Genomic DNA, 72,089 nt, shown 5'->3' with positions numbered 1-72,089 from the left:
TTTTTCAAAGGAGTAGCAGTTTAAACCAGGCTTTTGGTTCACGCTTGGTCACCAGCCTGGCCTGATGGTTGTGGGTCATCCTGCGCCGCTTCAGCTCCAGTTTCTCTACCCAGCAGCTGGAAATCAACAGTTGTCCAGTCGATTCCCATTAATGCTCGAAAGACAGCTTCATCATGGATCAGCAACGACGGTTCAATATCGGGAGCATAAGTATGCTTACGGATTGGAGGGATAAGATTTTCCGCTTCATGAATTGGTGCAGCTACTCGCTTGTTTTGATTGTCATAATGGGCTTGATAGTGAGACAAGTCTGCTTCTTCAGCCAATTGACAAGCTAGCGGACGCACCTCCCGGTTTATTGCTCGCAGATCCGCTTCACCAAACTCTGACCCGTCTTCCTTCAGGCTGGGATAGCCCTGAGCCGCTTCAATAGGATCAAAATCTGGCACCCAAGCTTTTGCCCGGATTAAGGCGTTGATCGCGCCGGTTCGAGTAGCATATTTCTTTAGCTCGTCAACCCGGGCAGGGAGCACCGACAGTTTCTGCAGAGTGTCCTGAATCAAAGTGGGCGCCGGCTTGTTGTGGGATGCAGTACAGATGATCCGCTGTGCACCAGTATACAGTTCTTCGATCAATGTATAGGCGGCTTTCAATTTCTTCCGCACATCTGACCCCAGATGACCAATGCGTGTCCCTGAAGTATCACAAAGGGTTAACAAACCGGTAGCTCTATAAGACGGTTGAGGCAATCTAGAAATCAAACGAGCTTACCAAAGATAGCAGTGGTCATGGCATGCACATGCCGCTTTATGCTGGCTAGTTCGTCCACCACCGGTTTAAGTGCAGCCTCGGCATCTTCTGCTCGTTTGGTTAAAGCGGATTTTTCAGTGGCCCAATCCGCCCGCTCTTTCTTGAAGCCCTCCTTAAGCTGTTCCATGGCGCTTAAAGCGCTGGTTAATTCCTCTTTTGCTTTAGAGGTTTCAGCTTGTTGGGATTTCACATTTTCTTGGAGATCGGCGACTTGGCTTTCTTTCGTCTTCAGCTCAGCCTGCATGCAGACAGTTATATGATTCAGCAAAATGGTACAAGGATTGAAGTACCAACCACATAACAAGTTATGCACTTGGCACTTGGGGGCTAATGCATATTTGATCTTCATCTTTCAATTGCTTACAAAGTCCCAAGATCAATACAAGTATTCAACTTGGCACTTGGGGGCTAATGGCTATATGCTCGTATATATATTCTGATGCGGCGATCTCAATTACTTACAGTCCTGGTTTAACTATGCTAAGTTGAACCGGCCCTTGGGGACTACAACAACAAATTTCAAAGCATTAAGATTTATATTACTAAGTCCCGGTTTGAAAGAAGATTACATACCGGCCCTCGGGGGCTAGGAGTGTCAACAAGAATTGAAATATACAAGCAGGAAAGAGCATATGGAAGTTACCTCATATTTATCTTTCATCATATTAACCAGACCGGCTTCATAGTCACGACTGGTATACAGCCGGTTCAGGTAGCCGGAATGGATATCTTGGGCGTTCAGAGCAGCGTAAGTCGCCAGATCAGCATTCCACTTGCCTTTGCCAAAGGCAGCAAATTCTTCCTTGGCAGAATGTTTGGACAAAGCGACAGGATTGTTTGGCTCTGTATGGCCAATGCCAGTAATGACAACCTCATCATCCTTGGTATCGCCGGTTTGCACTGGGGCTGTTGGCTTGTCAGTAGGCTTTGTTGGACCGGTGGATTTCTCAATCCGGATGGAGCTTGTGGGCTGATTGACAGGACTTGAGGTATCAATAAGTCTCTCTTCAGCAATAAGATCGTCGTCTTGCTGCGGTGGATCATTGGGTGTATCCTCAGGAATAGTCGTTTCAAGATCTGGTGTCTTGCCAGGTTCAAGGACGGCATCTTCTTCGGCCGCTTTGTCCAGGCAAGCCTTCTTGCTTGGCCTAGGTTTTGCCCTGAAAGGAATAACAAAATCAAATACAACATATGCTCCAAGGCGATGTGCTGCAAATATTATGATAAGTATAGCTTACCCAAGCACCGTTTTGAGCGGTGGCAGCTGAGTAGCCGATGACTCGCCAGAGGATGAGTGGGAAGTAACCTGGTAATCGGAGTCAGATGGATTAAGAGGTTGACGAAAGCAGCCCGCTTTAGGACAAGCACTGACAAGCAAATTAGAGACCTCTGAACGGCGTTTCCGAACCGGACTGTTTGGTAAACCGGCGGAGGTAACTACCTGGCCGCTGTGCCGGGTTGTGCGACGAGCTTCGTGCTGTTGGGTCTTCATAAGAAATTTGGGATCCAAATAAGCAAGAGGATGAGAAAATTTAACTTTCCGGTTTGCCTGACGGATTTTTAGTGAAGGCAAAGGCTCTGAATCGGAAGAGAGAATAATTACCTCTGCGGCATCAGCATGGCTAGCTTCGGCATCATCCTGACAAATATCATCATCAATAAGACGCATGAAGAATAAGCCAAGTGAGTCAAGCCCTGCCTCAAGGTGCGGATTATCCACATCATCATCAGGGGCCGGGTTAGAAGATGCAGTGGTTCTTTTCCTGTGGGCAGTCTTCTTCACAGCTTTAGTCTTTCGCCGGGTTGCTCTTTCTGGTTTTTCTAGTTTTTCTGGTTTCTCCTGCAGTAGTTTCTTGCTCCAAAACGGATCATTTCCCTAGTTACACAGACACTGATATTAAACAATGACCAGATATATCAATAGCAGATTTAGCAAAAAGAAAAATCAAACTCTTACAGCTGGCGGTTTGTTGGTGGTATAGAACGGAAGCAGGCCGGTTTTAGCACAAATGTGTTCTGGTTCATTCAGCATCTTATTGACAGCCTCTGTGATTTCTTCATCGGTGAGCTGGATGTTGGAATGTCGCAGTGGGTCATCAACACTACTAGTATACTCGCACATTAAACCAGAGCGATGACTAAGGGGTAGTATGCTCCATGATATCCAACACCGGGCGAGATCAACCCCTGTTAAACCGTTAGCCATAAAGGCTCTGAGCTTCGAAAGTTGAGGAGCATATTTGTTTCTCTCCTGGGCAGTCAACCTTTCTGGAAAGGGGTGTGTATTGCTGAGCTGCTCCGGACGAAAGCCAGGCAAGGGATTTTCACCAGCAGGGGAGGTGTCTTTGCAATAGAACCATGTTTGATTCCACTCTTTGGGGTGGCTGTGCAGTTTGGCGTGAGGGTATGTGACCTCTTTCCTTTTCTGAATCGCCACGCCACCCAACTCCGTATTGGAGCCGTCAGTAAACTCAGTACGGCAGTTTAGATGGAAACAGTCTCTGAACAATTCCACTGTGGGCTCCTCTTGAAAGAACGCCTCACAGAGCACTTGGAAGTGACACATATTTGTAACAGAGTTGGGGCCAGTATCTTGTGGATGGAGTTGAAAATCGGCTAACACGTCCCGGTAAAACTTAGAACCGGGAAGCTTAAAGCCCCGGGCTAAGTGATCTACGAAAATGATGACCTCTCCTTCTTGAGGTGTGGGAGGGCATTCTTTGCCAGGAGCCCTCCAATGGATGGTATCTTTGCTGCCTAAGGCGCCGATCAGGACTAAATCGTTCAGTTGAGCCTCTGTGACGCGAGAAGGAACCCAGTTGCACTCATATACTTGCTTGGCCATGATGAAATCTACAAGGTAGATGATCCCGGTTCAAAAATACATTGATTAAGGTACATTGGTATGAGCAATGTTAAACCGGAGATAGATCTATCTAAACCGGAGTTTTATGAAGCAACAACAACTGGCGGTTCAATAAGGGGACTAATGGTATATACCGGTTTGGCAATTTTTTCTACAAAGTTAAACCGCCTGGTCTAAACATTGAAGCAGATAAGTAAGTTTACAGAAACAGATTTCACAAGACTTCTCTACAGCAACGGATTCGAAGCAAGTTCAGAAAGGAAGGAAAATATTCAAGATTCAAAAAAGAACAGTACTGAATCAATGGGCAGAGATACATATAGATCTATGGTCTTGAGGCATGAAACTAAAGGCGCATGCTAAAGCCTACCGCTACACAGAGCAAGGATTCACAGATGCATCTAGGAGCTATCGTATAAACACGGAATAGGCGATGAACACTAGAAGAACATGAAACCCTAGAACAGATCTGTGTTGAAAAGAACAGAAGACTTATTGGAGATGAGAAAGACGCGGAAGGTTGCCGCGGTACTCTGGTGCGCCCAGGTTGATGCAGCGGCCAAGGTTGATGCAGAGGTTGACGATGGCGGCAGAGCTCCGAAGCTGGGCGACGCGAGGAAGACGAAGCAGAAGGGCACGGAGGGGAAAAAGAAATGACCCTTCGGTCCTATTTATAAGGCAAGGGACAGGAGTCAGGCGCGAAAATCAAGGGACCGAGGGTTTGGAAACGAAGATGTCGCCTTAATTGTTGCAGACCTATTAAAGTCCTTTATAACAGGTGACGTCACGCCGGTTTACAATGACCAGAGAAGATGACGTCACGGCGGTTCAACAAACTACAAGAAGATATTGAAGATGAAGATTTTTGCTAAAAGATTGACATGAACATGTTCAAATCAATCTGGGGCCTAATGTTGGGGATATTACTACTGGGCGTAAACCGGCCTATCTGGGCCAGGTTAACTTCGACAGTAGTTAAGTATGTTAAAGCCCGAGAAGGCAGATGAGGATCAAGGCACATGGTTGGTTCAAGGCCTGTAGCCGTAAACCTGCGTTGGTAGTTAACTTGTATTGTAAGTTAGGAATAAGTAGAGACCAAACCGGACACATCTATGAGCCAGTATTGGGACTCTGTGAACCGACGGGTGTCACCTGAGTATATAAGCGGACGACCCAGCGGTGGTTCAAGGACAACAGACAACAACTCGAGACATAGGCGAAGCTTGTTTGCTCCCTAGTCATCGAAACCCCATCAATTCCATCACAACTAGACGTAGGCTTTTACCTTCATTGAAGGGGCCAAACTAGTATAAACTCTCTTACGTCCCTGTCTCCGCTTTAACCCCTTCAAGCTAACCCGTCACGATGGCTCCATGACTAAGTCCTTTCTCTAGGACATCTGCCGTGACAAAACCACGACAGTCCCCGAAGACCTGCACGTGCCACCAGAGCCTCCCGAGGCCCCTGGGCCTGGGGGCTCATGAGGGCCGACATCTTCACCACGCATCGCTCACTTCCTCAACATCACTTCATCTTCAACAGCACCAGGTGACATCTTTCAGAGTTCTACTTTCAACTGGGAGCGCCCACAGGGCTGCACCATTCCCAGGCCGCGTGGGTCCGTCCCCGCGGCATGTATCCATTTTGGTTATGCTCTTAACTTACCCTGTTGGGGGCGCCCCTCGGGCTGCATCATCCCCACACCGCTCGGGCCCGACCCAGCGGCGGTTGCTTTTACCTGCGCTTCCTTGAAATTGGATTTCCTCCTATGTGCTTAACATACCTGACCTATTCACCTGCTCGATCGACGCCTATTTGAAGAGCCGCTCGCTCTGGCACGGCGCGTGCGCACGGGTCCGTCCCTGCAGCGTTGATAAACCTGAGTGGTCGAGCCTTGGCCACGGCAGCCCCGCACGACGCCACCTCACCAGGCCCTCAATGTCAGGACCCCGATTCCAAGTCACATTGAACTAGCCGGTAACACCTGATATCACTTTGGGCCTCACGCACGGTATTTCCACGGGTGTCGCCTTACAATGGCCCAGGACTGTTTGCGCCTTTTTGGCTCACGTGTATGATAGTGTCGCTAGCATCCATATGACAGAGAACCTGGGCCGACATGGCCAGTTGTGAACCCAAAGCTGCACTAACCTATGGGGACAGGCATACATGAATCACATCGTTGATGTCGGTCAGCAGCGTGTGAACCCGGGCTGTGGCACTAGGCTAACAGGACTCCAGGAACCCAGGCTGTAGCAGGCTAGGCAGGACTCTGGATGTCACCGCATCACATTTCCCCAAAGGGACAGACATAGGAACGAAGTGAAACACATGCCGGCCAGTCAAGTGTCCTGAGCAGTAGTGTTGGGCTAACAGGACTCCGGTGAACCGGGCTGTAGCGGACTACTATGGCTCATGGAAGCACTAGACTACATTCCCCCATAAGAGAGGCTGTCAAGGATAAACAACTAGATTGTCGGATCCCACACGTACTAGGCATTTCAATCATACACACAATATGCTCGATATGTGCAAATACAACATGGCATCACAACATAACTCTATGACTCAAGTATTTATTCAGTAGGCTCCGAGGAGCAAGATATTACAAACACGGGTCTCATGACCCAACAATCATAGCATACAAATCAAAGCACCTGCGGAAGCTTAACATGTCTGAGTACAGACATCTACAAATGAAAAAGGCTAAGAAGCCTGACTATCTACCAGATCCTGCCGAGGGCACAAGATCATAGCTGAGGTATCAAGCTACATGTAAGTGCATCTAGTGCCACCCCTAGTTGGTTTTGGAGTATTGACGACAAACCTAGTTGAGGAACTAATGTGTTTGTGAGAATTGCAGGATAACACAGGTAGAAGTCCCTCATTGATTCGGTTTTCCTACCAGAGATGACCCCTAAAAATGTATGAAGACATTGATGTCAAAGGTGGTATATGAAGATATTCACATTGAAGACTATGACAAGAGAAGACATCGCATGAAGCCTATGGAGCTTGAAGACTTAGATCTTTCGTAGTTCTTTTTCTTCTTTGTTGAGTCATAGGAACCACCGTACTGTTAAGTGGGGTCCAAGAGAACCAGCCAGAATGACTAAAGTGATGCTTAACCAAAACCTATGTCTTCGAGTCAAGACTATGAGAGCAAATCTTGTCCAGAGTCGGACAAGTCAGCTTTTCTTGTAGCCCAACTAAAGTTGCCATGTGAGTTTGAAATCTGACCATTGGAACGCGTGTCAGTTCCTTAGTGACCCAGGGTCATTTCGGACAAATCAGGTCGGGTTTCCTAGTGGCTATAAATAGCCCACCCCCTACAACCATAAACGGTTGGCTGCTCAGAGTTAGTGTACGGATTTTGTCGTTTGAGAGCAACCCACCTCGAAGCCTTTGAGAGAGAATTCCTTGCGAGGATAAAGCCCTAACCTCCCAGAGCCAAAGAGAATTAGGCATCACTTAAGTCTTCTTGTCTGTGCGATCTGAAGACTTATTACACTTGAGGACTGTGAATCCTCTAGCCGGTTAGGCGTCGCGTTCTGAGCGTCCAAGAGACATTGTGGATCGCCGGTGAACAAAGTCTGTGAAGGTTTGGGAGTCTACCTTGAAGACTTACCAGAGAGATTGGGCGAGGTCTGTGTGACCTTAGCTCAAGGGGAATACGGTGAGGACTGGGTGTCCTGAGCTGCGTGTTCATGATTGGGTGTCCGGGACTGTGTGTCCTCAGGTTTAAATACCTAGCCACCCTAACCAGACGTATAGTGGTCACAGCAACTGGAACTGGTCCAACAAATCATTGTCTTCAATGAGTCACTGGTTTCATCCTTCCCTTCCCTTTACTTACTGTTGGTCGTTGTGAAGTCATTGTATGATTGCACTATCTTTTGTCTTCACTGAGTAACTGCGTGTTCTGTTTGGCTTCATAATATCTTCCTAACTGATCCTTACTACCTAGCTGCTATTAGTCATTGTGCTTTCACTTCATTGAATACTTGACTATGGTTTACCTAGTGTAGTCTACCTTCCGCTGCATGGTAATAGGTTTATTTCTATCGTTTGTCTTTGAAACTTCCACGTTTTGAAGACTTTCATAAAAATCGCCTATTCGCCCTCCCTCTAATCGATATAACGCACTTTCAATTGGTATGAGAGCCTGGTACTCCCTTGTTCTGTGTGATTTTGGTTTAACCGCCTGGAGTTCTAGTTATGGCGACCACAGGAATGAAGACTGTGTCATGCCCCATCTTTGATGGTCACGAGTATCCCATGTGGAAGGCCATGATGAAGAAGCGCCTCATGGAGATGAACAGCGAGCTGTGGACCATCACTGAGATTGGTCTGACCAATCTATGCAAGATGGCGGAAGCTGATGACATTCACAAGTACACTCTTCTCAACCTCACGGCGAAGGACGTCATCTGCTCCTGTCTGTCTCAAAATCAGTTCAGGAATATCATGCATCTCGATCATGCGAAGCTTATCTGGGACCGTCTCTCTGAGGTCTATGAAGGTCATCGAACTCGTCATGATCCTTGGTTTGAGGACTTTAAGAAATCTCTCAAAGCGATGACATTCGAACCAGAATCATCATCTTCAGCATCATGCCTTATGGAAAAAGGTGCTAAGCTAACTAAATGCTATCTATCTAAATCTAGTGATGAATTTGGACCCAGCTATGCAAAACTTGCTTCCCTTGCCATTAAACAACAGAAAGCTATGGAACATATTCAAAAACTGTTAGACAAAAGCGATGATCTGTTAGGCGCTGAAATGACTCGATCTGAGTCCTTAATTGAAGACATAAAAAATCTTCACATTAAGTATGAGGAACTTGAAAGTCGTCATGAAACGCTCTCAACAACTCATGAAAAGCTTTCCTATGATTATCTTCAAAGGAAGCAAGATCTTGAGAAATTGAGAGTGGCTCATGAAGATCTTCAAAAGGAAAACGAGTCACTTCGCGCCGAACAGATCAGTTCCGCTGAGGAAGGATTTGAACCACCATGTCTTAAATGCATTGAGCGTGATAATGCTACTTCTGTTGCTGAATGTTCTACTGCTTCTACTGTTGCAATAGCTTCAACTATTGATGTGGGAACTACCCCCTCTGCTGAGGATGCCACTACTATTGCTGATGAGAATGCTAGGTTGAAGACATTGCTTGAAATAGGGATGTACAAAAGTCTTAAAGGGCATCAGACACTATGTGATGTCCTCAAAAGGCAGATTCTGAACCGAAACCCGAGGAAAGAGGGTCTTGGGTTCGTAAGGAAAATGAATGTTGATGGCTCTTATTGGAAACCTGAGCAGTACCCCAAAACCACATGGGTTGCTGCAAAGGAACCTTCAGCAGATCCATCCAATCTATCTGGCTTCACTTGTGCTAACCCCATTGTCATTGATGAATCCTTTGATGCAAACTATAAACTATTTAAGAATCAGAATGGTGAAGTGTTTGCCAGGTATATTGGCACTAACTGCAGGAATGGGCCGCCTATGAAGAAGATCTGGGTGCCGAAAAAGTGTTTGGAGAATCTTCCTGTGAATGTCATCATGACAACACAGGTAAAGAAGACAAACCCCAGACCACAGGCTTCGTACGGTCCAAAGGCTTCATACAGACAGAGGACTCATCTAACTCGCACTAACCCAAATGTTTTGCAGGGAAACCATACTCAGGCCTATGAATATGAGCGCGGTTCATCGAACCGCCATGTTCATAAGACCAAGAACTATTCTGCTTATTCTTATGAGTACTATTTTCCACCTGCAAGACTTTTTGCTAGGGCTTCAAAGCCAAAATTCTCAGATGTTGCACTTAGACTCATTGCTTCGAAGCCACCCCTGAAGATGTGGGTGGCTAAGAAGGCTTAACTCTCTTTTGCAGGGAAAGGTATCCAGCAGAAAACCAAAATCTTCTGCCGCTATTGCTGGGGACCTTAAATAGCTTGTAGGGCGCAAGATCAAATGCCCAAATGGTCTTATTATGTACTTTGTTCCTGAGTCGCTTGCTACCTGCCCTATCAGTCCTAATCGTGATCTAAGCTTTAATAATCCACTAGTTCGTCAAATGTTTTTGCTTCACAACTCTCTTCGTGAAGCCTATCCCCCTAACTGCACTGTAGGGTACGACACCAGCGTCTTCAGAATGGATTATTGATAGTGGGTGTACCAATCACATGACTGGTAAAAGAAGTCTACTTATGGACTCAACCTTACGTCCATCCGACAAGAGTCACATCACATTTGCTGACACTGGTAAAAGTAAGGTATTGGGTCTAGGTAGAGTTGCAATCTCAAAGGATCAACACATGAATAAAGTCATGCTTGTTGAATCCCTTGGCTTCAACTTCATGTCTGTCTCAATGCTTTGCGATTTAAACATGATTGTGATGTTTGGAAAATATCGTTGCCTTGTTCTAATGGAATCTGACAAGTCTCTAGTGTTTGAATGGTATCAGAAAGATGATTTGTACGTGGTACATTTCTCAGCAGGACCACAACTTGCCGTATGTCTGCTAGCAAAAGCTTCAGAATGCTGGCTCTTGCATCGGAGGCTAGGGCATGCTGGCATGAGGAACCTCCACACCCTTGCAAAGAAGAAGCATGTCATAGGAATCAAGGGCGTCATGTTCAAGAAAGATCACTTATGCGGTGCCTGTGAAGCAGGAAAGATGAGAAGGGCCAAGCATCCCTCGAAGACAATCATGACAACGACTCGACCCTTCGAACTGCTCCACATGGATCTTTTCGGTCCCACTCATTACTCAACTCTTACTACTACTGCTTGTCTCTATGGCTTTGTCATTGTTGATGATTATTCTAGATATACTTGGGTGCACATAATCCTCTACAAGGCTAAAGTGCAGGATGTCTTCAAACGCTTCGCCAATCGAGCAATGAACAACTATGGCGCCAAGATAAAGTACATCAGAAGTGACAATGGCACTGAATTCAAGAACACTGGCCTTGATACATATCTTGATACTTTGGTCATCACACATGAATTCTCAGCTCCGTGCACGCCACAACAGAATGGTGTCGTCGAACGCAAGAACAGAACACTCATTGAGATGGCCCAAACGATACTTGATGAATACAAGACTCCAAGAATATTCTGGCCTGAAGCCATTGATACTGCATGCCATACGATCAATCGTGTTTATCTTCACATGCTTCTAAACAAGACATCTTATGAGTTCCTTACTGGCAAGAAGCCAAATGTCAGTTACTTCAGAGTATTTGGCGCCAGGTGCTGGATCAGGGATCCACATCACACTTCAAAATTTGCACCAAAAGCACATGAGGGTTTTATGCTTGGATATGGAAAGGATTCGCACTCCTACAGAGTCTTCAATCTCTTTCATTATAAAGTGGTTGAAACAGTGGATGTGCGGTTCGATGAGACTAACGGTTCACAAAGAGAGCACCCGCCAAATGTGCTAGATGAAGTTCCATCCAGTGAATCAATCAAGCTAATGGGAACTAGAGAAATCATACCTTCTGAAGCTCAACCTGAAGAAGAACTTATCATCTCCGCACCTGATCAACCTGAAGATAATGCTCAGCCTGAAGACATTCCCTCTAACAACGACAATGATCAGCAAGAGCAAAATCTTCGCCCTGTACATCCTCGTGTTGCCAATGAAGTGCAGATTGAGAGAATAATTGATAGCATCAATGCACCCGGTCCGCTCACTCGTTCAAGGGCAACTCGGCTAGCAAATTTCTGTGGGCACTTCGCATTCGTCTCAATAACAGAACCCAAGAAAGTTGAAGAAGCCTTCATGGAACCTGAATGGATTCAAGCTATGCAAGAAGAGCTTCAATAGTTTGAGCTGAATAATGTATGGGAACTGGTTAAGCGTCTTGATCCTCGGAAGCACAACATAATAGGCACCAAATGGATATACCGCAACAAGCAAGGTGAGCATGGTCAAGTTGTCAGAAACAAAGCTCGTCTCGTTGCTCAAGGATATACTCAAGTGGAAGGCATTGACTTCAATGAAACATTTGCTCCTATGGCTAGACTCGAAGTCATACGCATACTGCTGGCCTATGCAAATGATCATAACATACTTCTATATACAACGGATGTGAAGAGTGCTTTTCTCAATGGCAAGATTGAAGAAGAAGTGTATGTTGCACAACCGCCTGTCTTTGAAGATCCAAAACATCCTGACATGGTATACAAGCTCAACAAGGCACTGTATGGCCTCAAACAAGCCCCTCGGGCTTGGTATGACACACTCAAATACTTCCTGAAGAGCAAAGGCTTCATACCTGGTTCCCTCGACCCCACTCTCTTCATGAAGACATATGATGGTGAACTGTTTGTGTGCCAAATATATGTGGATGACATTATCTTCGGCTGCACCAATCAGAAGTACAGTGAAGAGTTTGGATATATTATGCAAGAGCAATATCAGATTTCCATGATGGGAGAGCTGAAGTTCTTCCTCGGTCTTCAAATACGACAGCAACGCAACGGCATCTTCATATCTCAAGAGAAGTATCTCAAAGATTGCCTGAAGAAGTTCGGTATGCAAGACTGCAAAGGCTTCACGATGCCAATGCCAGCCAAGCATCATCTAGGTCCTGACGACAATGGTAAAGAGTTCGATCAAAAGGTATACCGCTCCATGATTGGTTCTTTGCTTTATCTATGTGCATCTAGGCCAGATATTATGCTTAGTGTTTGCATGTGTGCTCGGTTTCAAGCAGCACCAAAGGAGTCGCATCACTTAGCTGTGAAGCAAATTCTTCGATATTTGGCTCACACCCCAACTCTAGGATTATGGTATCCAAAGGGCTCAGAGTTTGATCTGGTTGGATTCTCGGATGCTGATTATGCTGGTGACAAGGTGGATCGCAAGTCTACATCAGGCACATGTCATTTTCTGGGACGATCACTTGTATGTTGGTCTTCAAAGAAGCAGAACTGTGTATCTCTCTCCACTGCTGAATCTGAATACATTGCTGCTGGATCTTGCTGCACTCAGCTTCTGTGGATGAAGCAAACACTCAAGGACTATGGCATTCATTTGAAGCAAGTGCCACTCTACTGCGACAACGAAAGTGCCATCAAGATTGCCAACAACCCAGTTCAACACTCGAAGACAAAGCACATTGAAATTCGTCATCACCTTCTCAGAGATCATGTTGTGAAGGAAGATATTGATATCATACACGTCAACACTGAAGAGCAATTGGCAAATATCTTCACCAAGCCCTTGGATGAGAAGAGATTTTGCAAGTTACGGTGTGAGCTAAATATCTTGGAATCCTCAAATGTCCTGTGATCAGGCACACATCCTAACACTTATGCATATTGATGACTTAGATGTGCAACACACGAAGTAAAGTATATCTTCAATAAATGAAGACATACATTCTAAGTGTGAATACATTAATGTGGAACTTGACTTCGGAGCACCACGATAATTGTACGCCGTGTCTGGGTCTAATACTTCCTATACGGTGGGTAACGCCACCACCAAATGTTCTGTTTGAAGTATTTCACTCATGGCGTTACATTTGCTATGTCTTCACATTTGGTTTGGCTTCAATCTCAACATGTCTTCATGATTATCTTCACTATGTTGAATATATATATACTGGTGTTCTGTCCTCTACAACATTCACTTATAGCTATGTCTTCTTGTTGAATCTTTTGAACTAAGTGAATGTGATTGGACCCTGACCTCTCTATGCTTTCTATCTCAAACTCTATCTCTCCAAATCATATGCATTCTATTGAAACTGTCGAATATCTTCTCTGCGTCCTTGTCAGCAGAAGATACAGAGACAAACATTCAGTCCGTTTTCAATGCTCATTCCTTCACCCGAAACCCAGAGAAGCGGGAACGACCACCCGACAATCCAGGCGTGCGTGGGACGTGGAACAACCCCCGATATGCTGCATGACGGCCACGTGTCACTCAGATGTGAATCGCCAGGGGCACCTGTGTAATAACGCAGTGCCGCCCTTGTACCTATAAATACATGCCTCACCACAGTCATTATCTCTTCTTCCACTCTCGCACGAACCCTAGCGCCACCGCTAGCCCTCGACGACGCCGACGACAAAGCGCTTCGCTGCCGCAACCTCTCCGATGTCGTCTTCACGCCAACTGCGGACATCGTCCTCTCCGCCGTCGCCATAGGTGTCCTCCGTTGCCAAGTTAGGGCATGGAAGATTGAACTGCTCGGCCTCCTTTTCACTCTGTCTAGCAGTTCTTCGTGTGGTAAATAAAACTTCCTTTTTACGGCCCCGTTGATCCTTTAGCTCTATCACTTTCTACCACAAGCAGTTTCTATTCACACAAGTTGGATCTCTTCCATACTGCATCTCATAACATGCCTAGTATATTCACTTATGCTTCACAAAGTAGTTAGATTCCTCACTTGTACTGATCCGTGGATTCGTACAAATCTGGAACCAACTCCTTATCTATGAGTGAATGTCTTCGCACGATGAGGTCAATGTCTTCTAAACTGATTTATCTTCAAAATCTTCTAAGAATGCATATGACCTCTTCCCCTTCCCTCGCACCTTAATGCTGTCACAGGTACATGTCCATGGGAGAATCCCTTGGTTCTCATAGTCTCCATTCATTTACAGAATTCTTACAGTATCACATAAATTCTCCCGAAGCCAGTTCATGTCTGTCCAGCAAGCGAAAGCCTTTGAAGCCTTTGAACGTATTGAAGCCTTTCAGTTTAAAGTTCATGGCTTCAGAGAAATCAGCAAGGAAGGGTGGCAGAAAGCGTCATGGAGAAACATCAAGAGATCTGCCGAATGACCTCTCAGAACTGTACAAGACAGATCCTGAAGAGGATTACAATCAACGCAAGACTCGAATCCAATGGATTCGACGCTGTTGGGCAGAACAGTGGTTGAAGTACAGATTTGTGACAAAGGAATATGCTGAAAAGAATGCCATCAAGCGACCATGGGGAGACATCCTCTACAAAAATCTTCAACCGAGGACCAGAGATGAAGCCATTGAACAAGGCTTCTATCCCTGCATGGTCCGTGGGCCACAGCCTGCAGATGCACACTCATCGTCACTACTATGGTGTCGTGATGACATTCTGTTCAAGCGCAACTTCCAGTTTGCCCAGAACTCAGCAAAGCAGAACAAGAAGTAATTGGGACTAGACTTCAACCCTGGTCCTTCTGCTCCAAGGGCTGATGGCACACGAGATGCAGAACCCAATGTCGTCGGTCCTTTCTACAACCTTGAAGGTCTCATCACCCATATCTTGGTTCAAGGGACAACCGTGAATGAGCCTGCAGATGACGCTGAATCAGATGAAGCCCCGGCAGCGCCAAAACCAAAGAAGCAGCCTAAAGCTTCAAAGCCTGCCTCTGCTCCAAAAATCTCACGGGTAAAGCCACTGGCAACTGCACCTCCTGAAGACAGTGTGCAGTCTGAAGATTTGTCATGCATCTCCAAGCCCCAGAAGGTCAAGATGCCTCTGCCACACACCGGCCAAGAACTGACAGCTGCTGCTGTTCTGCGTAATGATGCCATTGATCTGTCAAGTGATGAAGATCTTGTAGATGACGCTCTTGAGCAACTGATCAAGAGCAAAGAAGAAGCAGAAATGTTCAATAATCTGCCTCTCTTTGACGTGGCAATCATCCACAACTTCATTGATGAATGATTTGACACGCCCAACATCAGCTTCAAAGATCTGCAACTACCCATTGGCCTCAGTGTCGCCTTCCATGGCGCCATTGCTTCAGAACTAGCTATCGCCCAGCGCATAGTTGAACTGAAGCAGAAGATTATGCTGCATGAGCTCAAAGAAGGCTTTCTCAAGAAACATGCAGAAGCTCAAGGTTCTCGTGAGTGCATGAAGGTCTTGGCTGAAAAGTGTGTGCAAGCCTACAATGAGGCTGAGAAGTGCAAGGCCCTTGGGCATCCTGGCATCGACCCCAGGATGGCTGCAAAGAAGAAGAAGAAGCCCGATATGGCTGAACCCGACGCACCAAGGTAGGAAGCATCTCCCACTGTCTGCCCAACTAGCATGACTGGCTCGAAGCCAAAAGCTAGGTCTACTGCTTCAGAACTGAAGAAGACGAGGACTGCTGAGGCTGAAGCAAGGAAGAGGAAACATCCTGAAGCCTCTGCTACTGCCCCCTCCAAGAAGAAGAGAAAGACCAAGAAGGAACGGGCTGCTCCCACAGAGCCCTTGATTGTTGAACCCATCTCCATGGTTCACCCTGACGCTGAACCTCAAGAGCGCTAACTGACTGTCCATGAGCCTGCTTTCACAGGGGCTCATGAAGCTGAAGACATTCCAGCAGCTGATCCCATCGCTGTTGAAGACATTGGTCATCATGACCATGTTGAAGATGATGCAGTTCTTCCTCAGCTCAAGCACCAACAGGTATCATCGCCTGTGCTAACGCACAGCGAACTCATCAGCATTGGTCGTCCTCTGACGCCAAGTGCTTAGGATTCATCATGGGCTGATCGCCCACAAGCACAAGAGGAAGAAGACTTTGAGGCCCAGCCAACTCCAACTCCACAGGCATCGCCAGCATTACGCAAGCTTCGCAAAGGACCAAGGCCTCCAATCTCTGAGTCTGAAGCTAAAGCTGCTGAAGACATTCCGGCTGCATCAGCCGATGAAGAAGAAACACCAAGCGCTGCTACACCCCCGTCTCACCAAGAAGTTGTTCTTTAGGAGAACATGATTGTGACCGACCCTCCAGCTCGTCAAGTGGAGGTTGAGAATCTCCAGGCTGCCACCACTAACACCAATGAAGCCAATGACGCTGTCTTGGCTGAAGCTAATGTGGAGCCTTCACCAACTCAAGCACCAGAAGTCAACGAAGCCACTGATCCCACTGCCTCTGTTCCTGCGCCTGCTGCTGGTCCTCAGTTCGACTATCATGTTGAGCACAGGCCTCAGGTCCAGAAGCCAATTCCCAGATTGCCCAGGTTTCCAGGTCCTGCATCAGCACCTGCATCCTTCAAATTAAATGGCTTCAAAGCAGACAACACCTTCTTCAATAGCTCCAGGAACCCCTACTCAAGGGAAAGGATATCATCTAATCGGTTCTGGAGCTATCCGCAACGAAGCTATTACTCCTGCATTCTATACAATCAAGGTCGCATCTTTCCACATAAGCGTCTTGACATTGAAGCAATAGCTGGTCTGCCCTGTCTGGAAGAAGCTTTGGATTGCTTCAAAGAGGTTGGATTGCTGCCGTTCGTCACCGACCAAGAGCATTGGAATGAAGAGTTGATGCTCCAATTTTATGCCACACTTCACATCCGTGGGTACAACAGAGATCCGAAGACTTGGGTCCTGTAGTGGATGACAGGAAATGTTCATCACGAAGCCAAAGCCTTCGACATCATTGAGCTCACTGGTTTGCCCACTCCTGGCAATCTCTACGAACATGGTTGTCAGCTTCATAGTGAAGCTGTTGAGAGCATCTTTCAGAAGCCTGAACCTAACATGAGTCAGATGCTCAGTATGATGAAGCCATTACCCCAAGATGCTGCATATCCCACGGAGTTCTTCGTTGAAGACCTTGAGTATCTGCCAAGGACTATTTATCACATCATAAGGTGAACTCTCTGGCCAATCAAAGGACGTTCTCCACATGCCAAGCTGGAAGGTGCAATGAAGACTTTGGTCTTCTATATTCTTCATGGCAAATGCTTTAATGCACAGGACTTCTTCATTCGCCAGCTTGCTGCATCAGGCTCTGATCTTTTTGGCTTGAAGTTCTACGCTCCATGGATAATGCGGCTGATTAAACTCCACTCCGCTATCTCATATCAGCCATCTGCTCGCAACCATCGGATCTTTCTGCCTGATGTGGATATGTCCGTGGAAGCCATTTATCCTGAGCCTGCCAAGGAACCTCTAAGTCTTCAGAATGCGGAGCATCAAAGTTTTTCTCAGAACATTGAAGGAGTTGAAGCAGTCACTCGTGTGTATCCTTTGGCTGGCACTACACGTGCACCGCATCCTTCTCTCACTGAAGCCACTGATAGCACAATTGCCCAACGACCCAAGAAGCGCACTCATGTTCTCAATGACCGAGAGCTTCTTGTGGCTCTTCATCAGAAACAGGATAGGCATCATGACTGGCTGAAGAGTCAAATGCAAAGCCTCTTGGTGGATGTTAATCGCATTCGCAATCTTGCCACCAAGAATGCCTTTGTTGCACATGAAACCTCTCGACACACCTGGAAAGGGCTGACGCTAATGTGCTCTGAAGATGATCTTCAAGAGGATGGCTTCTCTGAACGATTCAAGTTTGATTCCACACCTCCTCGAAGGGCAGTGCTGTGACGAACTCCATCTCTTGAAGACTCTGAGTTCTCTTCCTCTGCTGCAACTGTGAATGCCAGAGTGATCAAGGATGAAGACGATGTTACTTCACCGCCACCTCCTTCAGCCCGCCTCGACACTGCTCCAAGCTCTTCTGCACCGCCGAACACCATCGACGACCCTGCTGCTTCACCTACTCTTCATGGGAACGAGTAGATGCTCTATGTCTTTGAACCTTTTTGGTCCTTACTGAGAAAAGGGGGGAAGCATATGAGTTTGATAGTCTTCAAGCGGGTCCATATGGGCGGGTGCTTTATATTTTGCTTCGTGTTTACAACTCTCGTTTTGATACATTTGGTTCTTTGAGTTGTAACACTTAAACTGGATGGTCGTCTGCTACTTATTTGCCACCTTGTGATGCGATGATAAATTCCGCATGTGCGACGATAAATTCCGCACTTAGATCATTTTGCAGACGTCCATTTCCCATTATGCATGTCATTATCTTCACATACCTTCACATGCATAGTGGATTGTCATCATAAGTTGAAGAGGATCTCCACAAGCACAACCTGCCATGTGCATTTGCATTCCAAAAGCAAATTACTTATATGCACATCTTCAGGGGGAGCCCTTGCAACTTATGAAGACAATTCCTTATCCTTTACAATTTCACATATTATATTCCCCGTTGAAAACTTCAACTAGTTTGTCATCAATCACCAAAAAGGGGGAGATTGTAAGTGCATCTAGTGCCACCCCTAGTTGGTTTTGGAGTATTGACGACATACCTAGTTGAGGAACTAATGTGTTTGTGAGAATTGCAGGATAACACAGGTAGAAGTCCCTCATTGATTCGGTTTTCCTACCAGAGATGACCCCTAAAAATGTATGAAGACATTGATGTCAAAGGTGGTATATGAAGATATTCACATTGAAGACTATGACAAGAGAAGACATCGCATGAAGCCTATGGAGCTCGAAGACTTAGATCTTTCGTAGTTCTTTTTCTTCTTTGTTGAGTCATAGGAACCACCATACTGTTAAGTGGGGTCCAAGAGAACCAGCCAGAATGACTGAAGTGATGCTTAACCAAAACCTATGTCTTCGAGTGAAGACTATGAGAGCGAATCTTGTCCAGAGTCGGACAAGTCAGCTTTGCTTATAGCCCAAGTAAAGTTGTCGTGTGAGATTGAAATCTGACCGTTGGAACACGTGTCAGTTCCTTAGTGACCCAGGATCATTTCGGACAAATTAGGTCGGGTTGCCTAGTGGCTATAAATAGCCCACCCCCTACAACCATAAACGGTTGGCTGCTCAGAGTTAGTGTACGGCTTTTGTCGTTTGAGAGCAACCCACCTCGAAGCCTTTGAGAGAGAATTCCTTGCGAGGATAAAGCCCTAACCACCCAGAGCCAAAGAGAATTAGGCATCACTTAAGTCTTCTTGTCTGTGTGATCTGAAGACTTATTACACTTGAGGACTGTGAATCCTCCAGCCGGTTAGGCGTCGCGTTCTGAGCGTCCAAGAGACATTGTGCATCGCTGGTGAACGAAGTCTGTGAAGGTTTGGGAGTCTACCTTGAAGACTTACCAGAGTGATTGGGCTAGGTCTGTGTGACCTTAGCTCAAGGGGAATACGGTGAGGACTGGGTGTCCTGAGCTGCGTGTTCAGGACTAGGTGTCCGGGACTGTGTGTCCTCAGGTTTAAATACCTAGCTGCCCTAACCAGGCGTACAGTTGTAACAGCAACTGGAACTGGTCCAACAAATCATCGTCTTCAACGAGTCACTGGTTTCATCCTTCCCTTCCCTTTACTTACTGTTGGTCCTTGTGAAGACATTGTATGATTGCACTATCTTTTGTCTTCACTGAGTAACTGCGTGTTCTGTTTGGCTTCATAATATATTCCTACCTGATCCTTACTACCTAGCTGCTATTAGTCATTGTGTTTTCACTTCATTTAATACTTGACTATGGTTTACCTAGTGTAGTCTACCTTCCGCTGCATGGTAACGGGTTTATTTCTATCGTTTGTCTTCGAAACTTCCATGTTTTGAAGACTTTCATAAAAATCGCCTATTCACCCCCCCTCTAGTCGATATAATGCACTTTCACTAAACGTCGGAGTCCATGTGGAACTACTAGCGAGACTGAAGTCTCTCTGCAAAACATAAATTAAGCAAACGTGAGTACAAATGTACCCAGCAAGACTTACATCAGAACTATCTACATATGCATCGGTATCAATAAAGGGGGTGGTGGAGTTTAACTGCAGCAAGCCAGCTTTGACTCAGTGGCTAACCTGAACTACGTTTGCAAACAACACTTTTGAGGTGGTGCACATGAGTCCACATATTCACCATTCAATACACCACTATGGATCCGCTCCCGTCTCCCTACGAGAAGGCCATCCATAGCACTCACACTTACCTTGCGAGTTTTAGAGTATCCACTTTCACTTGTCTATGAACTATTATAGGCAACCCAGAAGTCCATTACCATGGACACGGCTATTCGAATAGATGATGTTAACCCTGCAGGGGTGTACTTCTTCACACACGCTCTCACCACTTACCACCGTTTACACGACATGTACTCGGCAACCTTCAAGTGGAAGCCCAATGAGGGTGTCGTCCACGGCCTACCTTAACACTCAAGTCTCTGGTCCAGGTTTATTGCCTATCCAGGTTCCATCCGCAGGGAGTCCGGCCGAGGTTTCCACATACGGCCCCGAACGATGTGAACAGGGTTCCCAAGACACCAAACGGGCGCCCGGTACACCGTGCCACGGTGTATCTACCGCATCATAGCCCACCCCTAGGGTCAGCGCTACGCACGGCCGCCAACACATAACCTACAAACACCAGAAACTAGTTGCAACTCCTGGACAGAGTACTAGGGTTATTAAGAAGCCGAGAGAGTCCATTGGTTTCGGGCCCAATGCGTGGTAGTAACTGTTTCATGGATCACAAACACAGAACTCAGTTCCTGAGGACGGCTTCAATGAGACAACCCACCATGTACTCCTACATGGCCTCTCACCGCTACCTTTACCAAATCGTGTTCACACACTTAGCTCTCAACAGTAGGACATGTTTACACACCTCCGATTCATCCCCGATGAATCAGACCTGACTCAACTCTAAGAAGTAGCAGGCATGACAAACAAACATGAATGAGTAGGCACATCAGGGCTCAAACAACTCCTACTCATGCTAGTGGGTTTCATCTATTTACTGTGGCAATGACAGGTCATGCAGAGGAAAAGGGTTCAACTATCGCAGCATGTAACAGTTGAATCGTTGTTGTCCTAATGTAGTAAAAGAGAGCAGGAGCGAGAGAGTGGGATTGTATCGGAATGAACCAGGGGGTTTTGCTTGCCTGGAACTTCTGAAGATATTATTGGGTCTTCATCAGTGTCAACAATCGCAGCGTCGGTACAACATCTATCGAGAGGGAACAACCACCGGCAATACAGAAGAACACAATCAATGCATATGCGACAATATGATGCATGATCATGACATGGCAATATGCTGTGATTTGAGCTAATGCATCTAGTTATGATTTAAATGAAGTTGGTTTGAATACAAGATTCAAATTCCAACTCCATATATGATTATTTAAATTCTCTTTATTTGTTTTGTCCAAAACAGAGGACAAACATTGTTCAAACATGCATGAAAATGGTACAGATGGATTCCTTGAATTTTTCTGATAATTTTTCATATATATTTTATCTTATTTGGAGTTACGGTTGAATTTCTATGATTTTTGGAAGTTTAGGGGATTTTTTGAAAATAAATAAATCATTTAGATTTATTTAAAATACAGAAAAGCATTACTGCGTTAGCTTTGCATCATGCTGACATCATCTGGTCAACAGACGCGGTCCAGGTCAAACCTGACCAGTGGAACCCACTGGCCAGTAGTTAGTTATCTAACTAAAGTTAGTTAGTGTTAAACTAATACTAATCATAGTTTAATTAGTGGCCTGGGACCCACACGTCAGTGACCCGGGGAGTCAAACTGGTCCCACCCAGTCAACTGTCAGCGGGGTCAAACCCGCTGGTGACTCGACGCCGGCGAGGCCCGAGACGGTGCGCGGCTCGGAAAACGCCCACAGGGCACGGGCGAGGCCGTTCTTTGGCTCGTTGGAGAGCTCTTGAAGGCGCGCATCTAGTGGGGGTGGAGGCCGGGTCTATCGTGGCCGGAGCCAACGATGGCGAGCTCCAAGGCGGCGGCCAGAGTTCGGCCATGTGCGGGGTTTGGGCTACGGCGTGCAATCGCGGGAACTGAGGCGCTAGCGAGGCACTACGCGATGTGGCAAGCATGTTGGGTAGCACAGGATGACCAAATGGTCGCCGGAGCGACGCCGGCGACAAGCTCGAACGGAGACAAGCTTTGGCCATGGTGGAACTATGGCCTAGAGGGTGCAAACGCGTGGGAAAGAAGAGGGGAAAAGCGGCAGAGCTCACAGGGAGGTCGATGAGCAGATCAGTGGGCTCGGTGGCGACCGGAGCGAGGCGAATCGATGAACGGCGTCCGGCGGGTACCGAGATTGAAGACGACCCGATGGCGGTGATGCAGGTCCTCCGGCGAAGCGTGGCTCGGTGGGGAGGGCGAGGGCGTCGCGGCGGAGCTTCTGGACATGTCGGAGAGGCGAGGGGGAGGCGGTGGTGCACGTCGGTGGCGGCGGGTGCGTTCGGGGAGAGAGCAGAGAAGGGGGGAAGCCGTGGGAGAGTGAGAAAAGTGAGAGGGGGACGACGGAGAGTGCGTGGCACTCGTAGACGGCGTCCTGGGTGTCGGCAGAAGCAGGAGGTGGCCGGCGTGTGGCTGCGGGCGCCGGGCACGCGCCTCTCGTCCTCCTGGCGAGAGGAGGGGGATGACTGGCAGCAGCCAGTGGGCAGGGCCAAGCTGGGCCAGGCCAGGGCGACAGGTAAGCTCTAACTCCCTCTCTCTCTTTTCTATTTTCTTTTTCTATTTTCTGCAAATGTTTTGGCTTTAAAATAAAATGCCAGAGCATTTTCAAAATTCATGATCTTGCTTGTGGGCACTGTTTGGAACATTTCCAACACTAACCATTTTAGCTCATGAGTATTTGGACATTTAAAATAATAATAAAATTTAAATGTCCAATTCAAATACATTATGGGTTAATTCAAAAATCCAGGAATGGCCTATAAATATGTTCATCATTTTTGTCAGAGGTTTTCACCTTTATCAAAAATCATGAACATTTCCAGAGGGCATTTTGGATTCACTGAAAATATTTTTAAGTTGAACCTATTTGATTTCGTTCTGCTGCTAGGGTTTGAACAGCCCCCATTTCAACTTTTCAAGAATTAAACATGATGCCATGATGATCAAGCAAGGTCAAGCAAAGGCTAAGCTAGGGCTGTGAAAACTCACCCCCACTAAACAAGAATCTCGTCCCGAGATTCAGGACGTGAGATAAGAAGACAGAGGGGACACAAGGCTAACACAGTCTTCACGATCCAGGTTGCACTTCATAGGAACGTTAACACGATCACCATCTTTGTCTCGATGTCTTGCTCTGAGAACTCCATCTAACACGAAAACAGAAAGAAAAAAACTCTCGAAGAATAGATCTTCTCGAAGATCGAGCAACCGATGATCAACTCTCAGAATGTGACATAGCGACATCTGTCAAGATGAGACACGATACACACATCAAGAATGATGGAAATGAGCATATGACAAGGTTTAAATAAGTAGCAGAATTCCCACACCTAGGAGGGTGGTGAACGGTGTCAACGTAGCGAGGAGTTGGGTTGCCATGATACCACAACGAGACACCTTAAAGAAGGTGACTCGCAAAGGTATTCCCTTAAGTGGCAAAAAGAATTACTTTTGATCCATAGATCATTGAAACACTTCATTCCAGCTTAAGGCAATTTACAAATGATCGTTTGAAATAGCTCAAGGAAATGGCATACTCGGACTAGGAAGGATGATGTGGACTACCTTGTTGAAGACAACGCAAGTGATGATTTTGCTTGCGCGTGCTCTCAGGAACTTGAGCATTTCCATATTCATCAAGGTTCTACCAACATCCGTGTCGAGGATCCTGGCAACACATCTAACTACCTTGACAAATAGTGATGGACAATGTAGATGCATAGAAAGACACCCCTTTCTCAGGTTTCACCTTAGCGAGGCCAAGGGAACAAAATCTGGATGATCGACCGAGAGACATTTAGCACCCCGCTTCTAATGTTCTCCTTGATGTGGTAGCGCAACCCATTTGTAGATATGGTTTGTTAACTAGAACATCAAGTAAAAGGTCGGACTTCGGAAGCTTAAGAATCCATAAGGAATAACTACGGAGGCAGATCCTGTGAGATCCTTATGGGGAGGTGACCAACTTCTTCAACCAAGATATTACAATAATAGACCTTCCGGCTAGGTGGGTTGGCCACGACATCCACGTTACCGGGTTACCGAGAGACCAATATTATAATTCTTGGGACACGTTCCAACCATCATATCTGCCTGAGATTCAGATCTGGTTGGTGTTAGGATATTCCAGACTCATTGAATCTAGGAAGAAAAGTGATAGTTTGCAACAAAAATCGACGAGATGATGTTGCGAGATTCTCGGGAAATGAACTACGATAGCAAGCTCCAGAACATGAGCTGGTCCTGCTAAACACATGTGAACATGCTGTCCTAGAGAAGCATGACCACATAGTAGTCTTATAGTAAAACACTACTGAGTTTAGATTGGGAACCATCATCGAGGATAACGAAGTCCTAACATATGTCATGACTAGCTCTTATGAAGGAACTCCTTCTTCTTGAACAAATCAATCAGTGGCTTGGTGTGCTAGGGATACGTATGGAATGAAGATGATCAGTCTATCAGACCATAGAATACTTCGCACGTGCATGACTGACTTGGGATGATTCCAGAGGAGGTAAAACAAGCATTCCCAAATTCATGGCGGCAACTTGCATCAAGTGCGCATGAGTTAGAGGGACTCACTTCTTTCGTTCAAACATATGCTTCACGAATGGTAATGAAGAAAATGCTTACACAAGTTTCCAACACTAGTGTAATGTTCAACCAAATCATGGAGGAGACCAAGATGTTGTCGATGGGATCAACAACAATTCATCCAGGTTTCCATATAAATGGAACTCCACAATCATGTGAACAAGGTGTTAGCATTAGTTAGTCCCAAAAGATATAATGGTGTATGCTCTAGGAACAACCACGAGTAAGACAACATTACGATTATCGTTGGTTCTGATTTGATTTGACGCTAGCCCATACTCAAATCAAGTATTGGTTAAGACAATAGCACCGACAATTGATCACGAGGATCAATCGATGAAGATGTCATCTTTCTTCAACACACACACACCAAAGATATCCCTTAACATGATCTAAGTCAGACAAGCTTTTATCTTCCAACTCTCCAAGTTATTGTTTAGCTTAACCAACTAGCTCACGGGTATCCAACACAGATTCTTGGAGAATGGGTAGTTTGGAGGAAAAACCAGCATGATCACGAACTCAACATAGCGGTCAGGTGACAACCTGGTAATACTTCCGAGAAGATATTCAGAACATCACGAACCAGCGCTATGTTACTAAGCTCGAGAACAATCTTGCTTTTCAGAGCAAGACGATATGAATAAATAAGCAGGGGATTGAATAATCCTAACTCATTGATCGAAGAGTGCACCGGAAATAAGGACAAGGTAGCACGATCAATCCTAGAATAGTGTTTCGATAACCAACACGCTAAGAATGATATTAGTGTCCATTAACTACCGAGCAACACGGTTGCTAGGAGTATTGATTTCACACATCATCATTCACTTGCCGGCATTCTGGTTGCGACAACATGGAACCGAGGAATGAAAAATGATGGCAAGAAGTATCACTACGTCGAGAATTCATGAGAGATGGTGCAATTCTCATGACAATCCTGACATAAAGGGGGTAATACTCTAGGGTAGAACAGAGCAAAAGCTGGATGGGCATTTGATCTGCAGAACACAACTACTTTGACCCAATCCTGGATATGAATGAGGTACTGGAGGTTGTTTTTCCTAGTCATTCTGAAATAGGATGGCTTAACGGACCACAAGAATAATAAGCATCGATAACATGGATGCACAATTACTCCTGACTATCAATTGATAGACGATGGCCGGAATACAAATGAAGAGGAACAACTCAAGAGGACATATAACTTTCTGAGTTGTGATGCATAGATTAACATGTCGAACCAAGTTCAACAGGTTTCTTCCAGATAACCCATGCAGAAAGGTAGAACTGGCAGAATCACAATTATGAATGGAGGACTCCTCAAGAGTACTCTGATTGTGATATTTTGGTTCAAAGAACTTCTGCTTTAATGGTTCATGGTATTTGGAAGAAGGAAATACCACGGACCTTGAGGACTGTCGCAAGGTTACTAATATCCTAAAGGAACGAGAAAACGCTATCAACAAGAGGTAAGTAGGGTGAATCTCGGGTTCAAGAACCCAGGAATGGAATACGTACTACTAAATGGCATCATGGGATGATTTCGAGAATGGTGGCCAGAATCATCACACCGGGAAAACAAAACATGGCTAGATTACTAGGTGACTCCCTAAAACACCTAGGGTCATAATAATAGCTCCAACATATATGTTGAGGTAATAGAGTACCTCAACTGACCTGAAGTGTGATTAATCTGGCCCAATGGACATCAGGAACAGGAGGAAGGGGTTTTCAAATGCATCGGACTACTTAGAAACCTGGGATGACTTGGACAGCATAACGGCTGTAAATGCTCAAAATTATTTGAGACATCCTGCAAAATAGTGGCATAACCACTCAACAACACAATATCAAGGTTCCGAGATCAACTGTCAACATACGGAAGTAGTAGGAACGGAACTGAGGCTTGAAACTATCAATTCTATAAGTCCATGGATTAGAAACACGTCACCCTGATAGATAGATGAGAAGGCCTAGTTCTTAATCCCCGGAGAAAAGAAGAGGTTGACTCAGATCAGAAGGACATAAGGTAAAGGAGTAAAAAGAGCCTTATGTTCCCTTCCACAATCAATTCCCCTACATAACTAAAGCATTTCTAGACACAACTTCGACCAGTTTGGCTTGGTAATCCTACAGGCAGTCAGGCTCTGATACCAAAGCTGTCAGGACCCTGATTCCAAGTCACATTGATCTAGCCGGTAACACCTCATATCACTTTGCGGCCTCACGCATGGTATTTCCACGGGTGTCGCCTTACCATGGCCCGGGACTGTTTGCGCCTTTTTGGCTCACGTATATGATAGTGTCGCTAGCATCCATATGACAGAGAACCCGAGACGACATGGCCAGTCGTGAACCCAAAGCGGCACTAACCTATGGGGACAGGCATACATGAATCACATCCAGCATGGCGGTTAGCAGCGTGTGAATCCGGGCTGTAGCACTGGGCTAACAGGACTCCGAGAACCCGGGCTGTAGCAGGCTAGGCAGGACTCCGGATGTCACCGCTTGACATTTCCCAGAAGGGACAGACATTGGAACAAAGTGAAACACATGTCGGCCAGTCAAGTGTCCTGAGCAGTAGTGCTGGGCTAACAGGACTCCGGTGAACCGGGCTTTAGCGGACTACTATGGCTCATGGAAGCACTAGACTACATTTCCCCATAAGAGAGGCTGCCAAGGATAAACAACTAGATTGTCGGATCCCACACGTACTAGGCATTTCAATCATACACACAATATGCTCGATATGTGCAAATACAACATGGCATCACAACATAACGCGACGACTCAAGTATTTATTCATTAGGCTCCGAGGAGCGAGATATTACAAACATGGGTATCATGACCCAACAATCATAGCATACAAATCAAAGCACCTGCGGAAGCTTAACATGTCTGAGTACAGACATCTACAAATGAAAAAAAGGCTAAGAAGCCTAACTATCTACCAGATCCTGCCGAGGGCACAAGATCGTAGCTGAGGTATCAAGCTAAACGTCAGAGTCCACGTGGAACTACTAGCGAGACTGAAGTCTCTCTGCAAAACATAAATTAAGCAAACGTGAGTACAAATGTACCCAGCAAGACTTACATCAGAACTATCTACATATGCATCGGTATCAATAAAGGGGGTGGTGGAGTTTAACTGCAGCAAGCCAGCTTTGACTCAGCGGCTAACCTGAACTACGACTGCAAACAACTCTTTTGAGGTGGCGCACACGATTCCACATATTCACCATTCAATACACCACTATGGATCCGCTCCCGTCTCCCTACGAGAAGGCCATCCATAGCACTCACACTTATCTTGCGAGTTTTAGAGTATCCACTTTCACTTGTCTATGAACTGTTATAGGCAACCCAGAAGTCCATTTCCGCGGACACGGCTATTCGAATAGATGATGTTAACCCTGCAGGGGTGTACTTCTTCACACATGCTCTCACCACTTACCGCCGTTTACACGACATGTACTCGGCAACCATCAAGCGGAAGCCCAACGAGGGTGTCGGCCATGGCCTACCTAAACACTCAAGTCTCTAGTCCAGGTTTATCGCCTATCCAGCTTCCATCCGCATGGAGTCCGGCCGAGGTTTCCACATACGGCCCCGAACGATGTGAACAGGGTTCCCGTGACACCAAACGGGCGCCCGGTACACCGTGCCATGGTGTATCTACCGCATCATAGCCCACCCCTAGGGTGAGCACTACGCACGGCCGCCAACTCATAACCTACGAACACCAAAAACTAGTTTCAACTCCTGGACAGAGTACCAGGGTGATTAAGAAGCCGAGAGGGTCCATTGGTTTCGGGCCCAATGCGTGGTAGTAGCTGTTTCATGGATCACAAACACAGAACTCAGTTCCTGAGGACGGCTTCAATGAGACAACCCACCATGTACTCCTACATGGCCTCTCACCGCTACCTTTACCAAATCGTGTTCACACACTTAGCTCTCAACAGTAGGACATGTTTACACACCTCCGAATCATCCCCGATGAATCAGACCTGACTCAACTCTAAGCAATAGCAGGCATGACAAACAAACATGAATGAGTAGGAACATCAGGGCTCAAACAACTCCTACTCATGCTAGTGGGTTTCATCTATTTACTGTGGCAATGACAGGTCATGCAAAGGAAAACGGTTCAACTACCGTAGCATGTAACAGTTGAATCGTTGATGTCCTAATGCAGTAAAAGAGAGCAGGAGCGAGACAGTGGGATTGTATCGGAATGAACAAGGGGGGTTTGCTTGCCTGGCACATCTCAAGATATCATTGGCTCTTCATAAGTGTCAACGATCACAGCGTCGGTACAATGTCTATCAAGAGGGGACAACCACCGGTAATAGATAAGAACACAATCTATGCATATGCGACAATATGATGCATGATCATGACATGGCAATATGCTGTGATTTGAGCTGATGCATCTAGTTATGATTTCAATGAAGTTGGTTTGAATACAAGATTCAAATTCCAACTCCATATATGATTATTTAAATGCCCTTTATTTGTTTTTTCCAAAACAGAGGACAAACATTGTTCAAACATGCATGAAAATGGTACAGATGGATTCCTTGAATTTTTCTGATAATTTTTCATATATAATTTATCTTATTTGGAGTTAGAGTTGAATTTCTATGATTTTTCGATGTTTAGGGGATTTTCTGAAAATAAATAAATCATTTAGATTTATTTAAAATACAGAAAAGCATTACTGTGTCAGCCATGCATCATGCTGACGTCATCTGGTCAACAGACGCAGTCCAGGTAAAACCTGACCAGTGGGACCCACTGGCCAGTAGTTAGTTAACTAACTAAAGTTAGTTAGTGTTAAACTAATACTAATCCTAGTTTAATTAGTGGCCTGGGGCCCAACGTCAGTGACCCGAGGAGTCAAACTGACCCCACCTAGTCAATGGTCAGCGGGGTCAAACCCACCGACGACTCGACGCCGGCGAGGCCCGAGACGGTGGCGCGGCACGAAAAACGCCCACAGGGCACGGGCGAGGCCGTTCTTGGGCTCGTTGGAGAGCTCTTGCAGGCGCGCATCTAGTGGGGGTGGAGGCCGGGTCTATCGTGGCCGGAGCCAACGATGGCGAGCTCCAAGGCGGCGGCCGGAGGTCGACCATGTGCGGGGTTTGGGCTACGGCGTGCAATCACGAGAACTGAGGCGCTAGCGAGGCACTACGCGATGCGGCAAGCATGTTGGGTAGCACGGGATGACCAAAATGGTCGCCGGAGCGATGCCGGCGACAAGCTCGAGCGGAGACGAGCTTCGGCCATGGTGGAACTATGGCCTAGAGGGTGCAAACGTGTGGGAAAGAAGGGGGCAAAAGCGGTGGAGCTCACAGGGAGGTCGATGAGAAGATCAGTGGGCTCGGGGGCGACCGGAGCGAGGTGAATCGATGAACGGCGTCCAGCGGGTACCGAGGTTGAAGACGACCCGATGGCAGCGATGCAGGGCCTCCGGCGAAGCGTGGCTCGGTGGGGAGGGCGAGGGCGTCGCGACGGAGCTTATGGACATGTCGGAGAGGCGAGGGGGAGGTGGTGGCCGCATTGGTGCACGTCGGCGGCGGCGGCCGCGTTCGGGGAGAGAGTAGAGAAGGGGGAGGAAGCCGTGGGAGAGTGAGAAATGTGAGAGGGGGACGAGGGAGAGTGTGTGGCACTCATAGACGGAGTCCTGGGTGTCGGCAGAAGCAGGAGGTGGCCGGCGTGTGGCTGCGGGCGCCGGGCACGCGCCTCTCGTCCTCCTGGCGAGAGGAGGGGGATGACTGGCAGCAGCCAGTGGGCTGGGCCGAGCTGGGCCAGGCCAAGGTGACAGGTAAGCTCTAACTCTCTCTCTCTCTCTTCTGTTTTCTTTTTCTATTTTCTGCAAATGTTTTGGCTTTAAAATAAAATGCCAGAGCATTTTCAAAATTCATGATCTTGCTTGTGGGCACTGTTTGGAATATTTCCAACAGTAACCATTTCAGCTCATGAGTATTTGGACATTTAAATATTTATAAAATTTAAATGTCCAATTCAAATACATTATGGGTTAATTCAAAAATCCAGGAATGGCCTATAAATATGTTCATCATTTTTGTCAGAGGTTTTCACCTTTATCAAAAATCATGAACATTTCCAGAGGGCATTTTGGATTCACTGAAAATATTTTTAAGTTGAACCTATTTGATTTGGTTCTGGTGCTAGGGTTTGAACAGCCCCCATCTCAACTTTTCAAGAATTAAACATGATGCCATGATGATCAAGCAAGGTCAAGCAAAGGCTAAGCCAGGGCTGTGACACTCAGTGCCTTGACCGCTCCCTCGGAGTGACCATAGGTTGGCCGGCGACCGTAATGACAGGCCTTGTTTCTCCTCATGATTGGTGTGCAGGATCTACTCAAGGAGCAACGTTGGGGGCATCGCGAGATCTCTCTCCCTCTCTTCGGCATGGACCGCTTACACGTTAAAAGGGGGTTACCTGATCATCGCGACTCATGGGCTCCTACTGTCTCTCCAGCCCTCACCTCCTGGCCTTGACCCACGGTATCGCGACCTGTCATACCAGCGGCGGCTGAGCTCACTCTAGGGCTGGGACCTGAGGACGTAGAGCATTAAGGAAAGTGCGGGGGAGTGGGAAGAAGCTCGCGAGAGCCTAACCCAGCAGTACCTCGACCACCGCCTGTCGGGCCAGGCGCCTCTCCGAGGAACTACGTCAGACACACAAGATAAGTCGCCTCGTCGCAAAAGCTAGACCAACGCAGCACTAAATCCCCGCCAGTGCAACTCTGTCATGGCGACGCTACCTTCCTTTCTTACCCAGCAAGGATTGCTTGAGCGCTAAAGGGGACCTCCCGAGCATCGCGACTCAGGGGCTCTAACCGGACCTCGGGCCGCTCACCTCCTGGCCTTGACTACAGCATCGTGACCTGGCATACCAGCAACGGCTGAAGCGTGCCTGGGGACTGGGACCTGTCAGCGTAGAGTGCCAAGTCCTCGTGAGGATAGAAAGGGGGAGCTTAGCCGGAACAGAACGGACACCTCACGCTAATTCATATTAAGGATATAGTAATTACAAAAGCACGGTAGACGCCTTACATACCCCCGTGGGGTGTTGCTTTAATTCCTTGCAGGGAACAAAAGGTGCTAACCCTAAGGAAAGCTACTTGCTAGCACCTCCCCAGGCGACGCCATCATCAACAGTGGGCTGCCCAGTGCCGACGCCAATCCCATCCAGATCAGTGGCATTGGCGGCCCGATGCAGCTGCCTCACTCCGAGCGCGGCGCGAGCTTGGAGGCTCGTAGTTGTCGTCGCTCGTCTCCGGGGTCGCGAGGAGTTCGGGGGAGCCGCTGAAGCCCGAAGTCCCTCCGCTGCTGCCTGAGGAGCTGCAGGAGGACCAACGGGCGGGGCTGGTCCTCGCCAGTTCGTCACCACTGCCGCTTCCCTAAGGGTAGCATTCCAGCCGGCGTCCTTCCGCTCAAAGACCTTGAAGAACATCAAGGAGGCGCCGTCGTATTCAAGATGGATCACCAAGGCGCCGTCCGCGCGACAGACCCAGGCAATCTCACCCCAGCCCCGGGTCATGAAGACCTTGCCCGGAGCGATGACCGTGACCTCCGCTCCGGTTGCAGGGGTGCCACAGTCGGCGTGCTGCAGCCAGAGCTCCAGGGCCCCGCTCTGCGGCATCTCGACGGTGAAGGAGGGAGGAAGGCGGATCCACAAAGTTGGAGGCATGGAGGCGTGAAGCACAAGCTCGCGAAAGGAGCGCTCCGCGTGGTCTCCAGGGCAGACGACGCGCACCAGTGTGACTCGCCGGCGTCGGTGGCGACGCTGTCGGTGTTGCTCGGCGCCCTCCCCCTGGGGCCTACGATGCGGGCGTGCAAGGGCAGCGGAAACCCAGGCGGTGGCTGCTCGTACCACGGCCTTGACACCACCTGCCAGGCGCCTTCATCCCGGTGACAAAGGATTGGCCGCTTCTTCGGCGGGAGGGTGTCAGGACCCTCTCTGGGGGCCTTTCCCTTCTCCTCAGCTGAAAACCAGCGGATCGGTGGCATTGGTGCAAGAGGAAGCAACGATGAGGAACAAGAAGAGGAGGAGCGACGGAACGGGGTGAACCGGCGAAGCTCATGCGGCTCCGTACTTATAGCCGGCGAAGGCCAACCGTCGGGCATCATGACCTCAGGTAATCGTGACCCATATCTTTGCATTCAAGGACTTGTCAAGTTGTGCAGTTGCCGAGGCATCGTGGGAAGTGCAGATGCCCACGCCCACGCCTAATCAACCGCCATGCGACGCCCAAGGCCGCATGCTGTTAGGGCCCGCGGCGCTTCGCGCTTGCCCCTTCACTTCTCTACTAAGCCATGCCCGCGCGCGCCTTGGGCCCGGGGGCTAGTGTCGGCGTTCTGGGAATGGGGGGTCCCCAGACTTGCGTGCGTGCAGCCTGCGGCATGGCTCAAGCGGGGGCCCAGCGCGGCCCATCTTCATCAGCTCAAGCTCAAGACCCTCGCGAGGGGCCAAGCCTCGCGGGGCGGACGATAGGAAGCTTCCTCAGAGGCAGCCTCATTAGGCAGGCTCGCGAGGAGGCAGAGAGATCAAGGCAGGGGTACCTCGCGAGGAACCCGTGACGCAAGCCATGACGATCGAGACCAGGCGGGCGCCAGGCGGGCACCGGCCTGCGCAGTGTCCTTGTTTCCCCTTTGGTGCAAAGGGGGCAAGCACAAGCCAAGGCATCAGGCAAAGGTTACCATTCCGGTGCAACGAGGCCAAGACCAGCCGGACGGCAGGACGGAGGCCACCATGGAGCCCAAGACGGCGTCATCGCTAGTGCTTTTGGCAGCCGAAGACCACCTTTGGTCAGCATAACTTGTACTAGATGTTCCCCTTCGAAATGGCCAATTGTTGGCGCCCTTCCCGCTCATTATTTGGGGAGAACTATAGATAGAGCTAGCCACCACAGAAGGAGGGGACGGCTGGAAATCTGGTAGAACCATAGCAAAGAGAGAGGAAGAGGCGACTGAACTCACCCTAGCAGTTCATCGCACCAGCTCAAGAACACCTCTAGCGAGGCTGTTCTTCCCTTGTACTGTCCATCATCAGCCCCAGAGGCAATCCACCACACCACACACTAGAGTAGGGTATTACACCACAACGGTGGCCCGAACCAGTATAAACATCGTGTCTCTTGTGTTGTTCATCATTTTTCATCTTAGTTCGCACGAGAGGATCAGACGTAGATCGGTAGGGGAGAGATCTCCGCGCGCACCCTAGTGTTCGAACCTCAAGGGTCTGCCGGAACCCGAAACTCGACAAAAGTGAATCAAACTCAACAAGGTTGATAGCAACTACTCTTACAAGTCCCTAGAGTCCATATCATGCATTAAAACTACTTTTGACCACATAAATTTGACATGCAAACTCAAGAACAGGGTCACGTAAGCAGCAAAAATTTTCAATAAATAAAGCACTAGAACAAAACCTAATTGGACCAATGGACGAGTCACATACCGAAGAACAATCCCCCAAAATAGTTTTGTGAATGAAACTTTGAGTAAGGAGATCGAAAATGGCAGCAAGATGAGCTAGAACTCGGGTTTGAGATGTGGGAGGATTTTTTCTGGAGGAAGATGAAGTGTGTGGGTGCAGGAATAAGTGGAGGGGGCCACGTGGGGTCCACGAGGTAGGGAGGCGTGCCCTGGACCCTCGTGGCCAGGTGGTGTGACCCCCTGGTGTGTTCTTAGTGCCAATAATTCTTAAATATTCTACAAAAAATCGTCTAATATTTTCAAGGCATTTGGAGAATTTTTAATTTCGAGGTATTTTTTATTGCAAGGATAATTCAGAAAACAGACAGAAAATACTATTTTTGCTTTATTTAATCTAAATAACAGAAAGTAAAAGGAGGGCACAGAGAGTTGTGCTTTCTAACTTCATCCATCTCATGCTCATCAAAAGAAATCCACTAACAAGGTTGATCAAGTCTTGTTAATAAAGTCATTCCGAATCGCATGAAACCGGAGAATTTTCGAATAACACTAAGTTACCTCAATGTGGATATGCACATCCCCAACAATAAGAATATCATATTTCTTCTTGACAGTAGGAAGAGGGAATTCAAAACCTCCAATAGTAATCGCTGGAATTTTTCCAATAGAATTGATACTTTGGACTTGAGGTTGTTTCCTCGAAAAGTGCACCGTATGCTCCTTACCATTAGCATCAAAACTAACATTTCCTTTGTCGCAATCAATAACAGCCCCTGCAGTATTCAAAAAGGGTCTACCAAGGATAATCAACATACTATCTTCCTCGGGAATATCAAGAATAACAAAGTCCGTTAAAATAGTAATGTTTGCAACCACAACAGGCACATCCTCACAAATACCGACATGTATAGCAGTTGATTTATCAGCCATTTGCAAAGATATTTTAGTAGGTGTCAACTTATTCAAATCAAGTCTACGATATAAAGAGAGAGGCATAACACTAACACCGGCTCCATGATCACATAAAGCAGTTTTAACATAGTTTCTTTTAATGGAGCATGGTATAGTTGGTACTCGTGGATCTCCTAATTTCTTTGGTATTCCACCCTTAAAAGTATAATTAGCAAGCATGGTGGAAATTTCAGCTTCCGGTATCTTTCTTTTATTTGTAACAATATCTTTCATATATTTAGCATAAGGATTCATTTTAAGCATATCAGTCAAACGCATACGCAAAAAAATAGGTCTAATCATTTCAGCAAAGCGCTCAAAATCCTCATCATCATTTTTCTTGGATGGTTTAGGACAAAAAGGCATAGGTTTCTAAACCCATGGTTCTCTTTCTTTACCGTGCTTCCTAGCAACGAAGTCTCTCTTATCATAACGTTGATTCTTTGATTGTGGGTTATCAAGATCAACAGCATGTTCAATCTCTACATCATTGTTATTGCTAGGTTGAGCATCAACATTAACATCATCATTAACATTATCACTAGGTTCATGTTCATTACCAGATTGTGTTTCAGCATCAGAAATAAAAATATCATTGGGATTCTCAGGTGTGGCAACAACAGGTTCACTAGAAGCATGCAAAGTCCTACCATTTTTCTTTTTCTTCTTCTTAGAGGAACTAGGTGAATACTTTGAGAATCTTGCTCAACTCTCTTAGGATGGCCCTCAGGATACAAAGGTTCCTGAGTCATTTTACCCCCTCTACTCACAACTCTAACAGCGTTATCATTTTCCTTATTATTTAATTCATTGAGCAAATCATTCTGAGCTTTAAGCAGTTGTTCTACTTGAGTGGTAACCATAGAAGCATGTTTACTAATAAGTTTAAGCTCACCTTTAACTCTATACATATAATCACTCAAGTGTTCAATCATATAAGCAGTACGTTTCAATTGTCTACCAACATAAGCATTGAAGTTTTCTTGTTTAACAATAAAATTATCAAACTCATCTAAGCATTGGCTAGCAGATTTATACCGTGGAATATCACCTTCATCAAATAGCAATTTCTGTGTCGGGTTATCAAGACCATGTATTTCTTCAATAGGTGGTAAATTTTTAACATCTTTAGCTTTAATACCTTTTTCTTTCTTATATTTCTTTGCCTCTTGCATATCTTCAGGACTGAGAAGTAGAATACCCCTTTTCTTCGGAGTTGGCTTAGGAGTTGGTTCAGGAAGTGTCCAACCATTATCATTACTCAGCATATTATTCAATAGCAATTCAGCTTGATCAACAGTTCTTTCCCTGAAAACACAACCAGCACAACTATCCAGGTGGTCTCTAGAAGCATCGGTTAGTCCATTATAAAAGAAATATCAAATATTTCATTTTTCTTGAGAGGATGATCAGGCAAAGCATTAAGTAATCAGAGAAGCCTCCCCCAAGCTTGTGGGAGACTCTCTTCTTCAATTTGCACAAAATTATATATTTCCCTTAAGGCAGCTTGTTTCTTATGAGCAGGGAAATATTTAGCAGAGAAGTAATAAATCATATCCTGTGGACTATGCACACAACCAGGATCAAGATAATTAAACCATGTTTTAGCGTCACCCATTAATGAGAATGGAAATAACTTAAGGATATAGTAGTAATGAATTTTTTCCTCATTAGTGAACAGGGTGGCTATATCATTCAATTTAGTAAGATGTGCCACAACAGTTTCAGATTCATAGCCATAAAACGGATCAGATTCAGCCAAAGTAATTAACTCAGGATCGATAGAGAAATCATAATCCTTAGCGGAAATAGAGATAGGTGAAGTAGCAAAAGCAAGGTCATATTTCATTCTAGCACTCAAAGATTTTTCTTTCAGCTTAGCTAACAGTTTCTTAAGATCATATATATCTTTGCAAGCTAAAAAGTCTCTAGCAGTTTCTTCATCCATAACATAACCCTCAGGTACATCAGGCAATTAATATCTAGGGGGAGAATCTTCATCATCACTTTCATCAATATTATCAGTGTCAATATTTTCATTCTCTCTAACCCTGGCAAGTTGTTCATCAAGAAATTCACCTAATGGCACAGTATTATTAAGCATAGAAGTAGTTTCATCATAAGCAGCATGCATAGCAAAAGTGGCATCATCAATAACATGCGACATATCAGAATAAATAACAGGAGTAGGTGTCGCAAGTTTACTCAAAACAGAAGGTGAATCAAGTGCAGAGCTAGATGGCAGTTCCTTACCTCCCCTCGTAGTTGAGGGAAAAATCTTGGTTCTTTCATCTTTCAAGTTCCTCATAGTGATCAACAGATATAAATCCCAAGTGACTCAAAGAATAGAGCTATGCTCCCCGATAATGGCGCCAGAAAATAGTCTTGATAACCCACTAGTATAGGGGATCACAACAGTTTTGGAGGGTAGAGTATTCAACCCAAATTTATTGATTCGACACAAGGGGAGCCAAAGAATATTCTCAAGCATTAGTAGTTGAGTTGTCAATTCAACCGCACCTGAAAGAATTTATATCTGCAGCAAAGTATTTAGTAGCAAAGTAATATGGAAGTAATTGTAACGGTGGCAAAAGTAACAGTATTGGTTTTGTAGTGATTGTAACAGTGGCAACGGAAAAAGTAACTAAGCAAAGAGCAATATGTGAAAACCTCGTAGGCAATGGATCAGTGATGGACAATTATGTCGGATGCGATTCCTCATGCAACAGTTATAACATAGGGTGACAGAGAACTAGCTCCAGTTCATCAATGTAATGTAGGCATGTATTCCAAATATAGTCATACGTGCTTATGGAAAAGAACTTGCATGACATCTTTTGTCCTACCCTCCCGTGGCAGCGGGGTCCTATTGGAAACTAAGGGATATTAAGGCATCCTTTTAATAGGTACCGGACCAAACCTTTAACACTCAGTGAATACATGAACTCCTCAAACCGCATGACGATATACGTTGTTCCCTTTGTCATCAGTATGTTACTTTCCTAAGATTCGATCGTCGGTATCTCAATACTTAGTTCAATCTCATTTCTGGCAAGTCTCTTTACTTGTTCTGTAATGCTACATCCTGTAACTAACTCATTAGCTACATTGCTTGCAAGGCTTATATTGATGTGCATTACCGAGAGGGCCCAGCGATACCCCTTCGATACTTAGAGTGAGAAATCCTAATCTCGATCTATGAAAACTCAACAAACACCTTCGAAGATACCTGTAGAGCATCTTTATGATCACCCAGTTACGTTGTGACATTTGATAGCACACAAGGCATTCCTCCGGTATCTGGGAGTTGCATAATCTCATAGTCGAAGGAATGGGTATTTGACATGAAGAAAGCAATAGCATAAAACTTAACGATCATTATGATAAGATAATGGATGGGTCTTGTCTATCAAATCATTCTCCTAATGATGTGATCCTGTTATCAAATGACGAGACATGTCTGTGGTTAGGAAACCATAACCATCTTTGATCAACAATCTAGTCTAGTATAGGCTTACTAGGGACACGGTATTTGTTTATGTATCCACACATGTATTTAAGTTTCCGATCAGTACAATTCTAGCATGAATAATAAACCTTTATAATGAATAAGGAAATATAAAATAACAACTTTATTATTACCTCTGGGGCATATTTCCTTCAGTAATGAGCAAAGTATAAACTAATGGGAGATGGAGCATGCGGCTGCATGCATGTTTATCCTGGAGAGAGAAGGATAGTGCCCACCTTTAGAGGACCATTACTACTCATGTCCAGTAACTTTTGGACTATGACTGGCTATTGCTGCATTCAAGAATTAGCCTTTATTTTTTCCCTGGTCTTTGTGTTTTGGCTTCGAGGACCTGGACAGAGGTAGTAATATACTATACAATTAATACATGGTCCACTTCTTTCTCTCACAAAGGGTGTTAGAGCTCGTGCTATAGCCAGTTGTAAGCTTGTAGCACGCTTCTATTCTCTCTCCTCTCCTCTCTCCTCCATTTAGACATAAATCTGATGTGGCATCTCTTATAGCCCGCCTTATCACCTTATTGTACTTGCCCTAAGGGGACTTTGCCTGCTGCCAAGAAAAAAAGGCCAATACGTGTCTCTGCATTTTTTGAGGGGTAAACCGAGCTTTATTCACGTTCAAAGACCAAAGTCTATAGGATACACCTCAGATCATGAGAATGGACACGCCATACACGGCGTCATGGGCCTAAAGAATAAGCAAATTTTGCTAAGCTATGTGCCTCTCTATTGGAGTCATGGCCTTCAAAAGTAAAACTACACATAAAATGATGAGATCTATGTTGGATTTCTTTGATCACTGCACAATATTTTCCACGATTACTTGCTTGTATGTCTCTCACCACCTGCTTGGAGTTGGATGCTATAACCATACTATGGATATTCAGATCTTTAGCTAACGCAAGCGCCTCCCGACATGCGATCACTTCTAGTGTGGCTAGATCATTGACACCTTGGACCACCAATGGAGAACTCCCCAAGAAGACGCCCCAGTCATCCATGCACACCGCCATAGCCGCGCCTCCCCTCATCGGACGTGGAAACCCCGCGTCGACATGTATTTTAGCCATACCGGGAGGTCACTATTGTAGGATGTTGCTAACGCGACACTACGATCAGATACCCTTCGACGAAACTGTGTGCGATGCAATAATCGCAAACGGTGATGTAAAAAAACCATCAAAAAAGATGCAAAATGTTTGCGATGACGGATGCATCAAACACGGTTTAGATGTTAGTTGCGCGTGCAATGCAGGGCATACAGTTCAGTTCAATGAACTATTTATGATGAGGCAGAAGAACAAAAACGGTTAGCCCAATGAAGGTGTGTGCAATATACGGCATACGGTTTAGTCGGATGAACGGTTTGTGACTAGGAAGAACAAAAGAGACGCTCATCATATCAAGGTGTGTGCGATATACAGCATATAGTTCACTCGGATGAACCGTTTGCGTTGAGCCAAGAGAACAGAAATGGTTCAGTTTAATAAGATGTGTGTGATACGCGGCGAACAGGTCTGTAATCAGAAATGTGTGCGAAGACCGATAATAACGCAGACGATTGCTGCTAATAAGACGTGTCTGTTGTGTGTTGGGATTGCATACAGAACAACAACATATATATATAACGCAGACAATTGCTGCTAATAAGACGTGTATGTTGTGTGCTGAGGGCCGATGTCTTAGCGACTTGTTGGAGAAGTTACAATTTTTCTGATGTCCAGAAGCTTACTGGTTGCTTGGCCGCCCTAAGTCGATTCATTTCTCGCCTCGGTGAAAAGGCGCTACCTCTTTACCAACTGATGAAGAAATCAGACAAGTTCGAGTGGACCCCAGAAGCTGATGCAGCGTTTGTAGAGCTAAAAGCCCTGCTTTCCACCCAGCCGGTGCTTGCTGCTCCAATCAGCAAAGAGCCTCTACTGCTTTATATAGCAGCCACTGGACAAGTTGTCAGTACAGTACTTACGGTCGAGCGGGAAGAAGAAGGAAAAGCTTATAAGGTTCAACGCCCAGTTTATTATATTTCTGAAGTCCTGACCCCATCAAAGCAGAGATATCCTCGTTATGAGAAGCGTGTCTATGGGATTTACATGACCACGAAGAAAGTTGCACACTATTTCTCGGATCACTCTGTTACAGTCGTCAGCGACGCCCCATTGTTAGAGATTCTGCATAACAGAGATGCAACTGGTCGAGTGGCCAAATGGGCGATTGAACTCCTTCCCTTGGATATCAAGTTTGAGGCAAAGAAAGCTATCAAGTCCCAAGCAATAATAGATTTCCTCGCTGAGTGGATCGAACAGCAACTGCCGACTCAAGTTCACTCTAAGCTCTAGACCATGTTCTTTGACGGATCCAAGATGCTGAATGGTTCTGGTGCTGGAGTAGTGCTGGTATCCCCCCGAGGAGACAGGCTCAGATATGTCCTCCAGATTCACTTTGATTCCTCCAACAATGAAGCAGAATATGAAGCACTCCTGTATGGGTTGCACATGGCCATCTCACTCGGCGTCCGTCGCCTCATGGTCTATGGCCACTCAGGTTTGGTAGTTAATCAAGTGATGAAGGAGTGGGACGTCAGAAGCCCAGCCATGACTGGTTACTGCAACACGGTGAGAAAGCTTGAGAAGAAGTTTGAGGGGTTAGAACTCCACCACTTACCCCGACTAAAAAATCAAGCAGTCGACGATTTGGCAAAGATAGGTTCCAAGAGAGAAGCCATTCCCAGCAATGTATTTTTGGAGCATATTCACTCACCGACAGTTCAGGAAGATCCTTTTACTGAAGAGCCCCTGCAACCTAAGAGCGCCACAGATCTGACTGAAGTCGAGGTCCCAGCCATGGTCGACCTGATGATGGAGGTTCTAGCCATTACTCCCGACTGGACAGTGCCCTACATTGCGTACATCCTCAGGAAAGAACTCCCAGAGGATGAAGAAGAGGCTTGACAGATCGTCCATCGATCCAAGGCCTTTACCGTGATAAGGGGGCAACTGTTCAGGGAAAGCATGACTGGAGTCGGTCAGAAATGCATAACACCAGAAGAAGGACGAATGATCCTCAATGACATCCACTCGGGGACCTGCGGTCATCATGCATCCTCTCGGGCCATCATGGCTGGATTCTATTGGCCACGAGCAAATGAAATGGCGAAATATATAGTCGACAGATGTGAAGGCTGCCAGTTTTACTCCAACATGTCTCACAAGCCAGCGTCTACCCTAAAGACCACCCCCCTCATCTGGCCCTTTGCTGTTTGGGGGCTGGATATGGTTGGACCACTGAGAACTGGCAGGAGCGGCTTCACTCATGTGCTCGTTGCAGTCGACGAGTTTACCAAATGGATCGAAGCTAAGCCTATCAAGAACCTTGATGCTAGCACCGCTGTCAGTTTTATCAGAGAATTGACATTCAGATATGGAGTCCCAGACAACATCATCACGGACAACGGATCGAACTTCGATTCCGATGAGTTCAGAGCTTTCTGCGCCTCTCAGGGCACTCGAGTCGACTATGCTTCAGTCGCTCACCCACAGTCGAACGAACAAGCAGAAAGAGCGAGTGGCCTAATTCTCAAAGGACTGAAACCCCAACTGATGCGTCATCTCAAACACGCAGTAGGCGCTTAGGTTGATGAACTTTCGTCAGTTCTGTGGGGATTAAGGACAACCCCTAATCGGTCGACCAGACGAACTCCTTTCTTCTTAGTCTATGGAGCCGAAGCTATCCTGCCAAGTGACCTGCTCCACAATGCACCCCGAGTTGAGCTCTTATCCGAAGAGGAAGCAAAGCAGGCCCGACAAGATTCAGTCGATCCCTTAGAGGAGTAAAGAGAGATGGCCTTGATCCTCTCGACCATCTATCAGCAAGACTTGCGTCGATTCCACGCAAGAAATGTGAGGGGTCGAGCCTTTCAAGAAGGAGACCTCGTTCTTCGAGTGGATCAACAGAAACCACACAAGCTTGCCCTGACTTGGGAGGGCCCCTTCATCATCACCAAAGTTCTCCACAATGGAGCATACCATCTTTACAACATTGAGCATCAGAAAGACGAGCCACGGGCTTGGAGCGCGGAGCTGCTCCACCCCTTTTATACTTAAACACTCGTTCGAATTAAATGTAATAAGAAACACCTTTGTAATTTGTTTATCAAAGACAAGAGCTTATGGTCCTATCATTCGATTGTTGTGTTCTCATTTACTTCTGAAATCCCCAAGTGGGTGGGCTTAGTCACGAATCCGTTTCGCCTATGTTCGAAAGAAAATCCTACCGAGTGGAGAGCAATCCTCCCACTCAGGGGGCTTAGCTGCAGTCCAGCACTCGCCTAAGTTCTCTCACTAGGAGGCTTAGCTGCAGTCCGGTACTCGCCTAAGTTTGAAAAAATCCTACCGAGTGGAGAGCAATCCTCCCACTCGGGGGCTTAGCTGCAGTCCAGTACTCGCCTAGGTTCTCTCACTAGGAGACTTAGCTGCAGTCCAGTACTCGCCTAAGTTTGAAAAAATACTACCGAGTGGAGAGCAATCCTCCCACTCGAGGGCTTAGCTGCAGTCCAGTACTCGCCTAAGTTCTCTCACTAGGAGACTTAGCTGCAGTCTAGTACTCGCCTAAGTTTGAAAAAATCCTACCGAGTGGAAAGCAATCCTCCCACTCGGAGGCTTAGCTGTAGTCCAGCACTCGCCTAAGTTCTCTCACTAGGAGACTTAGCTGCAGTCCAGTACTCGCCTAAGTTTGAAAAAATCCTACCGAGTGGAGAGCAATCCTCCCACTCGCAGGCTTAGCTGCAGTCCATCACTCGCCTAAGTTCTCTCACTAGGAGACTTAGCTACAGTCCAGTACTCGCCTAAGTTCTCCCACTAGGAGGCTTAGCTGCAGTCCAGTACTCGCCTAAGTTTGAAGAAAATCCTACCGAGTGGAGAGCAACCCTCCCACTCGGGGGCTTAGCTGCAGTCCAGCACTCACCTAAGTTCTCTCACTAGGAGGCTTAGCTGCAGTCCGGTACTCACCTAAGTTTGAAGAAAATCCTATCGAGTAGAGAGCAATCCTCCTACTCGGGAGCTTAGCTGCAGTCCAGTATTCACCTAAGTTTGAAACATACCCCTATCCGCAAGGACGACGAGGTGCAGGTCGACTGCAACGTTCTCCTTCGGAGCTACGGCACAAGTACAACGTCCGCTCCATCCCTATCCGCAAGGATGACGAGGTGCAGGTCGACTGCAATCTTCTCCTTCGGAGCTACGGCACAAGTACAATGTCCCCTCCATCCCTATCCTCAAGGATGACGAGGTGCAGGTCGACTGCCACCTTCTCATTCGGAGCTACGGCACAAGTACAACGTCCGCTCTATCCCTATCCGCAAGGACGACGAAGCGTTCTGAGCGGTGAGCAAAGTCCATTCGAAGGCACATTCAGAAATAAACCAAATTAAGATAAATCCTAAAAGTTCGAAGCAGCAAATCAAAAGTACTCGGGCACCAAGCCTGAAGGAGTTCAACGGTTACAACAATCACTCGGCATTCCGAGGCAAACTTAAAGCAGATTCAAGTTTCATAAGTTTGTTCACTCAGCCGGAGGAGGGCTGGCAGGCTCCACGAATGAGTCCAGGTCGATTCCATCTGCTATCCGAGTGGCGGCAGCAATGAAAGTCTCCATGAAGGACTGGAAGTCATGCTTTTTGGTGTTGGCAACTTTGATCGCAACCAGCTTGTCTTCACGAGCTTCCTTGCAATGGACTCGCACCAAGGACAGCGCCATGTCAGCGCTACATCGGGCGGAGGATTTCTTCCATTCTTGCACTCGGTCAGGGATCTCGCTCAGTCGAGTCATCAGGGATTCCAGGTCATTCTGAAGCGTCGCCCCCAGCCAAAGCGATGAGTCGATTCGAGAGACTACCTCCTTCAGGCGCGCGAGGTAGCTTGTGGCGCTGGCGATACGGGACTCCAGTCGGAGCATGTTCATTGCAGTTTCGTCGCAGACTGGAGAAGCGAGAGGGTCCAGACCCGTCTCAAACCTTCCAATTTCCTCATCGAAGTCTTAATAGAATTCTGCAGCAAAAATTAGTCAATCGACCTAGCAAGATCAGATCGCAAGCATCAACATAGTCGGATTAAAAGAAATACCTTCCAGCGTGCGATAAAGCTTCTTGGCAAGAGTCCTCAGATAAGCTTCCGTGTCATTCCTCTTGCGGATCACAGACTCCAGCTTTTCATTCAGGACGACCTTGTCCTTCTTCAGACTGGTCACTTCGCGGTTAGCTTCATTAAGACAAGATTTCAGTTTGGTCACCTCTCCTTCCGGCGTTTCGATTGAAGCGAGCTTCTGGTCTGCGAGAGCAGTTTTATCTTGGGCTGCTTTTTGCGCGGCGGCGAGGTCCGATTCCTTCTTCTCCAGAGCCAACTTCATTTTCTCTACAAAAGAAACAATCAAATCAAATAAGAGATCAAAGAAATGTATTGAAAGTCAGTCGACAGTCAGTTACCTTCCATACCAGCGGCTTCATATTGAGCTTTCTTCAGATTCTGCTGGGCTAATTCCAAGTCGAGGTTGAGTTGCCTCTGCTTCTCCTCAAGTTCAGCAAACTTAGAAATAAGAGTGCAAGACTTCTGCAGAAGGCAAAAGACGAATCAGTCGATAAGATCAAAGGTTGTTTACTTGAGTGAATAAAACCTAAGGAAGTTCGCTTAGACCCCAGCCGACTGCACACAGTCGACTGCGGTCTCAGGGGCTACACCCAGCGGGTGCACTTGGCATGCCCCTGCTGACTAAGAATCAACTCAAAAAAACCCGCTCAGACCCCAGCTGACTGCCAGCAATCGACTGCGGTCTCGGGGACTACACCAAGTGGGTGCACTTGGCATGCCCCCACCGGTTCAGATCCCACTCGCCCAGACCGAGTGGAAGAACGAAACTACTCGACCGGTCCGTCTGAGTCGAGTGTATTGAGGAGAAGAGAAAAGAAAGAAGAACTCAGACCCAGTCGACTGCCAGCAGTCGACCGCGGTCTCGGGGACTACACCCGGTGGGAGCACTTAGCGTGCCCCCACCGGTTCTGATTCCACTCGCCCAGACTGAGTAGAAGAGCGAAACTACCAAAATCAACAAAACACCAAGTGGGTGATCTAATTCGACACAAACAACAGGAGATTGTGTAGAAGAAGATTTTTCAAGTAACATTTCCTCATAGAGCAAAAACAGTCGGAAAGTCTACTCACCTGGACATTGGCCCGAAGAGCAGCGCTGGCGTCGTAGGCAGCCTGGCTGTTCTCATGCACTGTCTTCACCCGCTCCATCATCATGTCAGCTTGTCGGATGGATTCCGCAGCCGCTTCCGACTGGTTGTCCGGGACGGGGTAGCTGGTGAAAAAGTGAGCAGACGACCCAGATGTGGCGGCTTGGAGCTCCGTGGCGTGGAGTTGGACAGCGAAGGAATCACAGGTGCGGTCGACGGTGCAGGATGCCCACTTGACAGACGGGAGGTGTTGTAGTTCGTTCTTGCCGAGCCATCCTGCCAGCTGCTACCTTCTTGCTCTTCCTAGGCTTAAGAGCCACATCTTCATCGTCATCTGGAAGATCAATGATGTTGGGTGGAGCTGCAAGGCAGATCATTCGACCCCAAGTGAACCACTAGAACGCAATCGGCCAAAGAATCAAGAACAAAATCGCAAGAGTTGATACCTGGGTTGGAGGTTACCATATCTTCCATTTCCTCGTCCCGGTACTGGAAAGAAGAGGTTCCTGACGTAGCAGCACTGCAAAGAACCGCATTCAATCGGTTATGTCCAGTTAATCGAGTCGATGAAAAGGACAAGTCAGATGGTTACCCGGAGATAGTAGGAACAGTCACTTTGATCCTGGGCAAAGCTTTTAGCAGTTTGGAGGAGGTGGCTTTCGGCGCTTTCGGCACTGGGGCGGCGCAACTTTGGACTGCTTTGGAGCCTTCTCAGTCGGCGTTGGAGAAGGCGTCCTGGGATGCTTCGAAGACTGACCAATCGGCGCGGCCACCAAGTCTGGAGGCCAGTCAACTTCTTTGTCATTAGTTGATTTGTCACTCTCCTCGTCTTCCTCGGCATCCGAATGCTCCTCGCCGCTCTCACCACCGCTCCCTTCTTCCTCGGCCTCTTGGTCCTGCACTCTATTGGGCATTGAGTACATGTCGATGAGGGCCTGAAAGGACAACGATCAAAGAAATTCAATCGACCATAAACAAGATATAACTCGGTGAATCGGAAGATACTTGATAAGACAGAATTATACCTACTCCGGCTGGTGCGAGTTGTCGAATGGAATCACCCTCCTAGACCCCCGAGGGTTGTCTTTGTTGTTGGTGATCCCCATCAACCACTTCTCCAAGGTATCCTCGCTGACGTCCTCCGGGTGGATCCGAGTGGAATCCTCGAGCCCAGAGTACATCCACATCGGATGATCACGCGCCTGAAGAGGTTGGATGTGTCGACCGAGAAAGACCTCCAGTAGTTCCATCCCGGTCACCCCGTCGCGGACAAGCTGGACGACCCGCTCGACCAGCACCTTGACATGTGCCTTCTCTTCTGGAACTACCTACAGTGCGGCGGGCTTCTCCACTCGAGCCAAGGAAAAGGGACGAAGTCCAGTCGACTGACCCGGGGTCGGCTGATCCTTGCAGTAGAACCAAGTCAACTGAGAGCCCCAGACCGAGTCAGGAAGAATCAAGGCTGGGAAAGTACTCTTGCTCCTCATCTGGATCCCCAGACCCCTGCACATCTGGATCACTTGTGTCTTCTCGTCACTCGACTTGGCCTTTTTGACCGACTGGGAGCGGCAGGTGAAGATGTGTTTGAAAAGACCCAGTGCGGTCGACAGCCCAAGAAGTTTTCACACATCGACACGAAAGCGGCCAGGTAGACTATGGTGTTTGGAGTGAAATGGTGGAGTTGAGCCCCAAAGAAGTTCAAAAAACCCTGGAAGAAAGGATGGGGAGGCAGTGAGAATCCATGATTTACGTGGGTGGCAAGGAGAACACACTCACCCTCCCTTGGCTGCGGCTCGGTTTCGTTCCCCGGGAGACGTGCCGACTTGTGGGGGATCAGTACCCCCTCCACCAGGTCATCGAGGTCGTCCGGGGTGATTGTCGAGCGGATCCAGTCGCCCTAGATCCAGCCCGCCGGCAGGCCAGATCTCGACGAGGATCCACCCCGGCTGGTCCGTTTACCCTTCGCCTTTGTTGTCGCCTTCTTCGCGCGTTCCAGCGCCACCGTCCTCTCCTTCCCCATGGAGACGGGTCGAGCTCGAGCAAAGGTCTGGCGACAAGGGCGGAAGCGAGCATGGCGGAGAGATTGGGAGTAGAAGAAGAGAGAATGGGAGCGCACGGGGTAGAGGCCTGGTCCGGGGCCTTTTATAAGGTCGTCACCCGAGTGACTGACTGGTGGACCCAGGCGATCTAAACAAATCCTGCAACAGTGGCGCGCACAGTACGTGGCGAAGAAGGTGGCGCGGGGATCTAGGAGACTTGCCTAATCCGTCCCGATAACCTCGATTCCGTCCGTCTGGCGCACTTCCCAAAATTCGGATCCCGCGAGATCCCCGGAGTGCAGAACAACCTGTCAGACTGAAGACAAACGTCCTCCACATCATCATTCAGAATTCTATCATGAAAATTCACTCGACAAAAACCAATGATGGACCAAGGCGACTGAGAAAGGAGTCAACGTCGTGACCTCAACTCATTGTTCTAGAACATGATATGCTCATAGCATAAAAAATGCGTCGGAAGTGTTCCCAACTCCTTCCCCACTCAAACCCTGATCTATTCGGGGGCTAATGATGAAGCTATGTACCTAGGGTAGGGTCATGGATCTGTCCGACATACCCTCCCCAAGGACATCTCTACAAAGAATGAGAAGCAGTTGAGGAGAAACCATCATCCACTCAACCATGAAGATGTGCTCACTCGACCACCCTGAAGACACTCGACCACCTTGAAGACACTCGACCACCAGAAGATGAGAAGCCCTCCACTCTGTAACGGTCAGGACATAAACCATAGCTTTATGGGCATTTACACCACTTTATTGCAGACGTTACCAGTAACGCTCCTCCTTTATGAGCAATGGACCTTGTGTAACGGAGGGGAGCTGGGGTCCTGGCGTACTCTATACAAGCCACCCCCTCCTCTGGGACAAGTGTTCGCACTTTCTGTAATTCACACACATATATTCAGTCGACAGCCTCCGGGCTCCGAGACGTAGGGCTGTTACTTCCTTCGAGAAGGGCCTAAACTCGTAAACTCATGTGTACAACTCCTCCATAGCTAGGATCTTGCCTCTACATTCCTACCCCCCTACTCTACTGTCAGTCTTAGAACCACGACACCTACTCCTCCCCTCCCCCTCCATCGCAAGTCACCCCACTCGGGTCGCGGCGCCAGATCTTCCGACGAGCCACTAATCCACTCCTTCCCTGAGCAGACGCAACCTTCCCCGACCTGAGAGGCCACATCATCCTCATCGACGTGCATCAACTTTTTCACGCCGGATCTTCGCTGTAAGTGCCTAGCCATCTCAAATCTTTTCTGGTCCCTTCTGCATATAGAACCAATAGGGGTGAGATTTGATTCCGGTTTAGGATATGTCATGTGAGGTTTAGGGTTTATCGTTTCATAAAGTTGTGATGAGATTTCGGTCAGATTTGGTTAGGGTTTAGGATATGTCATCTGAGGATTAGGGTTTATGTTTTCAGAAAGTTGTGATGAGATTACGATTGAAAGGAAGTGTAAGTCGGATGTAGCTAGGACATATTGAAGGACTTAGTTAGGATTATGTGGCATGAGAAAGTTGTCAGCAGATTTGGATTCAAAGAAAGTTATTTTGGATTTAGTTAGGAGATACTTTTGAATTGAGTTTCGAGATATTTTGGATTTAGTTAGGAGATAATTATTTTGTATGGAGTTTGGACTTACTTTGGATTTAGTTAGGAGATAATTTGGATTTAGTTAGGACATACTTTTGGATTTTGTTAGGAGATAATTTGGATTTAGTTAGGAGATAATTTTGAATGGAGTTTGGAGATAATTGATCTATCAGGGTGGATCTATGAAGCCATCTGGAGGACTCATGGACTTTGGATTTAGTTAGGAGATCATCAGTTAGAGCTAGTACAATCAATTACAAATTTATGGATTTAGTCAGGGCATATTTACTTACATTTGAAGGACTGAGTTAGGTACATGAATCCGATATGAAAAATTAAATCAACTATTTAAGCAGAGTAGTGCATAATTTCGGTAACGTATGCTATCCATTCGTAACATTCACTATCTGTTTTTGCTGGCAGCATAACGACATGGATGATAAAGGCAACGATGGCAAAAACTTGGGTGATACATGCAAGGATGACAAGGACATGGGTTATAGAGGCAACGAAGGCAAAGGCATGGACCCCAAAGGAATGGATGGTATGTGCATGGATGATAAGGATAATGAGGATGCAGGAAAGGATGGCATAGACATGGATGATGTACACATGCAAGGTAAAGGAATTGATAATAAAGGCATGGTTGGTTCAGACCTGAGTGAGTGTATGGAATACTTAGAGATTGTGAAGAAGACGTTCAGGACTGAGGAAGAAGCCTACATGTTCTATGTAGGCTATGCAAGAAATAAAGGATTTGGTGTTAGAAAGGATGATCTGAAGTACAGGGGTCCGGGTCTGAAACAAAATGCATACAGAAGGACATACAAGTGCTGCAAACAAGGATGGCGGGCCCTTGAGCACTTTAACAGAGCTGAAAGAAAAAGAACACCGAGGGGTCTTTCTCGGTGTGGGTGTCCCGCTCATTTTCAGGTTGAGCTACAAGATAGCAGTGGCCTCTGGTTTGTCAAGAATTTTGTCGACAAGCATAACCATCTGTTTGTCCCTGCTGACCTGACTCCGTACTTGTCGGCTCATCGTAGAATGGCTGACGCACAAAAGGCTGATGTCATCGAGTATGCTGTCAGTGGACTTCGAACACATCAGATTATGTATGTAATGGAGAAGAATGCCGGAGGTCCCGACAAGCTTGGATTTATAGATCGAGATCTATACAACCATGTTTTAGTCCAGAAGAAGCGCAAGATAGAAGGCAGTGACGCTAGATATTTGCTCACCTATATGAGTGCACAGAAAAAAGCAGACCCGGAATTCTTTTTCAAATAGACAAAAGACAACAAAGGCCATTTGAGGAACATATTCTGGGATGACTCACAATCCCGCATTGACTATGTTGCCTTTGGTGGTGTCGTGGTATTCGACAGTACATATCGGTCTAACAAGTATAGGCTTCCCTTTGTTCCATTTGTTGGTCTGAACCATCACCGCAGCACAGTTTTGTTTGGGGTCGGTCTACTGTCAGACGAGACAGTTGCATCATATCAGCGGCTTCTTCATGTATTTTTGGAGGCAATGTCCCAGGCGGCACCAATTTCAGCAATCACCGATGGGGCGGTGCAATGGCTAAAGCAATAGCTACTGTCTGGACCGGAACAGATCATCGTTTGTGCAAGTGGCATATCGAGGAGAATATGGTGATGCACCTCCACGAGGAAAAGCTAGAGCAATTTAGGGAATTCATTTACCGTCGTTGGGATGTTGATGAGTTTGAGAAAAGATGGGAGGCTTATAAGGTTCGGTTCAAAATAAAACCAACGGGCAAGGGGTCGTCATGGGTTAACAGGATGTATGAGCTGCAACACAAATGGGCTGCTGTATACACAAAGGGTAGATATTTCCTAGGCATGATGAGTAATCAGAGGAGTGAGTCTCTCAACTCAAGGCTTCATGTGCACCTGAACAGGAAGATGCAGCTTGTTGATTTGTTGCAGCATGTTGAGCACTGTGTATCCATAATGCGGAAGACTGAAGCAGCATTAGACATAGTAGCAACACATATGATACCCTTCACTAAGCTGAACGCACACCCTCTGGAGATTGCTGCCCCTTATATTTATACAACGGTGATGTTTCCAAAGGTAAAGCGTCAGATTGTTGAAGGGACAAATTGGCAGGTCACGGACCGGGTAGCATGTGATGGTTTGGTCGTGTTTGGAGTTTTGTGCAAACCCCCATATGATAAAGTCCCATATGGAAGGGATGCTAGAGAATTGCAAGGTAAGGAAGGTAAGTATGCTGAGGACTTGCATGCAAAAAAATTGGATGCTGAGGATCCCTATGACTTGGAAGGTAAGGATGCTGAGGACTTGCATGCAAAAACCTTGGATGCTGAGGATCCCAATGACTTGGAAGGTAAGGATGCTGAGGACTTGCATCCAAAAAACTTGGATGCTGAGGATTCCAATGAATTGGAAGGCAAGGATGGTGTGGACTTGCATGCCAAAAACCTGGATGCTAAGGATCCCAATCACTTGGAAGGTAAGGACCGTGAGGAGTTGGAGGCAAAAAAGTTGGATGCACAAGGCGTGGATGCTAAGCCTGTGGATTTTATATATCATGTGACTTGTCTTTTTACAGGAGCAAGACTGGATGATGCAGCATGTAAATGTGAAAAGTTGGAAAGTCGGGATTACCCATGCGCACATATATTTTGCGTTCTGGATCATCTTGGTGTATGCACATTTCCAAAAAAAATTGTCAAGAAAAGATGGACAATGTAGGCCAAACCAGCGTTCCCTTCTTCGAGGATTGCGAATACTCATGTATGGTCTGATCACATGAATAAGTATCATCAACTATGCAACATGGCTAGTGACGCTTTATTCACAGCCGCAGCTAGCGATTCACAGTCAGAATAGGTGATGGAGTTCCTCCGGAGTATATTGGTTGATGGAGAAAAAACTGATTTGGATGAAGGCCATTAATCGTTTGTTCCTTTGCCGACATACTTCTCTGCTGCTCGCGAATGCTGCACTGATGACGTGGAAAATCCAATCAAAATAGTTCCAAAAGGGAGACCAACTACCGAAGAATCGAACAAGAGGATTAAATCCAGGCGCGAGCGGATGAGAGGAAAAAAAAGCAACGAAGTTAGTGCACATGTTTATCTCATTGTTCGTTTCCATACATGCTTACAATGTTAATATGTTCTCTCGTTTTCTTCAATTTACTCAGGAACAAATCGGGAAAATCAAAGGTCACAAGGAGGAAGAAGCAAAAAGAGAAAGACTCAGAGACAGAAGAAGACAGAGATTCAGATATAGAAGAAGAGGAAGATTCAAAAAAAGCAACAAAGTTAGTGCACATGTTAATCTCATTGTTCATTTCCATACATGCTTACAGTGTTAATATGTTCTTCTCCCGGAGAGTGTTCACATGTTTTTCTTCAATTTACGCAGGAAAAAATCGGGGAAATCAAATAGCACAAGGAGGAAGAAGCAAAAAGAAGAGACAGAGTCAGATACAGAAGAAGAGACAGAGGCAGATACAGAAGAAGAGGAAGATTCAGGTACAGAAGAAGAGGAAGATTCATGTACTGAAGAAGAGGAAGATTCAAATGCAGAAGAAGAGGGAGATTCAGATGCAGAAGAAGAGGGAGATTCAGATGAGGAAGAAGAGGAAGATTCAGATGCAGAAGATGGTGGGCTGAGGAGGGCTAGAAAGAGACCATTGGAGGTTGCAGAAGAGGATTACGCAAAACCAAACAAGTGGGCATTAGCACAATTGTGCGTACTTAAATATGTTTTCGAATGCTAGCTGCAGATTCATCTATTTCATTTTTTGCAGGAAACACAAGGGCGCTCCAAATGTCAATGCTAGGAGGACGAAAAAGAACGATGACAAGGGTGCGCGAGGAAAACCAGTGAAGTTAGTGTTTGTACTTACATGTCCACTCTAGAAGTCAGGTATTTGCTAGTACTGTGTTGACGTTTCTTAACCATTCCAGAAAAGACTCTAGTAAGGGCGGTAAAGAATAGGCCAAAGGGGTGATGAAGACAAAAAGGCCTGATAGGAATGTACCACAGGCTGAGCGAATAAGAGCTGTCAAGTTAGCTTCTATAGCTATGAAGAGAAAATCAGTGAAGTTAGTGTTTTTTCTGTTATAGTGTATTGTACATGCTCAAATCTTCTTTGCTATCCTATTAACAAACGTCGTTTCATGCAGGAAAGCTAAAGTGAAGTCGAGACATGATGTATAGATGCACAGGGTCAAGCAGAGAAAACAAAAGGATTTCTGGGGTCGAAAAATTGAGAACAAACTAAAGTAGAGAGTTTTCCATGTCGTGATCCACCTTGTTTCTCATGTATTAGACCCATTTGATGGACTGCCACTATTTTTCTGAATTCCTCGTTTGATTGGTACACGCTCATTTTATTATGGATGGGTCGACATGGTAGGCTAGTTATGATTTATCAACAACGAGGATACAATGCATTTTTAGTGCAGTTGGTTTTCTGTATTTTTTTCATTTTTTACATAATATATTGCTGAAATTTGTTCAAAGTGTAGTCAAATTTCATACTTGAAATATAAAATAGAAACCGAAAATTTATATATATAAGAAAATAGAACGTTAATAGAAACTTTGTTTTCAAATAACATTGAAAATCGTTTATTTTCAAATAGAAAATAAGCATACTGATATTTTAAAAATAGCATACTCATTTGAGAAAACATGTTCAATTGAAAATAAAATATAATGAATATGCTGATTTGAAAATATCATACTGATTTTAAAAATAGCATGCTACTTTTAAAATTATGCTACTTTTAAAATAACATGCTAATGTCAAAAATATCATGCTAATTTTAAAAATAGCATGGTACTTTTAAAAATTTAATGCCCTTTTCAATATGCTAATTTTAAAATAACATGCTATTTTCAAAAATATCATGCTAATTTTAAAAATAGCATGCTTATTTTGAAAATATAATGCTCTTTTCAATATGCTACTTTTAAAATAGCATGCTCATTTCAAAAATAGCATGCTGATTTAAAAAAATCATGTTCTTTTGAATATGTTGTTTTTCAAAATAGCATGCTGATTTCAAAATAACAGCCTCATTCTAAAAATACAACACTGATTTTAAAAATATAACGATGTTTTAAAAAATATAACGCTGTTTTTAAACTGGTTTCAAGAAATACATGCTTTTTTAAATATGCTGTTTTGAAAGCAGCGTGCTGATTTTGAAAACAACATTTTTTTAATTACGCTTTTTAAAAGATAGCATGTTTTTTAATTATATACTGTTTTTCTAATTAAAAAACATCATTTTGAAAATAGCATGCCATCTCGAAAGTAATAGAAACATCATTTTTTTGCATTGCATTTCGACCCGCAAGTTTTTGTTTTGCATTTCTTTTTTTTCTGCGACACACATACAAACCACATTTTCAAAATAACTCGTACTAGCCAACACAAAAACCTCGTTCAAAAATGAAAGTAGTGTCTAATCCATTTGAAACCCGGTTAGATTTGATTATAAAAATACTAGCATCACTCTGGCAAAAAAGGAAATATAATTGCACTCCATAGAGGTAATTATATCAAGGAGGGTACCAGGGTGCGTTATATATATACACTTGCATAGCAAGTACATTACGCCACATAGGGTTCAGACTACCACCAAGTTACTGCCAAGTTCCACTTACTGGACGATCTTCATATCCAGTCGGACTCAAAAGTTATACCACCAAAGTACTAGTTACTACCAAGTACCAATTACTACTAAGTTGCACTTAGTGGACCCTAAAGTTGATACTACCAACTTGCAGTTACTGGCTAGTACATACAGATTATAAAACTAGCGTCAAACTACTGCGGTGGGTCAATGAATCCTCATGCCACTAACCATCTTCACCCTAAGCCCACCTCCACTCCTTTCCATGAACCTGAAGATAGCCATTTGATCTTCTTTCATTCTGGCGCCCTCAACGACTTCTCTCCAGTTCTTCATCATGATCGCTCGCCCGTCCTTCTTTCCCATCTTGAACAAGACCTTTTATTACCTTCAAAATGTTCATTGGTGACATGCACAACCATGGGCTTTCGCAGATAATCTTTGAGGTAGGCCTGACTGTACTCCTTTGAGAAGCACTGATTGCACAGGGAAATAAATAATGTTACATAAAAATGAAGTATGATTTGCACACAAAAAAAGTAAGTATGATTTGCACAACCACACCCGTCCTCCTCTCTGTCTCTACATGATGGCATTTTCACTAGTGAAGTATGATTTGCAAAAAGAAAAGTCCAAGTGTTTACCATCTTGCTCTTCCCTCTGATGACTGCCGAGCGAGTGACGGTGCTGACATAGTATGGTATGGGAGGTTCGCAGTGCTTTACTATGGATTTGAGACAGTCCCACCGATCCTCGTTTAGCAATACATGGTTGCCGTAGAAGATGCGATCCTCGAAAGTTCCTTTTCTCACATGGTATCCCGGACCTGTATCAAAAAAAATTAAGATGACGAAGTAGTAGATAATTTCATATGTAAGATCTAGAACATCAGCACTGGGTTAATGATCAATGCCTACTCCAATGATCAAGAAATGAAGGACATAGATAACCCAATCACATCCACCCAGCAATATCTCGTAGAAACATGGGCAAATTGAATATTTGATTTATTTAAACTAACAACTAAACACTGCTCTATGTAAGCTCTAGTTCAATCAATGTTGATTTGGAAGGTCATTTAGAACCCAAACAGAGTAATGTGTGGTAATCAAGTGTCACTCAAACATCAACTTTTGATATTTCACAGTTCGTTTAATATCTGACCAGCCAAATAGAACTTTACCCCGTAGTGCCAAGATAGGATCGTGGTCCACATCGCCATCTCCATCAGAACTATCATCAGTGTCATAGTCACTAGAGGTGTCGTCATCACCCCTATAGCTGTCACTCCCATGTGAAGTGCCATCTGAAGCATCATCTGAGGTGGTCCGGTGATCACTCTCTTCAATGCTGATGAGGATGGTTTCCCTTGCCATTCAAACCTGTTACATGCATTGCAATGAACAAATGTTAGTTAATGATATATGAAATCAGTCTTCCATTAGGACTTGCTAAGTACGTACTTCATGTATAAACATCTACACGAAAAAGCTAGTCGACAACTATTCGGACGACTAGTCAAGACTAGTGGTTAGACTCATAATCATTGGGCAGATATAACCAATTAGGATATTTCAAGGTTACAATTTTGTGAGCTGGACTAGGAAACTTGGTAACCAACCAATTAGTAGCCATGTAAAAATGAACCATGATTGACTGCTCTCATCGAGCAATACGTGAAACTATAACTGATCTGCCTTTGATCACTGCAAATTTCCTGATGGGCTATTGTGTGGTACCATCAGGTAATAAATATAAAGTCTTTAAATTGTCACAACAAAACAAATAATGCATTTGCTGTTGTACATAACATTTTTAGAGGTAGCTGTGGAGGTTAATTTTCCAATTTCCAGTGAGAATAAGGACATGATAGAATCTCTCAAGCAAGATGACATCATAGTGAAGGCTATGAGAACGATCAAGGTATGCCGACCAATAGTCACCCTTTTGTATACTTGCTATTTATTTACTCATTACTACCCATACCAACAAGTAAAATCATGATTATGAAGTATAATGTCAGAAAATCCAACAGTGAGGAATTTGTTGCAATGTGTACTACTAGCTCACAGGAAATTTTCATTGACCCCAACAAGCCCATACCATATCTTGGAGATAGGCTGACATAATTCAAGTAAGCAGTAACAACAATCAGCAAAAATATGCACCAACCAAAAATATTACATGTGTGCACATATCATCAAAAACATGCACCAATCAAGAGCAGTCTATACTTGACAAATCCTTCAAAATATGCACTAATCATCATTCTACCATCGAGTAATACATGAAACAATAACTGATCCTCATTCCATCATTACAAATTTCCTCATGGACTGCTTCTGTGCTCGCCTTTTTAGTTTTTAATAACTAAGCATCAGCAAATACATATACACAGTCTTCAAACTATCCCGACAATCCAAAACATGTGTATGCTCCTGTGAATATACTTTTACAATATCTAGCAGTGGGGGGCCATTTTCCCGGGGGGAAAAGTACTTGATAGCATCTGTCAAGCAAGATGATAGCATAGTGAGAGCTATGTCGACGAGCAAGGTATGCTGGCCAACACCCACCTTTTTCTCTCACTTGCATGAAAGTGTTTACCCATTACTTCCCATATGAACAAGTAAAACCATGATTACGCAGTACATTGTCAGATTATCTTGCTGTAAAATTACTTGTTGCAATATGACCTACTAGTTGATAGTAAATTTGCGAATACCCGAAACATGCACACAAGCAAGTGTCAGATTTTAACTTGGGCGGTGCTACTAGATCGCAAAATTAAGGTTAGATCGACATTAGAAGGGCAAGGAAGATCAATCTTACCTACGAAGTGGTACCAGATGGGGCTGGAGTAGACTTGTTCGAAGCTGGCACCACCGGAGCTTCGAGCGGCGTGACCAGGATTGGGGAGAAGAGGTGTCATTGTCGGACCTTGCCGTCGATGAAGCAGTGGAGAATCGTGGCCGGAGCAGGGGGAGTGGGTGGCCTCGCGGATCCGGCCGATTTGATGACGACGGGGGCGGCCAACGTGACGGCTTGGCAAACCCTAGCCGTCGCCCTCCGCGTCGCCTCTTTGTCTCTGCAAAGAACGAAGTGTGGTGGGACTGGGAATGGGGGTGGGGTTGGGGCCATCGCTCACTTTTCTCTCTTCCTCCCACTTGTGCAGGCCCACAAAAGGAACGAAGTGTTGGGCCAGATCAGATGCAGATTTGGCAGCTTTACCAATTCTGGCCAAATAGAAAAGATCAGCATGACCACATGTGTTCTTTTAAAGAAACCCTCAAAATACACTGCTGTTCATATTGCATGTGGATCAGTCTTTCAGTACCAAATTATTTTGAATAATTTTAAGCACTCCACAGTATATATATATATATATATGAAAATAATGGTTAACCAATAAAATGGTAAACTATTAGATGCAAGGTTGCAAATATTTAAAAAAAATCAATAATTGAATTGTATGCATTTTTATGATTAAATTTAATAAATGTAACATTTTTGCAAGAACTATGATAAATTAAAATATTCATTAGTATTTAAAAAAACCCGCGAATGACTACTTATGCCAAACAGAACTTCATCATGGTTTCGTTTATTCATCTATTCTTTGGCATGATGGTTCTCATAACGCCTTCTTCGGACCTTCTCTTTGTCCGACAAATTCATGAGATATTGGGCTAGCGCCTTGTGTTTCACCCTCACACCATGCTTCATTTGGTATCCTTTGGAAACTCCTTCGGCGTGCTCAAGAATACTAACGAAAGCCGGGTCCAGATATTTGGCACAGAACGCGCAATGATATGCCATATGCTTAAGCACGTTGCACTGTCCATTCTGCAATTCTTCAAGGGTTTTCTGAGTGTGTGCATCCATCTCTCCTTCGGAAATGTCCGCATAATCATGAGAATAAGGCTGCAAGTTTAAATTATGTATGATATAAGCTGCACCATTGTTTATAGTAACCAATATTCCCTAAGTTTCATTCTGTAGTGCCTATAAATTATTTTTAAAGTAAATATTTATTAACTTTGAAAATTTAAGGAGAAAAAGGCAATATCAAATCCATTTGAAAGCATAAATCATATGATGTACTTTTAAAAAAATTGTCAATAAACATGCCCAACCTTTATGATGTCTGACTTTTAGCATTAAACCAAAATGCACTAAATTGTGGAGTGGATGAACCATTAATTTCTCAAAGATTGATTGAATAAAAAATGATCATTATGTACTGATGATCAAGATTATATTTAGAGCTAGATTCCATTATGCCAATTCAACAATGTATTGATGGTTTAATGATTAACCTCTAACCTTAAACTTGAAGACAAATCTAGGGTTAAAAAATTAAAATTACCATAACGGAATTCCAGTCCATGTCGTGCATGTGCTGCTGCTTGTGATCGACGACGGAGTACAGCACCTCATTGACACGATGCTTCTCTGGGTCGGACAACGAGTAGTCCGAAGCTTTCTCGTGGGGATCCTGATCCATGCGATGGACGACGACGTTGGTTGTTAGCTCCGCAAGTCCACGATCTGTCACGACGGCGTCCATGATAGGCCCCCCACGTCCATGGCCCCGCTCTGTCACGATGGCCAATCGAGCTCCATGAGTGGATTTTATATCCGGCGGCAGGGATGCGGGCGTGTGAGCGGCGGCGATGGTTTTAGAGCGTCCCCTAGGGGAGAGATGCAGGGAGTAATTGGTAGTTACCTACTATAGCGGAAAGACTTCGGTGTTGGGCACCTACAATGCAGCCAGCTTATTTAGGCGCTTAATTAGGATCTTGGAAAAAATCACAATCGTAGGCGCTTGGGGCAGGTGCTAGGAACTGGATTTTGTACATCTACGTGATGCAATCCAAAGTTCATGTCCGGGGTGGATGGGTTGGGGATTGAAAATTTTGTACATAAACCCTGGTGCTCAAGACTTGTGAAACATCAGATCAAATTGCCATCAATTGATCTAGAAATTTCAAACTAAGAAAGAAATGTACTCAGAGGCCACTATAGTATTACTTGGATCATCATGTGATCATCATGTAGCCATGCCACAACCAACACGATGGTCTCCATGGCCATGTAGACATCACACCATGCACCATTGGCCGCCTAGAACCTCTAGCCATGTATCAATAGTATTTCCTACCATATCCAGCTACTATTTCCTGGTTCTCTATCTTAAAGATACCGCCAGTTGTCTATCTTATGGATCTCGTTAGCTAACCGCAAATTGCTACATAAATAAGACCATTCTGTTGCTTTCTTGCATCCAGTCCATTGTCATAAAAGAGCCACCCTGTATTTTGTGTGGTTAGGATCATGGATATTGAAATTCCCCATGTTATCGTCGTGGCAGATTCCCCTGTTGATACCCCGACCGTCAATGGTCCTTAACTATTCAACATTCTAGATAAGTAGTTATTATGAATTCTGACAAGAAGCGACCCAAATTTTTTTATTTACAAAGAAACTAATTAACAATGCTAAAGTAAAATAGTGATGAAATCCAGCTTCTTTATGCATTAGCCGCTGCTTAGAGATAATCAATGCTTAAAACCATTGTCACAATCACTTAGGTAGATTATTAAATTAAAACCAAAAATCAGTGCTCAAAGAACAAAACCAGCAAAGCATTTACTCAAAATTTTAAGACCATATTTTCCTAGTGCATAACTCGTGCTTAGCGCAAATCAATTTTATGTTATTATCACAATCATCTGCATAGGAAATTCTATTCCAAGGTGCAGCTACAAAATAGTATAAGCACAATAACCAACCATAGCTGGATTATTAGCAGAACAATTTATATAGATCAAAAAATGACCTCTAAAGTGCTCAACACATGTAACCTAGCAAGTTAGGTAACACATCTATACACTCTGGATAGACATTTCATCGATTAAAGAAAAAAGTAACCCTGTCCTTCCCCAAAAATAGAGAAAAGGACAGACCAGACAAAACCTATGAATTTACAATAATAATAAAGCAGATAGATGATTAATGAGCACGAGTTTAACAAGCAGAGATGCCAAACCACACACCAATTAACATAGTTCGACCTTAGTTCAACACTTCCATATATACAAAAGCAAGCACCACTTAGTAGTACTGGTGCACATAGTTCGACCATAAACGTTCACCAACAGAGTATAGCATAGGGTAGTACTTAGCATAGTTAAAACCAAAAGAGCATCAGTTCTAGCTGCGAGGGTGCGCAGTTCCCTAAAGACTCAAAGAAGCCTCATCAAGTACTCGGCATATGTAACACCCCGGATATGACTTTCCCAATATGTATTCCAACTCTTGCCGTTTCCGGCCTTAAGTTATTTTATTTTCTCGGGTTCGGGTTTTTGTCTCCGTGTTTTGTTGTCGTTGTCATGCTTCTCATATCATGTCATCATGTGCATTGCATTTGCATACGTGTTCATCTCATGCATTCGAGCATTTTCCCCGTTGTCTGTTTTGCATTCCGGTGCTTCGTTCTCCTCCGGTGGCCATTTCTACCTTCCTTTCATGTGTGGGGATTAAACATTTCCGGATTGGACCGAGACTTGCCAAGCGTCCTTGGTTTACTACCGATAGACCGCCTGTCAAGTTTTGTATCATTTAGACTTTGTTTGATACTCCAACGTTTATCCGAGGGACCGAAAAGGCCTCGTGTGTGTTGCAGCCCAACACACCTCCAAGTTGGCCCAAAACCCTCTCCATCATCTAGAGCGTTCGATCACGATCGCGTGGCCGAAAACCGCACCTCATTTGGACTCTCCTAGCTCCCTCTATGCCTATATAAAGAACCCCTCCTAAAAATCCCGGACCCCCTCCATACCTAACCTAGATCCACTTCGTCACCGACGGACGTGTCCGACTTCCGCCACCGCCGCCACGTGGCACGCCCCCGTTCGGCACCGCCTCGCGCCCACATCGCCGCCGCTCCGGCCCGGGAGGCCCGGATCGGGCCCCCGAGGCCCATCGCCACCCGCGCCGCTCGGGATCTTCTTCCCCACGCCCGGGTCGCCGCACCTCTGCCGCGGCGCCGCCTTCCTTCCGCCAGCGCTTGCTTGGCCGCTCGCCGGTGCCCGCGCCCGCCGCGCCTACCGAGGCCGGCGCGGACAACCGCCGCCACCCGCCGTCCGCCTCTCCGGTGGCCGGATCCGCGCCGTCCGGCCCGCCTCTCCAAGATCCGGCGACCCCAACCGCCAAGTCCGACGACTTCTCCGGCCGCTACAGGGATCCCGGCGATCCTCGGTTCGCGTGAAGCCCCGGATCTGGATCTGAGTTTAAATCTCGGGGTTGACTTTCTCCCGAAACCCAAGTTCATGTGCCCATTTTCATCATGCTATAACTCCTCATCCATAGCTCCATTTTGAGCATATAGCATATCAAAATGTCCGTCTCGGAGAGTACATCATTTCATCTCATTGCATCATTTTCATTTGAGTTCATCTTGATGCCCAAAATGCTGTTAGAAGAGTGCTACTTGAGATAATTGTCAGATCTGCTGCTCCATTTAGATATTTGTCATTTTTGCCATGATTTTTGTGTGCATGATATGCCCATGAGCTCTACATATGTTTTGTTAAGGGTTTTGCCATCTTTCCAGAGATGCAAGCCATGTATTTTTATGATGTGTGTGGTGACTAGCACAAGCTTGCAAAGTGAGGCACTTGGTAATGCTGATTTCAGGAACTTAGCATTTCCGCTAAGCCCTTGAGCTGTTTATCTCATATTGTCATATGTTCATGTTGTTTCCTAGTGATCCGTGCCTCTTTTGAGAATGATCAGTAAGGATGTTTTGTTAATCTTGTAGTGCTGTATCCATCCATGTCTTTGTTTGCAATTATGGAGCACCCTAACTTGAGTCAATCGAGCTCTACTTTTGCTATTTCGTGAATCTGGGCAGATTGTCTACTTGTTAGCGATTTTGCCGATGATGTTGTAGTTGATCCGTGCATGCTATGCTATTGTTCTTGCCATGTATAGCTTGCATTTTGTGTATTCTTGATGGGTGTATGCTTAGATTCTCATGAATTGCTCTGTAGTGAGTGCATCGAGCTCGTAAACATGCCTACTTGATATCTGATTTCAGCATCCTCCAGTTTTCACTAAGTCTGAGAACTGATTATATTTTTGCCATGTTCACATGCTTGCAAATGTATTTTCTGATCCCTTTTAGCTCAAGGTCACTAAGGGACTTTTGTTAATCTCTTTGAGTAGCTCCATGCCATGCTTTACTTTTCCATGTTCAGGTCCTGTAGCATCTAGTTTTGTTGCTCCGAAGTGTGCTACCTGATCTGAAATTCCAGACAAGTGTTTATTTCACTAAGTCTGAAATCTGTTTGTCATATGCATTTTTGCCATGCTTGTTTGAACCTGTTAATGGATGAATTGGCCGTAGCTCAGTGCTAGACTTTTGTTCAGCATCTTGAATGCATCCCTTACATGTATTTTGATGCCATGTTTGGATGCTGTAGCATGTTTATCTTGTTGCATTTAGATGGCTACTTGCTGTAAATCGCAGAACGTGGTCATATTTGAATTGCTTGCCATTTCCAAACCGTAACTCCGATTCCGGCGTTCTTTATATCGTTTTCAAGCGATTTCATCTCATATTTCCAGTGGCGCACTTGGATTTCCAAGTTGAGGCCAGGTTCATGCCTTCCTTGTCAAATCTTGCATGTGCATCCCGCATCGCATCCCGCATAGCATACAATCCTTGCATCATATTGTTTGAGCTTTGCACGTGGTTGATTGTGTTCCGTTTGCTTGTTTGTCTTGTTTGGGGAGAGTCGGGAGACGAGTTCGCTAACGAGGAGCCCGTTGAGTTTGCTTTCGAGGATCCTGTCAACTCTGACAACTTTGCAGGCAAGATGATCATACCCTCGAAATCACTACTATCTTTGCTTTGCAAGATGCTCGCTCTTTTGCTATGGCAATGCTACGATGCCTAACACTTGCTTTCAAGCCTCCCAAATTGCCATGTCAAACCTCTAACCCACCATGTCCAAGCAAACCGTTGATTGGCTATGTTACCGCTTTGCTCAGCCCCTCTTATAGCGTTGCTAGTTGCAGGTGAAGATTGGAGACCTTTCCTTGTTGGAACATTTATTTACTTGTTGGGACATCATTATATTGCCATGTTATCTTAATGCATCTATATACTTGGTAAAGGGTGGAAGGCTCGGCCTCTCGCCTAGTGTTTTGTTCCACTCTTGCCGCCCTAGTTTCCGTCATATCGGTGTTATGTTCCCGGATTTTGCGTTCCTTACGCGGTTGGGTTATAATGGGAACCCCTTGACAGTCCGCCTTGAATAAAACTCCTCCAGTAATGCCCAACCTTGGTTTTACCATTTTCCACCTAGCCTTTCCCCTTGGGTTTCGTGGACTCAAGGGTCATCTTATTTTAAACCCCCCGGGCCAGTGCTCCTCTGAGCGTTGGTCGAACCTAGGGCACCGTGCGAGGCCGTCCTTGGCAACTTGGGTTACGTTGGCTCCCGTACGCTTAGCTTATCCGGTGTGCCCTGAGAATGAGATATGTGCAGCTCCTATCGGGATTTGTCGGCACAGCGGGTGGTGTTGCTGGACTTGTTTTACCATTGTCGGAGTTGTCTTGAAGAACCGGGATACCGAGTCTGATCGGAACGTCTCGGGAGGAGGTCTATTACTTCGTTGATCGTGAGAGCTTGTCATGGGGTAAGTTGGGACTCCCCTGCAGGGTTTTGAACTTTCGAAAGCCGTTCCCGCGGTTATGGGAAGATGGGAATTTGTTAATGTCCGGTTGTAGATAACTTGAACCTTAACTTAATTAAAACATGAATCAACAGTGTGAGTTGCCGTGATGGTCTCTTCTCGGTGGAGTCCGGGAAGTGAACATGGCGTTGGAGTAATGCTTGCGCAGGTTGTCCTCTAGTTTCTCGCTCGCGCTGTGCCTCCTCTTCTCGCTCTCTTTTGCGAACAGGATAGCCACCATATATGATAGTCGCTTGCTGCAGCTCCACATATTTTACCTTGCCTTACCTATAAGCTTAAATAGTCTTGATCGCGAGGGTGCGAGATTGTTGAGTCCCTGTGGCTCAAAGATTACTATTATACCAGATGCAGGGCCTGATGATTCCGCTCCAGGTGACGCGCTTGAGCTCAAGTGGGAGTTCGACGAGGACTCTCAACGATACTACGTGTCTTTTCCTGATGATCAGTAGTGGTGCCCAGTTGGGGTGATCGGGACCGTGTCGCATGTTGGGTTATCTTTTATTTTGGCGCCGTAGTCGGGCCATGAGTGTTTGAATGATGTAATGTTATTTATGTACCTTGATTGACGTGGCGAGTGTAAGCCAACTATGTCATCTTCCCCTTTTATTATCTATATTACATGGGATGTTGTGAAGATTGCCTGACTTGCGACTTATGCCTTCAATGCGATTATGTCTCTAAGTCGTGCCTCAACACGTGGGAGCTATAGTCGCATCGAGGGTGTTACAAGTTGGCATCAGAGCCTTCCCCGACCTTAGGAGCCCCATTGCTTGATCATTTTTAGTGGCCGAGTTGTGTCTGGAAAAATGTTTTGAGTCATCTAGGAATTATATATCGGAGAGTTTAGGAAATATTTTTACTTCCCAGTCTCCTCATCGCTCTGGTAAGGCATCCTGACGTAGAGTTTTGACTCTCCTCTTCTCAAATTTCACAAAAAAATTTAGGATCACGCGGGTATCTTGGAATCGTTCTGATGGTTTTGTGACAAGAACATTGTCTTGGTGCCTCCTGTCAGTGGTTTTGTGGAAGTGTCCCGGGGAGTTGAGCTCTGAGGTGTTGTCGTCATAATTTTATCGTTGCAGTTCTGGAATACCTGAGTTTAGTACGTCGACATCGAAAATCTCTTTTATGCAGTTCGTTGGTGAGATAACCTCGACGCCACCCAGTACTGGGGCGGGAGTTCGGGAGTATCGCCATAACTTGTATAACGGATGATTTTCGAAGGTTGAGGTAGATGGTTTCCGAAGTCTTTCTCGGTTATGTGTTGAAGGATGGATACAGCTGGATGTAGGATTTGCTAGATTTGGGTGAGTTATTAGGCTTCCCCTGTATCCCCAACACCTGATTGCATAACCGGAAAGGTTCGGGAGTTTCATAGGTGGGAATTCCTGTAGCTCTAGTTCTTCTTCCATGGATATTTGGTTTGAGATTGGGATTTCTTACCGAGTATTCGTTCTTGATCCATATCTTGTTGATTTATTTCTCTACCTATATTGTAAGTGGCTTCTCAATTTATGGATATGTGACCATTTCAAGAGGAATGCATTCGTTCATTTTGTTCGGATGTGAAGACTATATGATGCAATTTTCATTCCGTTGGATTCAGCTTCATTTTATCTGTCAATGTGCTAACGGTGGTCAACCTCTTCAGGATGGCTCCCGCTAAGAGCACCAATCAGAATCAGAATCAGGATCCGCCACCACCTCCACCTCCTCCGGAGGCATGGCAAGCTGTGATGGCCGCAACCAATGCAAACACACAGCTGATCATCCAAATTCTCCAAGAGCGCAATCAAGGCAACCAAGGGAACCAAGGCAACAATCAGAATCACTTTGCTACACTCAACCAGTTCCTTGCTAACAGGCCAAAGACTTTGAGCAATTGTGTTGAGGCAACCGATGCTGACGATTGGCTCATGGATCTGTGCAAGCATTTCGAGTGCAGTAACATCAGGCCTAAGGACTTCGCCAAGTTCGCTTCCTTCCAACTCAAAGATCAAGCTGCAGAATGGTTCCAGCAGTACAAGGATTCCAGAGGTGGACGTGTGATTACCTGTGATGAATTCTGTCAAGATTTCAGAGCTCACCATATCCCTCAGAGCGCGGTTGAAAGCAAGCACGAGGAATTCCGCAACCTGAAGCAAGGCTCTTTGTGCTGTCTATGACTACAACAAGTTGTTCCAGAAGATCGCCCTCTTTGCCAAGCAGGACGTCCCTGACGAGAAGAGCATGATATACCAGTTCAGGGGTGGTCTTAGAGAAGAAATTTAGCTAGCTCTTGTTCTCTTTGACCCCTTGAGATATGATGAGTTCTACAACATGGCATTGAAGCAAGAGGCCGCTCAACTGAGGTGTGATGCTTCCAAGAAGCGAGTCAGAGATGCTACTCCTTCTTCCTCTACTCAAGTGGCCAAGCAGCAGAAGTATTGGCTTCCTCCTCCCCCGTTCCGTCAGCCGTATCAGCAGAAGAGAAAAGGTGGCAGTGGATCTTCCCACCCACCCAACCCTGGCTTTCAGAATAAGACTTCATCTCAAGCTCCAAGATCGAGTGCTCTGTACCACCATCCGCTTTCAGAGGTCACGTGCAACAAGTGCCAACAGAAGGGTCACTATGCCAACAAGTGCTTCAATCCGAGGCATCTCCCTCCTCCTCCTCCTGTGAGATCGGCAAGTACAGCTGTGGTCAAGCATAACCCCAAGCACGCCAAGGTCAACTTGCTGAATGCAGCTCAGGCAGAGGACTCATCAGATGTTATCATGGGTAACTTTCCAGTTAACTCTTTTCCCACAAAAGTTCTTTTTGACACTATTGCATCGCATTGTTTCATGTCAAGATCATTTGTTTCCAAGCATGACTTCGTTTCACAAATGTTGGGTAAACCTATGGGAGTGGTTTCTCCGGCTAAGTCTATGAGGGCTACTTCAATAGTCCCGGATGTTTCTATCATGATGGGTGATTTCAAGTTTTTGGCTTCCCTAATGGTTCTTGGTAACTCGGATATTGATCTTATTCTAGGAATGGATTAGCTTTCTAAGCACAAGGCTCAGCTTGATTGTGCAGCCAGGCAGATTCAATTGACTCATTCGTCTGAGGATGTAATTGTCTTTGCCGCTCGTGATGATACCATCCATATATTTTCTCTCAATGAGAAGGGTGAACTGGATGCTATCTCGCAAATTCCAGTCGTTTGCGAATATCAAGACGTCTTTCCAGAAGAGCTTCCAGGAATGCCTCCGCACCGGCCAGTTGAATTTGTCATTGATCTTGAGCCTGGCATGGAACTAGTGTGCAAGCGTCCTTACAAGCTCAGACCTGAAGAGTTGAAGGAGCTGAAGAAGCAACTCGATATTCAAGAGAGAATGGGTCTCATCTGTCCTAGTTCTTCTCCGTGGGGTTGTGGTGTTCTTTTTGTGAAGAAGGATGGAACGGACCGACTTTGTGTTCATTACCGTCCATTGAACAAGAAGACCATCAAGAACAAATACCCACTTCCCAACATCAACGAGCTGTTCGAACAACTCAAAGGTGCCCAAGTATTCTCCAAGCTTGATCTCCGTAAGGGTTATCATCAGATTCGAATTCGTGAACAAGATATTCCCAAGACGGCCTTCAGGACAAGCTATGGTTCATATGAATACACTGTCATGTCTTTTGGCCTCGTCAACGCTCCTCCGACTTTCTCTCGCATGATGAACTTCATCTTCAACGCCTACACCAATGATTTTGTTTTGGTCTATCTCAACGACATTCTGGTTTTCTCAAAGAACAAGGAAGATCATGCCAAGCACTTGCGTTTGGTACTCGACAAGTTGAGGGAACACAAGTTCTACGCCAAGTTCTCCAAGTGCGAATTTTGGCTCGATGAGGTTCTTTATCTTGGTCATATCATCTCTGCCAAGGGCATTGCGGTGAATCCTGAGAAGGTGTCTGCAATTGTGAATTGGGAACCTCCTCAGAATGTGAAGCAACTCCGTAGCTTCCTCGGTCTCGCAAGCTATTGCCGAAGATTCGTTGAAAACTTTTCTAAGATCGCGAAGCCTCTTTAAAATCTTCTCCAGAAGCACGTCAAGTATGTTTGGTCTCCGGAGTGTGACATTGCTTTCAACACTTTGAAATATAAATTGATCACTGCTCCAGTTCTCACTCCGCCTGATGAATCCAAGCCGTACGAGGTCTTTTGTGATGCCTCTCTCCAAGGTCTTGGCGCAGTGTTGATGCAAGAGAAGAAAGTTGTTGCATATACCTCTCGCCAGTTGAAGCCCAATGAGAAGAACTACCCCACTCATGATCTCAAGTTGGCAGCAGTTGTGCATGCTCTTTTGACTTGGGGACATCTCTTATTTGGAAGAAAAGTGGACATTTTCACTGATCACAAGAGTCTCAAGTACATCTTCACTCAGCCTAGTCTCAACCTCAGGCAAACTCGATGGGTCGAAATGATTCAAGAGTATAATCCGAGTATCGAGTATTCTCCAGGCAAGGCCAATGTGATTGCTGACGCATTGAGCAGAAAGGCTTATTGCAACAGTCTTATTCTCAAGCCTTATCAACCCGAGCTTTGTGAAGCTTTCCGCAAACTTAATCTGCAAGTTGTTCCTCAAGGTTTCCTCGCCAACCTTCAAGTCTCTCCTACCTTGGAAGACCAGATTCGCCAAGCCCAGCTTCTTGATGCTATGGTGAAAAAGGTGAAGATTGGGATTGCCAAGAGTCAAACCAAGTACAAGTGCTACCGCCTTGATGACAAGGACACTCTCTTCTTCGAGGATCGTATTGTTGTTCCCAAAGGTGACCTTCATAAAGTGATCATGAACGAGGCTCACAATTCTCTCCTCTCCATCCACCCTGGGAGCACGAAGATGTATCAGGACCACAAGCAGACTTATTGGTGGACTCGAATGAAGCGCGAGATTGCTCAGTTCGTGAATGAATGTGATGTCTACAGAAGAGTGAAGGCAGAACACCAAAGGCCAGCGGGTCTACTCCAACCTCTTGCCATTCCAGAATGGAAGTTTGACCACATTGAGATGGACTTCATGACTGGGTTTCCAAAGTCCAAACGTGGCAATGATGCTATATTCGTTGTCATTGACAAACTCACTAAAGTGGCTCACTTTCTGCCTATCAAAGAGTCAATCACTCCAGCTCAATTGGCGGAACTCTATACCTCTCGAATTGTCTCTCTGCACGGTATTCCTCAAGTGATCTGTTCAGACCATGGCAGCATCTTTACCTCCAAGTTTTGGGATTCTTTTCATAAGGCCATGGGCACTAACATCCGCTTCAGTACAGCTTTCCATCCTCAAACTAGCGGTCAAGTCGAGCGTGTCAACCAGATTCTTGAAGATATGCTCAGGGCTTGTGTGATCTCCTTCGGCATGAAGTGGGAGGATTGTCTTCCTTATGCTGAATTCTCCTACAACAACAGTTTTCAAGCAAGTTCAGGCAAGGCCCCATTTGAAATTCTGTATGGCAGGAAGTGCCGTACCCCTCTCAACTGGTCCGAAACCGGTGAACGTCAGTTTTTGGGAAATGACTTAATCACAGAGGCAGAGGAAATGTGCAAAGTCATTCGAGATAACCTCAAAGAAGCCCAATCCGCCAGAAGATCTACTATGACAGTAAGCACCGCGATTTGGCTTTCGAGATCGGAGATCATGTTTACCTCCGCGTCTCTCCAATGAAAGGTACTCCTCGCTTCGGTATCAAAGGGAAGCTTGCCCCCAGATACGTGGGACCTTTCAAGATTGTCAGCAAGAGAGGCGATCTCTCCTATAAACTCGAGCTTCCCTCAAACTTTGCAAATGTTCATGATGTGTTCCATGTCTCTCAGCTCCAAAAGTGCTTCAAGACTCCTGACCGCACCGTCAACTTCGAGGACATTGAGCTCCAAGAAGATCTCTCTTACCGTGAGCACCCCATTGCTATTCTTGAAGAGACTGAACGCAAGACTCGCAACAAGTCAATCAAATTCCTCAAAGTCAAGTGGTCACACCATTTCGACCGTGAAGCTACCTGGGAACGCGAGGATCACCTCCGTTCTGAGTACCCGGCGTTCTTTCAGTCCTAGATCTCGGGACGAGATCCTTTCGTAGTGGTGGAGTGTTGTAACACCCCGGATATGACTTTCCCAATATGTATTCCAACTCTTGCCGTTTCCGGCCTTAAGTTATTTTATTTTCTCGGGTTCGGGTTTTTGTCTCCGTGTGTTGTTGTCGTTTTCATGCTTCTCATATCATGTCATCATGTGCATTGCATTTGCATACGTGTTCATCTCATGCATTCGAGCATTTTCCCCGTTGTCCGTTTTGCATTACGGCGCTTCGTTCTCCTCCGGTGGCCATTTCTACCTTCCTTTCGTGTGTGGGGATTAAACATTTCTGGATTGGACCAGGACTTGCCAAGCGGCCTTGGTTTACTACCGGTAGACCGCCTGTCAAGTTTCGTATCATTTGGACTTCGTTTGATACTCCAACGTTTATCCGAGGGACCGAAAAGGCCTCGTGTGTGTTGCAGCCCAGCACACCTCCAAGTTGGTCCAAAACCCACCAAAACCCTCTCCATCATCTAGAGCGTTCGATCACAATCGCGTGGCCGAAAACCGCACCTCATTTGGACTCTCCTAGCTCCCTCTATGCCTATATAAAGAACCCCTCTTAAAAATCCCGGATCCCCTCCATCCCTAACCCAGAGGTGCAACCCATGTATTTTTGTGATGTGTGTGGTGACTAGCACAAGCTTGCAAAGTGAGGCACTTGGCAATGCTGATTTCAGGGACTTAGCATTTCCACTAAGTCCTTGAGCTGTTTATCTCATATTG

The sequence above is a fragment of the Triticum urartu genome, chromosome 2 (assembly GCF_003073215.2).
Source record: "Triticum urartu cultivar G1812 chromosome 2, Tu2.1, whole genome shotgun sequence".
NCBI lineage: Eukaryota > Viridiplantae > Streptophyta > Magnoliopsida > Poales > Poaceae > Triticum > Triticum urartu.
Note: the sequence above shows the minus strand (reverse complement) of the source record.